The sequence below is a fragment of the Cupressus sempervirens genome, chromosome 10 (assembly GCF_028749045.1).
Source record: "Cupressus sempervirens isolate cs-2001-9-10 chromosome 10, ASM2874904v1, whole genome shotgun sequence".
Taxonomy (NCBI): Eukaryota; Viridiplantae; Streptophyta; class Pinopsida; order Cupressales; family Cupressaceae; genus Cupressus; species Cupressus sempervirens.
Window position 1 is genome coordinate 732172350 of NC_143127.1, and position 72089 is coordinate 732244438.

Sequence of the window (72089 nt, forward strand, 5' to 3'; positions counted from 1 at the left end):
TTGCTGAACTCTTCTAGGCTAGTTTTATGCTTGATGATTAGTAGCATTCTTTAGAGATTATTAGATATTGCTTTAGATTCAATTGATTTATGATGAGATTACTTGGTACTCTATATTTCATGTATGCATGATGATTATTCAGTGATTTCAGTTATTGATGATGATTAGTTAGATGGATTATTATGTGTCTTCTTATGGATGCTTACCCCATATTGCATGTGTATGGTGTGTGTGTGTGTGTCTGTTTTCTTTATGTATGGTGTTTCTGATGTGGTTAAGGAAGGGAGTTCTAGTCCCCTGCTAGTCGGGATCTACATGATGCACCACTTCCTACCATTGCCTGTTTAGTTTATAATATTGTGTTTGTATATGCATGGATCTTATGTAGATTGCAAGTACCAGGTATTGACTTCCCTGAATTGCTAGGATGAGAGTATCCTATCGCATTATTTGAATGGTAAGAGATGGGAGATAAATTATGAAGTCCAAATCCTAAACCTTTAAGCCATTTATCCTAGAAAATTAAGATAAGTATCTGAGTTGATTAACTTCTGAATGTGTCAAATGATTTTGACTTGTGATTATAACCCTTTAGTTTGATCTAGTATTTGTTTTTCTATGATGGGTTTTTGTATTTTTTTTAATGAGTTTTTGGTGAATTTTTTATTAATTCAGTCTAATTAAAAGATTAAATTAATGTTTTAATTTAATGGAAATTTATTATGGTATTTAATATTTAATTAAATTTAATTAATTGAGAAATTAATTAAATAAAAAGAATTAAATTTGAAGATAAAAGTTATAAGAATAATTTTAGAACATGATAACATTTATTTAATTTAATATTAATATATTTAGATTTCAATTCTAAATAAATGCTAAATATAATTATTATTTAAGTAAAGAAATATTTTATCAATTAACATTTTGAAAATAAATTAAAGCATGAAAAAATATTAATTTATTAAGAGTATTAAAATTGCACAAAGTATGCATGAGATTAAAATATAACAAATTAATTAAAAAGCGAAAAGATATTAATTTATTAAAAGCTTCAAAATTGCATAATGTGTGCATGAGATTAAAATTTAATAAATTAATTAAAAAGAGAAGTCAAATTAAAATTAAAATAAATTTATTTTATAACTTAATAAATGTGCATGGAAAAGATAAAGAAAATATAAAGAAAAGTTAATAAAGAGTTGAAGTCTGGTGAGTGAGGAGTCCTCTTGGGTGAATGCACAATTAGTGCCCTAATTTTAGGAGAGAACTCCTTATCACCAATTGAGGGTTCATTTTCGAAGGACCATGAATTTTGGAAGGGGAAAGAATTTTGGAAAAGAGAAGGTTTGGAGAGTGGAAATTTCTCTCATAATCTATTTGGGCGTACCGATTAGCATAAGAATCCAAGTAGACGCTTGTGATTATTCACTCAATTTATTACGCTCTTTATTTTTTATCTTCACTATGATTGTCGAAAGGTTATCTGATTAATTTTAGTGACGAATGTAGTGCCTCTCTCATTTGACTTCTATAAGTCATCCTGATGGATGCAACCTTGCTGATCTTTTGTTGTGATGGGATCCAGATTGTGACCCTGAGTGGTCTACACCGCCGAGGTGTTCAAATTTATGTTCTATATCAGTTGCTTTGATTATGCTTTTGATTGATCTTTGAGATTGTGATGTGATTTATGGTTCACTGAGGTTTGTGCCAGTGGTTACCAGGATCGATGTGGTATCATGAGGTTGTTCCGTGATTACCTTGAGATGTGTGCAGAGATTGCACTATGTTCTATTACCATGCTACACTGGACTAGGTTCATGTAGCAGTGGTTAGTCGTGTTTTTTACTGTGTTTGCTTATGTGTTTTAAGTGCCCTTTTTAATGCAGAGTAATCAATCTTTATTAAATGCATTAATGATTAGAAATGGATTGTTCATGTGGGATTATTTGGTTATGTGCTACGGACATTTACCTTGTTATATTTTTGATTAGAGAGATATTTGTTACTCATGTTATGTTTACATTTGAGAGGACCTAAAGGTCAGATGTTACACTTTGATTCCAGTATCATGGATTTTAGACTACTATGCTATTCAGTTAATCATATTGCATGATGATGCCATTTTGAGATGACAGTGTGTTTTATGATGATATCTGGTTATCTAGTATTTGGACATACCTCTGATTTTGTTATGTGATGGATTTAATGCTATGGTTATTTACTTCATTCCTGCGTTGCTATGCCTTATGCGAACATGAGTGATGTAAATAGATTATTTTAATATAATTAAATAAATGGTTAAATTAGGTGATTTAATGCATTATTGCTTCGGCTATGTTATTATATGCAATTGCACTTGATCGTGTTGTTTAGTGTGTAGGATTTATATCCTTGGCAGTGGCACATGGAGTTAGTGATTCATCCTTTCATATTTTACCAATGTCATCCTGGTATGGTCGATGTATCCTTAATTAAATGTTTAATTAAACCTTTCGGTGATTATTAAATCCGAACTCATTTGCATTATGTGATTAGACTAGTAAGTGTCTCTATGCATTTAGAGGTTGGCATTGTCGCGAAAGTTATTAAGGAGATTTATGTGTTTTTGGGTTTTTGAGCTTTTTAATTGATTTATTTTAATTTCTGGCAGCTTTGCCATAGATGAATTCATATTTATAGGAATAGCCTGTTTTTGTTTGGGTCAATTCGGGGTTTAACTAGATTGGCTGGTTATTTGCCCTAATCGATTATTCACTCGAAATGTGAATAAGTATCCAAAGAGGAATTTAATTCCTTACTTCTCACTTTCAAATTAAAAAGTTGGAGAGTAAAACCCAAAATCCTCTTCATGAGCATTTACTGTTTTGTTCATTGTGGGAGCTACGGGTGTGGGATCATCGCGAGGTTGGGCTTGTTGGATCCAGCTCGAGGAAACCTTGGATTGCCATGATTTTTAGCTACTTCTGTGGGATATTTATTTTATGGTTCAGATTCTTGTTTTGCCCTTTTGGCTGTGAGGTAGGGCTTTCCTGTTTCTTTGTTTCTGCTTCTGTTTTTGGTAGCCGTTTGTTTGGAGGCTGAGAACTAGTGTTCCCCTCCGTTTCTGTATGCTAGTTCTACCTGGTTGGGCGGGTATGAACATTTCCCTATTTTTTGAGATGAGGGTTTGGGATTTTACGCTGTTATGCTGGTTGTTTTTGCATACAGTGTCCGATTCTATTTATTTTTGGGATTTTGGGGTTTTTGAACCCAAAGGTCAAATGGGCTTTAATTTTGGAATTTTTCTAAAATTTGGAGTTTTTACCTCATTTTGTGTGCCGCCCTATTTCTCAAGTTTTCTTGACACAATGTGGGTCGTGGACTTGGATGATCTATTCGGATATCAGTCAGACCACTTTTGCACCTTTTGTTGCATTGGGATGTGTGTCACACCCGAACTCCCGACTTTGTGTTCGGTTGAGTATTTTTTACTTGTTATGGTTTCTTTTGGACCTTTGCTTTTGTTTCATGAATGCTAGGATTCATGTAGAATCCATACTCTCGGATTGAGGTCGGTTGAGTGAGTTCATGATGTTTGGTCTTGTTACATCATTGGGATTCATGTAAAATCCATACTCTTAGATTGAGGCTGGTTGAGTGATTTCATGATGTATGATTTTATTGGCTTTGTGATTCGTGTAGAATCTATCCTTCCCATGTTGCTTTTAGTTCGGTGTTTTCTTTGCATTGTGTTCTCATTCCTGTCCTTTTGTTATGATCTTCATGATGGTGGTGTGCCACACACAAGTACGTCCGCATACATTTGTCGAGTGACTTGCGAGGCTCAATCTTCCATGGTACTTTCGAAAGTTATGATCATTGGGGTTGGGATGGGAGTATGCATGCCCATGGGCACTTGTCGTAGGATGAGCATGGGTAGGGTAGGGTAGCATATGGAGGGGGCTTCTATCTCACAGCCTGGTGACCTTAGTCCCATAGGGTTGGCGGAGGATAGGAAGTTTTAAATAAGTGATAACTAAACAAAATGTGTGACTGGTAATAAAACTGAAGATAATAAAATGGTACTTTTGTGTATTGGCCTTCTGTTGAGGGAGTTGAGCTACACAGATCCGAGCTTGGGCTTTTTGATGCCAAGCGACTCTCCATGATGTCAGCCCCTACTTAGTAACCTTTTGAGTGTTTGACTAGGACCTGTACTCCTTGCATTGTCTTAGGTTCTTGGTTGTAGCCATCATATTGGTTGGCGTGAGTGTTAGCCTTGGATGTTGTGCTTTATGTGTGTTTGTGGTTGGATCTTTATCTCCATCAGCACGGTGGGTGTGGACCTATGGGTGCCACATGGTTGGGAGGCATAGCTACCTTCACCACTGCTAGGGATCGATGTATAGAGACAATCTTTTGTCCTAGTGCGACCATTGCTAGATGTCTTCACTTGGTACTTCGGGTTTCGGAGTATGCTTTCTTGTGATTTATGCTTTCATTGGGATGCATGTATATCATGTATAGATGATGTTATTTTATTTGACGCATTCCCTTATTATGATTTTTAGCATATGATTAGATGTTGTGAATTGTTGTACTAGCATATTTGTTGCTTATTACTATTTAGCATGTGATAGGTGATGTTATCTACTGTAGGATTGTCTTATGCTTTTCTACTAGCATGTTAGATTTTCTTATGCTTATATTGTTGGATGTTTTTAGTAGTGATGTCCCTATTACGATAGTACTGACAATCTAGTCGGTGGCTTGGGATGTTACGCGCGGGGGATGGCTAGGACCCATGATGGTCTTGTGATGCTATTGATAGATGGGAGGAACCACACACTTAGTTTGGTTATTCAGTTCACTGCGATGTTTATTTTAGTGTGTTCTTTGTTGTTATAGTTTAGATGGATAGATGTTCTTCTTTCTGTGTTATTCTTGCACTCGAGTGTTCATTCCTTGAGCCTCTGTGGATCTGGTACTCCCTAGTGTGGAGGTTCTTTGCTTTTTTTTTGGTCTTTTTTGCTTCTGGGAGTGTTTTCGTGTTTCTATGGATGACATTTTGTTAGCATTGTGTGACATAAAAATGTATTGCACACCCATAAAAACTGTGTCGTACGATACTATAAAGTATTGCACGCCTTCTTGAGAAATGTCATATGACACTGGAAGAGTGTCGCACGCCTTCTTGAGAAGTTTCGTACGATCCTATAAAGTATCACACGCCTTCTTGAGAAATGTCGTACGACACTGAAAGCGTGTTGCATGCCTTAAGGAGAAGTGTCGCCCTCCCTTAGTAAAAGATGTCACATAGTTTTTGTAAAAAGCCTGCACGTGCCGTCAGCGGGCACTTTTCTTCATGATCCAAACTTTCTAAGAGTTTTTTTGGATACCCTTTTAGGCATTCTTCGACCCTATGTTGTTGCTTTTTGAATTCTGTCGGTTTCTCTTGAAATCCAATTTTTGTGTTTTTTTTTTGTCTCTTGGGGTTTAAAATATATATTAATATATGCGATGAATCTTTTGAGATAGGTTTCAGACCTCTCAGAGATAAGTTATGGATTCTAAGAAATTTTAGGGCTTCAAAAATCCAAACTTAGCCAATTTTTAGGGCTTCAAGATTTTAAGCTTAGCCAAATTTTAGGTTTTTGCATTTTACCCCAGCTTGGTGTTTTCTTGGTGAGTGGTTGTTTCTTGTGCCCTCATCATGTGTGTTGTCATTGTTGGGTTTGTTTCGGTGTGTCAGTTTGGTAGTGGCATTTGGAGATTCGTTTGTTGCCGGGATGGTGGTGAAGTCTTCGGTTGCGATCGTTGTGATCCCTGTATGATGTTGTCATGTGCATTCATACTTGTAAAAAAAATTAAAAATTCTTGGCTTGTATTTCATCCTTGTTTCCAAGGATCTCTGAGCGGGGCATTACAACGAATGTTTCATATTATAAATTTCTAATATGTTTGTTAAATCTTCTACACATGGAAGGGTTTAAATGATCAATATAATCCTTCTTTCAATAGATTTAAAAATTGGAAATTGAATGGGAAAGGGTTTTGTATTAAATTCAAAATTTTCAATTGAGAATTTGACTAGTTGGTTGTATTTCCTCTATCAATTTAAGGTTGGAATTTTTTATTTTTTTTAAAAAATGTTTTAATGCTAAAATGAATTTGTTTTATTTAAATTTTATATTAATAAAATTGTATAAAATATATTTATTTTTAAAAAATTGAATTATTAAAAATATATATAATAAAAAATTTGATATGGAAAGGGTGGGGGGAGACCCCACACCCCACCCCTTCCTCCCTTTTATTTTTTTCTCCCACGCATACAGGCAGCAAACTCTATTGTTGTCATAGCAAGTACTATTGATGTCATAGCAAGTACCCTTGTTGATGCAACATACTCTATTGCAGCAACAACAGAGTTGCTACACAAGCTGACAGGCCTTTATAAATGCAGGAAGGTTGTTATTATTTTATTTTAATTTTTTTTTATTAAAGTTCTAATTATATGTTATAAAATTTGTTTATCAATATATTTATTAATTAATATTAATGTTATTAAATATTATTTAATATATTAAATGTTATTTCATATATTAAATATTAATAAGTTTTAATTTATAAAATGTTAATAAATTATTATTAGTTATTATTTTATTAGAAAAACTATTAATTGTTTAGTAAATAAATAATTATTATTATTGATAATGATTAAGTGATCTAATAAGATTTAACTATTATTTTTAATTAAATTATTATTAAAATAATTTAGAACCATAAATTGTGACTTAATATGAATATTTTATATAATTACTAATTAATTTAATTAAATATAATTTAATTAAGATTAGTTAATAATGGAAGGCATTCAATTATGTTTTAAATTTATTTATTTATTATAATACTGGATTTGATAAAATCATAGATTATTTTATTTGAAAATCAACAAGTGTTAATTATAATAATTTAAATAAATAATTACCTTTGGAATATTTTAGAAAATTGATTTAAAATCGAATAGGGGTAATTATGCAGCCATTTAAATATAAGAATGGGTTAATTGTAAAGGTTAACTATGAAACTTATTTACTCAAAAAATATATTAAACTAGAAACTTAAACCTTACTATTTAACTCAACTACGTGTTTTCAAACTCAAACTGAACTATAAGACTACTCTATTTTCTATGCATTGTTTATGCTTTGGGGTTGACCTAGCTTTGACCAATCTTAGGATGTAACCAAAGGCTCGAGAGTTCTATATTTGTGATGTCATGATGATGTTTTGATCTCAATTGTTTAAACCCAACCATGGGAATGTGTCTGGTATGCTCTATGATGTGTGTTGATCTATTGATTGTTATTGCTTTCTAGTGTTCTTGTGTGAAGCTGAGGTGAATGTTATGACCTACTTGACTTAACCATTTTGGAATCTTCAATCAGTATATTTGGATTGCTTTTCAATTGTTGTTATAGGACTAAGGTGTTTGGTATGATTTGTTCTTGGTGATGTCATGCTATGACATATTTGACTTAACCATTTTGAGTCTTTGATCAATATTTTTGGGATGCTTTCTAGTTGCTTGTAGAGAACTGATGTGTTATTGTGAATTGTCTTTTGATGCTTTCTAGTAACTTTTATAAGACTAAGGTGATTTTTTATGATTCTTTGATTTATAATTTTATGAGCCTAGGGTAGGTTATCTATATGTAATGTTAGGAAGTGGCTTTCAATGGAGGCTAGGGCCCTAAGTGGCTACCAGGGTAACCCATTGTAAGTTGTTTAATAAGTGAAAACACTACACTAAATGGGAATAAAATGAATCTAAAAGGAGTCTTTGTATGTTTTTTCCCATGGCTGAGTGCTAGTACAAACTAGGATGGGAGTAGAGAGAACGCTTGGTTGCAACCTTGCATCCATAGTATGCCTTATCAGTACAAAAGGATACTAGTGGCCACATAGGGATCACTAGGGGGTCGCGGTCCTAAGATATTGCCAAGGTAACTCTAGTGTGATTCATGCTATGACACTTGCCTGCTTACATAGTAGATTCCCTACGTTTCTTTGTGTGCCTCTAGGTTTAGATGTCGATTTATCTTGGAACCTTTGAGTTATATTACTTTTAGGGTTTCCTAGACTTAGAGATTACTTTTGATTTTGGATTGATATCCTGGTTGGGGCTTGAGATTATCTCCTCAGTGCAGTGGGAGTGATCCATTTAGGTTCCACGCAGTCGAGTGGTAGTGCTCTTTACTCTTACCATTGAGATCCGTCCATGGCTACCGTGGCTAGAGTTCCCTTGTCTACATTTCTTTTCATTCTATCTTTGTATCACAATGATGGATGGTTATATCTTATGATGGATGTTTATATCTTGTATGATGGATGGTTTCATTTATTATATTGTATTTTGTATTATGGATCTAAGGAGGATGACGTAATTCTATTTTTATAACTGTATATTCTTTTAGCCTTTCATACCTTGTGGCATGTACTGTGGATAATTGAGCATTCAGAATTTTATTGCCAAGTGGCATTCGAAACAAATGTATATTATTTAAATGGACTTTGGATTTTCAATTATTCTTTCATGTGGATGTACTTATTATTAAACTTTGTATCAATTAAATTCAAATGTGATTCATTGTCTTGGGATCCTTAAGGAATGTAATCTATTATGTTTGCTTCTATATGATTGTATGTTTTTGCTTTCGCTACTTTATGTTTGATGTGTATGTTATTTCTTTTAAATTTTTTTTATTTTTTTTCCAAACTTAGTAAAACTTAAGGTTAATTCTTTTGGATCCCTTGGCGAGGCTTTACAATTGCCAATTCGAATGTTGGTGAATTATTTGTCCCTAAATTGTTAATGGATTCCATAAAACAACAAGTCCACCAGAAGCTCCAATGCTAGGAGAATGTGATGAAGACCACTTTGGCTATTTAGCTATAGTTTTTTCAAATGTATCTTGTGATAATTTTGTCTCCTACACCATAACAATATCAACCTTCATAGTTTCAATTGATTGGTGAATCCATCTTCTTTTGTTAGAGGCATTATTGCCTCTGACATTCCATGAGTTTATTTTCATTGCTAACAAGGAGAACATTTTATTCTCCTCATCACTCTTTTGGTAACTAAAAACTTGTCATCCAATGTGATCTATACCCCTTAAGCAATCTCAGATTGACTCTTATAGTTCATGAGCTTAATAGATATATTCATACTAGCCCAATTTCATTTAAGTGATAACCAAAATTATAAAAGAATAAGAACAAGACCTTCCAATGTACATAGTGTGTTAATTTTTTATTAATCATGGATTTGGAATATTTAATCTAAATTTTCATCAAATATAGAAACGTCAAATGAGAATTTGACATTCCATTTATTTAGGTGGAATTGCAAATGCTCATTTTTTGATAAAAAATGGAATATGTGGTCCTACTCTCAATTCTGATATAGTATACCCAAACAAAGAATTCAAAATTTAAGAATATATGTATTCTTATTCCAGTTGAATTCTCTCTACCAAAAAAATCCTTAGTGGTTTCGATGTATCACCTAGTAGATGCATCTCATGTGCTCTTACAATTACCATATTTATTCTAAATATTTCGCATCTCTTGAAGAGATAATAACTTTTTAAATTTTATTGACCAAAACTTAATCTTTGATAATTAAATTAGCTTTTTAAAAATATATATATACACATGGTACTTTTTTCTATTACAATTAATTTTTTGATGGATTTGAAGAAAAAATGTCCAACTTTACATATTGATTTTTATTAATTCAAACTAGAGCATTGATATTTAAAATGAGATAACTATTGAGGATGAGAAAACGCATCTCAATTGTATATCATCAAAAAAATATTGACCATTGTGGAATAGATTTTTAAGGAAATAATCATGATATACACTTCATATAAGGAGTTTCAAAGGTGGTGCACAAAAGAAGGAAAATTATTGAAATTTAGACAATATAAATCATAAATATTCAAAAGAAATGTACTTGTCTTGTACAATATTACAATTATGTTTTATATATAAACTAGAAATATGTCACTTTTACTCTCATAAAAATTTCAGACTTATATGAAAATGATTTATTCAACCTTATATTATTGTATTTGATTTAATGTAAAATCATAGCCTAGAACTTATAATGTTAACATTTGGAATTGAAATAGTGCACTCTTTGTTTAAGATTTTGTTTTCCTTTCTAAATGCTCACAATATAATGTTACTTAATTAATTGATCATCTTCCCTAATGTGTTTTTCTAATAGAGGGAGAAACATGCTTTCTCAACTACCTCTATAGCCATATTCCTTGAACATGAATAGAAGGTAGTGATTTAATAAGTGACTATGGATGAATCCATCAATCATGAAAAATTAGTTTTTTCTTACATCTAATAAACATGAAATAGTATTATTAATGATAATGTTCTTACTACATTTGGTTTTTAGTTTAAATTTTTTTTGTTCAAGTGAATTAATAAAAAAATCACTCAATAGTTTTCTTTTCCATTACTCATTTTAATTAATCAAGATATTTTTATTTCAAGTGATTTCTATAGGTTTAATTTTTACATAGTAGTTTGTATGACTCGTGAAGTAAGATCAATTCTTTTCCTTTAATACATTATTTGTTGGAAACGGGAATAGGTTAAATAGTTTAATGATGTGAAACAAAAGTGGGTTAAAAAAGGAGTTTATATCATGAAGAAAAGTGTAGGAAACCAAAGGAAGGTGAGCATATGACAAAATCACTATTATGTGTGTGTGTGTGTGTGTGTGTGTGTGTGTGTGTGTGTGTGTGTGTGTGTGTGTGTGTGTGTGTGTGTGTGTGTGTGTGTGTGTGTGTGTGTGTGTGTGTGTGTGTGTGTGTGTGTGTGATATATTAAGAAGTAAAAGTAGTATGAAAAGATGTGAAAGTAAAAAAGATATATTGATAATAGTACTTAAATGAAAAAATATTGTAAAATAATTTCTTTCAAAATAATTGTCATTAAAGTCTATGATCTTAATTTTTAAATGCATTACTATCGGCATATGACCAGGCTTGATGGCACACTCAAACCATTGACTAATAGTGGCTAGGAGTTGGCCCAGCCACTCTTAGAAAATAGGTTGGGGCCACTGTTATGCATTGGCCTCATGGTATTGGTTAAGAGTGGTTGGGCCCACTCCTAACTACTATTGTACCCATTAAGCCACTCATTGATCGATATCTTGCATAAACGATATAACAATAATCGATTTATTTCAAAGATTATCATTTCACAATGTTGGCATCCACCATTAATATAAAAGTTTAGTTTTCTTGAACAAAAATTAATTCCTTTCTGAAAGCAGAGCTCAAATTTCCACATAGAAGAGAAAGAGACATGACCAATTGAGTTATCTTTGTATAAAAGTGAATGTTTGTCATGGTTTTTCTACTTTTTTCAATAACTGTTCTTTTTACCATCCCAAAGCCAAGACTTGGATAGTTCAATATCATGATTCACATATGATAGTCAATTATGAGCATCTTGGAAGCATTTTTCAAAAGAATGATTCGTTTAAATGTAGCTTCTAATTTCCAAAGCATACGTGCAAACTTGTTGGAAACGAGAACCATGTAAAAGAAGTTATATTCCATGTTAATGAAGTCAAACCAACTAGGATTCTTAGCAAGACTAAACCCAAGTCACCACGACTGTCGTGCAAGTTCACATTTTTGGTAGCAAACTATAACTAAAATAATGACATGACATAAATGAGAGTTGATACAAAGGATAAACAAATAAAACTTAAGGGTGTTTGTTCATCATTTATAGTGCTTTGTGCAAACCATACTCTAAGGGTCCGTTTGGTTCTTGGAAGATGATAGGAATTGGCTTTTTCAAAACTCAAATTTGAAAATTTGTGTGTTTGTTTCAAAATTTGCAAAATGGAATTAGCATATGGGACTTCCAATTTTGCCTCAAAACCAGGTTTTCCAACTTCCTAAAAAAAAGTAAGAATTGAAAATCAAAACCTGGTTTTGTTTTTTAAGGAGTGTAAAAACAATAGATTGGACTATTTTTTGAAATTTTCCTTCAACTCCAAGCTTACGCATAAAAATGTCTCTTCACACACATCTTTTGAGTGAAACAAACAGTTTTAGTAAAATCCCAAAAATCAAAATGAAGATATACAAAACCTTGATTTGGCTAAACCAAGGTTTGTAGATATTTGGGTTTTTTAAATTCCACGAACCAAATGGACCCTAAGATTCATTTATGTGAATATCATGGACCAATAGATTGTGAAAATAGTGTTCTTAGAAGGACTTATGATTGTTTGACTAAATGATGGAAAATTGAAGTTATTACTTTGTCTACAATAATTAGACAATATTTATGAGGAATACTGTAGCATATGATCATATATATTTCATTTAAGTAGTCTATTAGTTATATAAATTTCATACTTTGTCACAATCATATATCAAAGCGGCATGTGAGGATCTATACCTTGTATTAAAGAGAAATCATAAATATGATGATACAAATTTTAGATAAAAAGTAGTTCAAAAATGATAAATAAATTTTTTTAATAAATTGATAAAGAAGAATATGATTTTTATAGTAATTTTTCTAATAATGGATTACTTCTGATTATCAATTTTGAATTGCAATACATTCAGATAACAACTACACTTATAAAAAATCCATCAAAAGAGACAATTTCTAAAGTCAATTTCAAAAGACATCCTTAAGAGAAATGCGCTAATATGGATGACTTCTCTCTAGGTATATACAACCTTTATCAACATATTGACTACATTCTTCTTCATGTCAATTTTTTCCACCTCCATTTTACTCTCTTCAATAACAAGGTGAATAAAATGATATCAAAACTTTATATGTTTTGTTTGATTGTGAAATGTAAAATTATTGGACAAGTGAATAATACTACTCCTATCACAAAATAGAGTAAAATTTGATTGCTTACATTGTACTTCACCTAACTATTACTGCAACCATATCGTTTCCTTAACTCCCTTAGTGAGGGAAATGTATTCAAATCAATAGAAAATCTGCAATTGAGAGTCTCAACTAATTGGTGCCTCGAAAAATTAAAATGCATAATAAGTAGTAAAATGTCATTTAATGAATTGTCCAACCATTATGAATCAACATATCCCTTTAGTTAAGTATTCTTGCCACAAAAACATACTTCATGATATAAAGTACCTTTCAAATACTCAAGGATCCAATGTACTACTTATAATGTGATTTACCTAGGTTACTAATAAGTATTTCCACAACTCCCATTTCATGAGAAATATCTAGATGAGTACAATACATGAGACTGCTAACTATTGATGAATTTATAACATGTACTTTATGTTACCTTGATGTTCTTATTTTTTAGGATACATAATTAAAGATAAGTGAAAATGACCAAGCAAAAGAGTACTAATGGATTTAGCATTCTTCATATTGAATCTAGCTAATATTTTCAAAATATATGTTTCTTGAGATAATTTGAGTTGTTTCATTTTTCTATCATTAACTGTATGCATCCCATGAATTCTCTTTGCCACCCCTAAACGTTTCATTTTTCTATCACTGGCTGTATGAAAAATTCTCTCCCACTAGTTTGTTTCATCCTAGGCTAAGAAGAGAGTTGCTATGGGTGCAATTTTGTTTGAAATTGATGAGGACATCATTTTTCAAGCCATGTGCTTGTCTATAGAGTTCAAAAGTGGAAGAAAATGAGTCATCTTGGATGTGGCTAGCCTGAACTAGTTCTTGTGTACCATTTAAATGTTGATAAGGTTTTTTCAAGGTTTTAATAGAGAAGAGTTACCATCACCATGGGACTTGATGTCTCATGAAATATTTCACATTGGAGAGTAGGTTTGGGGGTTATTACTATTCCCATATGTCTTTCCTTAATAAACTCTAAAATTATGATTTGATTTCCATTCTTTTCTTTCTCCTACATTTGCTAGAGTTTATAGTTACAAAGTTCATTAATTTTGTTATGTATAGGGAATAAATTACACCATTCTCCATCAATAGCTCATGTTTATACTTTATCACATTTACCTTACTTTATGTTCCCCCCACCAAGTTATTGCTTAAGAGGCTCAATCTTTCCTGACCCCTTCCTCTACAAGTATTATGGATATCTTAGGTCATAGCAAAAAGAAATTTATCAAGAGACACAAAACTCTACAAACTTCCTTTGACAACTTCCTTGAATTTTAGTCCCATTTGAAGCCTAATGACAAAAAAGAAGTGACCCACCTACCTAATTGAAAGTGAAGAACCCCAAAAAATCCAAGTTAAACATTCAATACATTGGCTTGGATGTTGAATAAACAAGTGTCCCTTGTTGCTCCTCTAGGCTCACTACTAAACCCCAAAGGAAGGGTAATTGTTTTTTTAGAATCATGTTGAAGATAAAGATACTAGAAAGCCTAAGAGACATCAATAAAATAACCATACTAAGGAGACTTGTTTATTTAAAAGTAACTTTTCAATTTATTTTCAAGAGTGTTAAATCTGAGTCCTTGGACCTCACATAAAAAGATGAGGAATGTAATAAATGCAACTCCCTAATTGATACCACCTCTACTAGTGATACTGTGGGCATAGGTATGGGAGACGAGAATGTTTTGAGTGGAAAATGTAGTACCTATGGGCTTACATATACAAAAATTGGTAATATAACAAAATGATATAAAAAAATTGGAGAACAATTCCCTAGAGCTATCCAAGATCACCCTCAAGGTGATGCATGCTTCAACCACCACCATTTATATATTACAAGAGAAAATATCTAGATTGAAGGGCTCTAAGGATGGTAGTTTCAATGAATTATTTAAGTTCCTAATGGGGGACTGAGCTCAAATGATGCTATCAAAGTCTAATGTGCTAAAGAAGAAGATCGAGCTCAAACCTCTCTTTCCTTTCATATTCCTGCTACATGGTTTCTATTACCAGGGTCCTTTTTTAGGGTTTATGTTCCCATTTAATTTATGTTGCATGGAAAACAATCAAAACTCTTATGATGACTATGACTATTATGGTGTGTGTTTGCATCTTTAGTTTATATATGATGTATGTAGTTAATTTGGAGATGCTAGCTACAAAATATACTCTTGTAGTTAGAAAGTAGTTTTGGGTTTTGATATTAAGTAGATAAATGCTCTATTTAATTTGGCTTTTCATGTTAAGTAATTAATGCTCTATTCAATTTTTACTTAATATTATAAATATGCAAAGAATGCTAATTTTTCTTTGGTTGCCCTTTAGACATTCGAATTAAAGAGAAAAAATCTTATTTCTTATATTAAAAAGAAACCAAAATGGGGGTTGGCCTAATAGATGAAAAACTCGGCTACAAGTAATTACCATCAAATTAACGTACCCCCGTTGCTAATATCAAAAACTTGCAAAATAAGATATTTCTATATCTAAAACTACTATGGTCCAAGGTTAACAGATTATCATAATTACAAATAATCGTGACCCAATTTAAATTTATGGACACAAACGAAGTCTAGTAAGCATAAACCAAAGGAGCACCAAGGGTGAAATAGTAAACTGCAAACATAAAAACACACACAAAAAAAGATAATGATCTAAGAGCTAATTCTCCTTCTTATGCTTATTTGGATTCTCCACCAAGAGTAGCAACCAATTGCCACAAGGAATCCATGGAGGGAGGGAGTCGTCTCCATGTCCTTAGCATCGTTAAGCTTGTCCTTGCCGCCCTAAAGAAGATGGAGGGTAGTGGCCACAAAATGCATGACACAAACCAAGAAATTTGCCACCCTATCAAATTTGTCCTCCAGATCCCAATTCTTTTTTATTAATTCCGTGATAGTGTCCTCCATCTTGGAATGATCATCCTTCACTAGTGGATATTTTTTATTACCCCCCTTTTGTTTTTTTCCACCTTTGGGATCTTTCAGTTGAGTTTCTCCTAATTGGGGAGGTGATCGTCCCCTGATCCCCAGTCTCATTCCCCACCATAGACTCTGGAGTATTTATTTCAGTTTTAAAAGTGTTTGATACACGGAATGACATAGAACTTTCTTGACCAGTGGTAGGACTATCCTAGACTATGAGGTAGGGCTATCCTAGACTATGTCTTCACTAACTGTCTCCTCATCATCATTTTCCCCACAGGACTTGTTTTCTTACTGCTAATAGTATCATTATTTAACAAATAGTGACACTTAATTGTAATAACAAATTGAATAATAAATTTGTACATTTAATCATAACCACTGTAATTATCTTGAAATCGCTTACAAATGATATCTTAGAAAATATAAATCCAAACTTTGCCACTAAAAGCCCAAGTCGATGGATTTCTATCAAAACTAAAAGTAGGGAAATAAAAATTTCAGGACTTTCCTACCGTTGAAAGTGCGCGTTTCGCTTTTTTGCAGGAATAATGAAATTCACTAAGTGGCAAACACACACTAATGTTATTCTTTTCCACCGTCCAAAGCATCAAATGCTCGATGCTCTCTGTTTTTCTTTAAAGAATAAAACTTTCCCAATATCTAAAGCATTTCCTTCCTCCTACCAATAAATAATCCCTTGGGAACTAACTTCAACGGGCTTGAGGCTTGGGGCTCCTATGCCTAAAGAAAGCCCATCTGAATTTCCTTCATCCATCCGATATGCCCTTACAGAGATTCGAACCAGTGACCTCTCATTCTGTCAATTTGACTTCTAAGCTCTGTAAAACCGATTTCTGTCAATTGCTAAGAATTCATCTGAACAGGAAACAACGTACGTAACATCGACGTAAAGAATCATGTCAGGACGAAGATGGCCTGGAAAGTAACGGGGAATGGACTTTCTTTGGAAACAGGACGTCTGCAACGCACTAAATACGATAAGAACGGAGCTCCAGAGATTCGAACGAGGGTCGAAATGATTGGCGCTGAGATTAGGCTTTTTTCAGATGCGAGGAAGTAACTTGGAGGTCATGTAGGCAACAAAATCCAGAGGTAAGTGTTGATTTTGGTTATTTTAAATTGATAGTGTAATTTGAAGTTCTCTTTTCTGTGAAGTCATCTTTCAATTCGTAGCCATATTAGTTGACTACCTTGCAATTTTTAAATAAAAATGAAAAATACCCTGATTTCGAAACGTGTTAAGCAAACCGGCAAACTCATGTGTTGATTAGATAAAGTGCCACGAGTAAAATTCTTTTATATTTGTAAATCCTTAATTGGTATTGTTAAATTAATCATAATCATTATCAGAGCTTTGCTAAACTGCACCCAGAACATAGCTGTTTGATTTGATTCAGAAGTACACGACGCCTTCGCTGGTTGATAGCTCGCAGGCTTAGTGCCTCGTTGGTCTGAACCCTCCATCCAATATAAAAAGCTACACGAGGCAAGGATGGTTGGGTTTCAAAATGCTGATCGTAGTATTTGTAATTTTCAATTTATTCCATTTTTGTAAATCGAAAATAAATGTTTGCTCATCTATTCCAATCAAGTTCCTAAAGGTAATATTCTATTTGGTATCAAAATAGGACGCGGCTATCCTACCTACAAATTGCACCATTGACTAAATTTCAGAAAAAAGAAAACACAATGATTTTTTTTCAAAATTTCAGCATTTGATCTTCATGATCTGATCTGTACATTTTGTGATCGAAAACAACAAAAAATTTGAGGAAATTTTGCTATGTTTAATGAATCTGAAAAGGAATCATGTTTGACTTTTTGTTTTTTTTGCCTTTCATACATTTGTCTGAAGATTAGCCAGCACCATCAAAATATTGACTTAATTTATGTAAGGTGAAGCTATGTAAACCAATGTTTGTATTCTTAAATTTTTATCTCATGCTTGTAAAAGAAAAACAATTGTTGATTTTTTTGTTCATGACAGATGAAATATTGCAAATGAGCATGTCTATTCGAATAATTGACGATGATTCAAATTTGGAAGACTTCACACGACCTTCAATTTAAATGGTATTTTTGTTATAATTTAATTGCTTATATTTATTTGGATGAAAACTACTTTATCATCAAGTTTAATGAGTGTATTTTAAACATATGAAAATCAATTGAATTTGAATTAGTATGAAAAATAGTTAGAATTATTTCTGACATTTGTTGATCATTCAAATATTATGTTTTTAGAATTTATTTTATTACTGTTAATTTAGTTTATTAAATAATATGATATGGAATTGTCATTATTATTAATGAATATAATCTATTGTAATATTATATTTAAATACTAGACAAGAGTTTACAACACAATGGTAAATTGTACTTAATTAAAAAATAATACTTACATTTAAATATAATATTATTCTAGTCAAATAAATATTACTTTAATTTTTATTTTTTATAGAAATGATTAATAATAATAGCGATTTTAAGTAATCAAATATTATATGTAATATTTTAATTTAATGATATTTGAGAATAATATAAGCACTATTTTTTCTATTATAGTAGTTTTTTTGTTGGCTTGAAATAATTATAAATTAAGTTATCAAACATTAAACTATGTGATATTTATTGAGGTTGATAAAATATATTTCAGTTGCAAGGTAGGGTATCTATAAAGGTCTTACATTTTATTGATGGCATATTTCTATTTTCATACATGAATTAGAATATGACACTTGATTCTCATAAAAATGTTAAGATCGAAATATATATGAAAATGAGAATTTCAACATAAGTAATTTTCTTGTATTAGACAATATTCATTAAATAAGAGATGAATCAAAATTAAGTTCTCGGTCTACTATTGAAGTTGAATGGTTCACAAAGGAACCACCACGAATGAAGTCTTGATCATTGCAAGGCTCCTCCATAAATTAAGAAACAATATTTTTAGAATGTTTATGTTTTATTAAATCATTTCCCCCTCTAATACTCACAAAATATCTTATTTTTGAGTTAAATGATTGTAACCAATGAATTGAATTGTATAATTGATTTATCATGTTCTCCAATATATTGGTTAATATAAATAAATATTTCTCTATGCATTAGTTTGGTTTTTGTATTGTTCAAATATTTAAAAAATGTCAGTTAATTTGTTGGTGGTGGATGAAACCATCAATCATGACTATATATTATTTTATTGCACCCCATAAGATTGGAAAAATTCAATGAATATAAGACGAGTATATCACTAGATTAGTTCACATTTAATCTATAGGGCTATTTATCTTACTATTTCTCATTTCCAAACAAAAGCATTTAATTTTTTCACACATACAAGGGTATATGGAGTTTTCAATTATTAGAATATACACTATAAGTGATTTGATGTGAAAAATAGAATAGGTTAAGTGATATAAGGATGTAAAAGAGAGGGAAGACAAACATGGAGAGAATTTTAAAATAATGGATGGGTGAAGATTAAGCATTTTTTCATTTAAAAGTTTTAGTTTTTTGTGTTAGAGATGGTGAAAGAGATAGGGAGATTCACATGGTTTAGAGTTATATTTTGAGTTCAATTTAATAAAAATAAAAGTGAAATGATAGAGAATGGTAAAAATATATAGGTAAGAAGAAATAACCAATCAAAGGGATTGCAAAATTTGTATTGAAACTTATTTATTTATAGAATTAATATTTCGAAGTGGTCTCCACCAACTACCCTTTGAAATTTAGGTATCCCCCTTAACTTAAATATCATTCTTCCTCACATGAAAGATATAGATAAATGACAAGATCAAAACTAACAAAAAATTAAAATAAATATTTATATTGAAATTGTAAAATTTAGTAATATACTTTTATGAGATTAGGGTAGGTAATCTGTATGTTAAGTCGGGAAGTGGCTTGCAATCGAGGCTGAGGCCCAAAGTGGCTGCCAAGATAACCCATTGTAAGTAGTTTAGTAAGTGATAACATTTCATTAAATGGGTTACAATGAATTAATAAGATTTTGCTACCACGAAAAATCACTAAGGGGCCAGAGGATTAAAAGACTAGCTGGGTAACCTTAGAGTTGACTCATTAGTATGCCTTGTCAATAAAAAAGGATACTAGTATCACATAGTGACTTACTAGTATCCTTTTTTATTGACAAGGCATACTAATGAGTCAACTCTAAGGTTACCCAGCTAGTCTTTTAATCCTCTGGCCCCTTAGTGATTTTTCGTGGTACCAAAATCTTATTAATTCATTGTAACCCATTTAATGAAATGTTATCACTTACTAAACTACTTACAATGGGTTATCTTGGTAGCCAGTTTGGGCCTCAGCCTCCATTGCAAGCCACTTCCTGACTTAACATACAGATTACCTACCCTAGGCTCATAAAAGTAAGAAGTAAAATCATAGGCTTTCAGGTCAAGGTTGATGGAGGGACTCTTCTGCCCTGCACACACCTTGTTCCTCAGTTGAGTATCACAATGGCAAATCACACAGTGACAGAGGATTTCTTCATAGTGGACCTTGATGACATGGAAGTTATTCTAGGCATACAGTGGATGGAGACACTTGATGAATACACCCAGAGTTTCAAACAAATGAACTTCACTTTTGTTGTCAATGAAAAGAAGGTTCTATTGACAAATTAAAATAAGTAATATACTTTTATGAGCCTAGGGTAGGTAATCTGTATGTTAAGTCGGGAAGTGGCTTGCAATGGAGGCTGAGGCCCAAAGTGGCTACCAAGATAACCCATTGTAAGTAGTTTAGTAAGTGATAAAATTTCATTAAATGGGTTAAAATGAATTAATAAGATTTTGGTAACACGAAAAATCACTAAGGGGCCAGAGGATTAAAAGACTAGCTGGGTAACCTTAGAGTTGACTCATTAGTATGCCTTGTCAATACAAAAGGATACTAGTGCCACATAGAGTCCCTAGGGGTTATTCAATAATAAATCTTCTTATACTGTCATTAGTATGCCTCTAAATCAACTAAGATGAAAATTTTACTCTATTTTATAAGAAGTAAGAACCAAGCAATATTTCTTAGAAAAACCAGACAATATTAGTACAACAAAATGTATCGTACGATAAAGTTGACAATATTTTGGTGATACTTTTCTCCTAGATGATTGTTTTGTTTAAGGAGGGTGATATAAATGACTAGTGTCAGGCGATAGATTTTATAGCAGGTAGGTGATACATTTTTAGTAAAAAATGTCATACGATAGAGTGACAGTGAATTGTGAAAAAAACAGATTTGAGTTAAAAAAAACTTGTGTTTTAGGTTGATTGTTGAATATTTTTGAACCAAAGTGTTATGTAGATAGTATAGGACCTCATTTTTCATTAGAGAACAACATGGTTTGCAAATAGTAAGGGTGATTCATATGTCTCAAATAGTTGGACAAGCAATAAAGCAACCTTACCAACACGCAATTGTGATATCAAAGAAAATTCCTACCAATGTTGACGACTGGAAGAAGTGACGATGCCTCTAAATCAACTAAGATGAAAATTTGACTCTATTTTATAAGAAGTAAGAACCAAGCAATATTTCTCAGAAAAACTAGACAATATTAGTAAAACAGAATGTATCGTACAATAAAGTTGACAATATTTTGGTGATACTTTTCTCCTAGATGATAGTTTTTTTTAAGGAGGGTTATATATATCACTAGTGTCAGGCGATAGACTTTATAGCAGGTAGGTGATACATTTTTGGTAAAAAATGTCATACGATAGAGTGACAGTGAATTGTGAAAAAGGCATATTTGAGATTAAAAAAAGTCATGTTTTAGGTTGATTGTTGAATATTTTTGAACCAAAGTGTTATGTAGATAGTATAGGACCTCATTTTTCATTAGAGAACAACATGGTTTGCAAATAGTAAGGGTGATTCACATGGCTCAAATAGTTGCACAAGCAATAAAGCAACCTTACCAACACGCAATTGTGATATCAAAGAAAATTCCTACCAAAAATATTAAGATAATTCATATTAATAAGGTTATTAGTATTGACAAGGCATACTAATGAGTCAACTCTAAGGTTACCTAGCTAGTCTTTTAATCCTCTGGCCCCTTAGTGATTTTTCGTGGTACCAAAATCTTATTAATTCATTTTATCCCATTTAATGAAATGTTGTCACTTACTAAACTACTTACAATGGGTTATATTGGCATCCACTTTGGGCCTCAGCCTCCATTTCTGCCACAAACAAAAGGGGCTAGCCTCCATTGCAAGCCACTTCCCGACTTAGCATACAGATTACCTACCCTAGCAATAGGAATGAGAAGGCATGGGGAGTCAAGCCAACTATTGGTCACTGTATTAAAAAGGTAATCGCTAGATTTCACTTGTAGGACTTGAAAAAGGTTTCAAACTATTAAGAAACAACTAAAAACACCAAGTTATAAACACTTCTTTTTAGGTTCCAAAATATTCCTTCTCTATTTGCAATTGTAGGAATGAGAAGGCACGGGGAGTCAAGATAGCCTAGGATTTAGTGTTTTTACTTGTTTCTTAATAGTTTGGAACCTTTTTCAAGTCCTACAAGTGAAATCTAGTGATTACCTTTTTAATACAGTGACCAATAGTTGGCTTGACTCCCCACCTAGGGTAGGTAATCTGTATGTTAAGTCGGGAAGTGGTTTGCAATGGAGGCTAAGGCCCAAAGTGGCTACCAAGATAACCCATTGTAAGTAGTTTAGTAAGTGATAACATTTAATTAAATGGGTTAGAATGAATTAATAAGATTTTGGTACCACAAAAAATCACTAAGGGGCCAGAGGATTAAAAGACTAGCTAGGTAACCTTAGAGTTGACTCATTAGTATGCCTTGTCAATACAAAAGGATACTAGTGCCACATAGAGTCCCTAGGGGTTATGCAATAATAAATCTTTTTATATTTTCATTAGTATGCCTCTAAATCAACTAAGATGAAAATTTGACTCTATTTTATAAGAAGTAAGAACCAAGCAATATTTCTTAGAAAAACCAGACAATATTAGTACAACAAAATGTATCGTACGATAAAGTTGACAATATTTTGGTGATACTTTTCTCCTAGATGATAGTTTTTTTTAATGAGGGTGATATACATCACTAGTGTCAGGCGATAGACTTTATAGCAGGCAGGTGATACATTTTTAGTAAAAAATGTCATACGATAAAGTGAGTGAATTGTGAAAAAGGCATATTTGAGTTAAATAAAACTTATGTTTTAAGTTGATTGTTGAATATTTTTGAACCAAAGTGTTATGTAGATAGCATAGGAGCTCATTTTTCATTAGAGAACAACATGGTTTGCAAATAGTAAGGGTGATTCACATGTCTCAAATAGTTGGACAAGCAATAAAGCAACCTTACCAACACGCAATTGTGATATCAAAGAAAATTCCTACCAATGTTGATGAATGGATGAAGTGACGATGCCTCTAAATCAACTAAGATGAAAATTTGACTCTATTTTATAAGAAGTAAGAACCAAGCAATATTTCTTAGAAAAACCAAACAATATTAGTACAACAGAATGTATCGTACGATAAAGTTGACAATATTTTGGTGATACTTTTCTCCTAGATGATAGTTTTGTTTAAGGAGGGTGATATACATCACTAGTGTCAGGCGATAGAATTTATAGAAGGTAGGTGATACATTTTTAGTAAAAAATGTCATATGATAGAGTGACAATGAATTGTGAAAAAGGCAGATTTGAGTTAAAAAAAAAAACTTATGTTTTAAGTTGATTGTTGAATATTTTTGAACCAAAGTGTTATGTAGATAGTATAGGACCTCATTTTCATTAGAGAACAACATGGTTTGCAAATAGTAAGGGTGATTCACATGTCTCAAATAGTTGGACAAGCAATAAAGAAACCTTACCAACACACAATTGTGATATCAAAGAAAATAAAGTGAATCAATACAACATGAATAACCCAAATTACCCAGCTAGTCTTTTAATCCTCTGACCCCTTTTGTTTGTGGTAGCAATGGAGGCTGAGGCCCAAAGTGGTTGCCAAGATAACCCATTCTAAGTAGTTTAGTAAGTGATAACATTTCATTAAATGGTTTAAAATGAATTAATAAGATTTTGGTACCATGAAAAATCACTAAGGGGCCAGAGGATTAAAAGAGTAAATATTTTTGGTAGGAATTTTATTAATTCATTTTAACCTAAACTTTCATATTTTATTAATTCATATATTGGGTTAATAAAAAGGGATTTTGTTGAATATTTTGATAGAGTGACAGTGAATTGTGTAAAAGGCAGATTTGAGTTAAAAAAAACTTATGTTTTAGGTTGATTGTTGAATATTAGGTTGGTTAGTTGTTTCTTAATAGTTTGGAACCTTTTTCAAGTCCTAAAGTGAAATCTAGTGATTACCTTTTTAATACAATGACCAATAGTTGGCTTGACTCCCCATGCCTTCTCATTCCTATTCCTAGGGTAGGTAATCTGTATGTTAAGTCGGGAAGTGGCTTGTAATGGAGGCTGAGGCCCAAAGTGGCTGCCAAGATAACCCATTGTAAGTAGTTTAGTAAGTGATAACATTATTTTAAATGGGTTAAAATGAATTAATAAGATTTTGGTACTAATTTGTATCAATAACACTACTTATCTTCATACCTCTACCACCCCGTTAGAAGAATACAAGGAAGAAGTTGCTGCTCCACTAGAAGAGAGAAGAAAAAGGAGAGAAGAGAAGACAGTAGTAGAGAAGGGAGAAGAAGAAAAGAAAGATCCTATTTTTTTTAAAAAAAATTTTGAAAATTTTTAACACCATGTATTTTTATGGAGTATTAATTGCAAGTTATAAACACCTTTCCTTTCTTCTTTGGCAGTTCCTCTTCTTTTTTAGATTCATGTTCTTCTATTTCTTCACCTTCTTCTTCTTCATCTTCTTCATCCTCTCTTTTACCTTCAATAAGCATTAGAGGGCCAGTTGCAGTTTTCAATTTTGCTATCTTCCTCTTGCCTTTGCTTATAGCCTAGGGTAGCTTGATTTCAAGCTCAATTCTAGCCTTTGCTTCAGTGGCATACTAATGAGTCAACTCTAAGGTTACCTAGCTAGTCTTTTAATTCTCTGGCTCCTTAATGATTTTTCGTGGTACCAAAATCTTATTAATTCATTTTAACCCATTTAATGAAATGTTATCACTTACTAAACTACTTACAATGGGTTATCTTGGCAGCCACTTTGGGCCTCAGCCTACATTGCTACCACAAACAAAAGGGGCCAGAGGATTAAAAGACTAGCTAGGTAATTTGGGTTATTCATGTTGTATTTATTCACTTTATTTTCTTTGATTTTGATAGAGTGACAATGAATTGTGAAAAAGGCAGATTTGAGTTTAAAAAAACTTATGTTTTAGGTTGATTGTTGAATATTTTAACCCATATTTTGTTAATAAAAATATTAGAAACTATGAAACATTTGAAGAATGAATAATTACTAAAATCTTAGGTTGATTGTTGTGAGTTATTCAAAATGACGAAATAAAGCAACCTAAATCAAGCAATCTTAAGAATAAAATTTAATTTCAAGGCAATTTTGGGAGTTAGGGATGATGAAAGAGTAGTTTTAGGTTGATTGTTTTGAGTTATTCCACAAAATTAGTACCAAAATCTTATTAATTCATTTTAACCCATTTAATGAAATGTTATCACTTACTAAATTACTTACAATGGGTTATCTTGGCAGCCATTTTGGGCCTCAGCCTCCATTGCTACCACAAACAAAAGGGGCCAGAGGATTAAAAGACTAGCTAGGTAATTTGGGTTATTCATGTTGTATTGATTCACTTTATTTTCTTTGAAAATGATAGAGTGATACTAAATTGTGAAAAGGGCAGATTTGAGTTAAAAAAAACTTATGTTTTAGGTTGATTGTTGAATATTTTTGAACCAAAGTGTTATGTAGATAGTATAGGACCTCATTTTTCATTATCCTTTTGTATTGACAAGGCATACTAATGAGTCAACTCTAAGGTTACCCAGCTAGTCTTTTAATCCTCTGGCCCCTTAGTGATTTTTCGTGGTACCAAAATCTTATTAATTCATTTTAACCCATTTAATGAAATGTTATCACTTACTAAACTACTTACAATGGGTTATCTTGGCAGCCACTTTCGGCCTCAGCCTCCATTGCAAGCCACTTCCTGACTTAACATACAAATTACCTACCCTAGGCTCATAAAAGTCTATTACTTATTTTAATTTGTCAATACAACCATCTTTTCATTGACAACCAAAGTGAAGTTCATCTGTTTGAAACTCTAAGTGTATTTATCAAGTGTCTCCATCCACTGTATGCCTAGAATAACTTCCATGTCATCAAGGTCCACTATGAAGAAATCCTCTGTCACCGTGTGATTTGCCATTGTGATACTCAACTAAGGAACAAGGTGCGTGCAGGGCAGAAGAGTCCCTCCATCAACCTTGACCTGAAAGCATGTGATTTTACTTCTTACTTTTATGAGCCTAGGGTAGGTAATCTGTATGTTAAGTCAGGAAGTGGCTTGCAATGGAGGTTGAGGCCCAAATTGGCTGCCAAGATAACCCATTGTAAGTAGTTTAGTAAGTGATAACATTTCATTAAATGGGTTAAAATGAATTAATATGATTTTGGTACCAAAAAAAATCACTAAAAAGACTAGCTGGGTAACCTTAGAGTTGACTCATTAGTATGCCTTGTCAATACAAAAGGATACTAGTATCACATAGTGACTCTATGTGGCACTAGTATCCTTTTGTATTGACAAGGCATACTAATGAGTCAACTCTAAGGTTACCCAGCTAGTCTTTTAATGCTCTAGCCCCTTAGTGATTTTTCGTGGTACCAAAATCTTATTAATTCATTTTAACCCATTTAATGAAATATTATCACTTACTAAACTACTTACAATGGGTTATCTTGGCAGCCACTTTGGGCCTCAGCCTCCATTGCAAGCCACTTCCCAACTTAACATATAGATTACCTACCCTAGGCTCATAAAAATATATTACTAAATTTTACAACTTCAATATAAATATTTATATCACAATTGTGTGTTGGTAAGGTTGGAGGAGTCCTAGATCAATTAGGTAGTGGGAAAGGTATAGAGTGACAATTGAATATGGTTGACCTATGCTTTTCTATCTAATTTAGCAAGTTGATGACAAAGGAAACAAATCTTTGGTGATAGATCCAATATCTTGATCTCCTGCAACCACTTTTATCATTCCCTAGGTCCTAATAATAATACTTCAATGATTTAGAAGACCAGTGCCTTCGCTTATTCAGGCAACACAGTCAATTACTATGAAGATCATCATGTACAACTTTATAAAGTTCTATGTACTTAAACTAGAAACTATTTTACTACCCAAACACAATTCTTCCTAAAGACAATCTCCTTTAACTCTATTGAAATCAGGAAGATTGTCTCTAGCACTTATTCCTTGTGCAAATGTTTCTCATGAATCTAGTAATCCATCTATAGCCATCAGTGCCAATTCCAGTTCACTAATTATGGTTCCTATACTTGCAAGTTCATCTCTTAGACTGGCAACTCTTAGGAAGTAAGAATTCATCGATTCTCCCTTCTTTATTTGTATATGATTAAGTTTCCTTTTTAGTGCAAGAACTCTAGTTGCATTGTTAACCTCATATGCATTTAATAATGCTTTCATCATATCAAATGTTGTTTGATGTTTTGTTAGCATGGGTACTATCTCATTTTTCACTCCATCTAATATGATCCGTATGGCTTTCCTGTTCCCTTTACTCCACATGTTGTTTGGATGCTAAGTCAATAAATTGGTTTACATCATTTTCTTCAAGAATAATCATGATTCTAAATTTCCATGCCTCAAAATATTCTTTCTCATCAAACCTGTCCTCGGGTCTGATTATGTATGCCATTGAAGATTGAAGATATCAAGTTTGATTATTTAATTTGCAGAGCCTAGGTTCGACTACCAAAGCTCTGATACCATCTAAATATTCTGCAAATTTTGAATATCGAATCTAAGATAAAACCTTCTTAGACTTGTTGTTCTAATCTTCTTTAATGTCAAACCTTGAAAAGAGATGATAATATTAATTGACTTTCTTTTTATTTAATTAAATTATTAAATATGTACTTCAGTTTAAAATATTTATTTTAAAAGTCTAATTTAAGAAGGTAAATAAAAATAGAATTATAATATTAAAAGATGAACAATTTAATATTGTTTTAATTAATAATTATTAAATTGGAGTTGCATTTAAATAATCATCTTTAATTATTTTTATTAATTTAAATAATAAACCATGCTTTAAATAGTGCTTACACTAATTAATAGAGTGGAGGAAAAGAAAATATAAAAGAATATTTTAATTATAAAGTTCTTTAAATGTGCATGAAAGAATTAAATTTAGAAGGTTTGATTAAAGTTCTAATTGGACATGCATTCTTTTTGGCATCTCTTTCTCATTATTTATGATTTTAAGCTCTAAGTTTTAAAGCATGGAGCATAAATGAATTATAATATCAATTAGGTAGTAGGAAAGGTATAGAGTGACAATTGAATATGGTTGACCTATGCTTTTCTATCTAATTTAGCAAGTTGATGACAAAGGAAACAACTCTTTGGTGATAGATCCAATATCTTGATCTCCTGCAACCACTTTTATCATTCCCTTGGACCCAATAATAATACTTCAATGATTTAGAAGACTAGTGCCTTCGCTTATTCAGGCAACATAGTCAATTACTATGAAGATCATCACGTACAACTTTATAAAGTTCTATGCACTTAAACTAGAAACTATTTTATTACCCAGACGCTAGTCAAATCAACAAATAATAAACACCAAGACGTCTCCCATCCTTGGCGGATATGGTGAAATCTAGTGGCACCGCTGAGGATGGGGAACAGAGTCCACAAGTCCTAGGTGCATCCAAATCTCTGAGACGTGGGGCAAAAAGAGGGGGGACACGGCCTGTGTTACTATTGTTCACACTAACCATTGGCATGCCTTGCCATTGCTATAACAATTAAACCCTTCCTAAAGTGACCGAAAACACTTTTCAAAAGAATAATGTATAATAATAAAAATATATTTAATTTTATTGAATTAGAAACTATGAAACATTTGAAAAAACTCAATGAATTAAAAAATAATTTTAAATTTATATAGAATAATTTTTTATTATAAAATTAAATATATTTATATTATTATACAGTATTCTTAATAACTCTAAGGTTACCCAGGTAGTCTTTTAATCCTCTGGCCCCTTTTGTTTGTGGTAGCAATGGAGGCTGAGGCCCAAAGTGGCTGCCAAGATAACCCATTATAAGTAGTTTAGTAAGTGATAACATTTCATTAAATGTGTTAAAATGAATTAATAAGATTTTAGTACCACGAAAAATCACTAAGGAGCCAGAGGATTAAAAGATTCCTCACCAATTGAGGGTAAACAATGTAAGGCCAAGCATTGGGATCCTACATGTTGCCTCTTTTGTACAATCTGGGGTAGTGTGTTTTCCTTCCTGCGAGCAGATATACCTTGAGTGAGAATTTGTGTGAACAATTGGGGGTGGTCAAAGATAAGAAGAACTTCTATATGATTTCATAAGTGCCACACAAGTGGTATTTAAATTTTCATCTTAGTTGATTTACTAGTGACTCTATGTGGCACTAGTATCCTTTTGTATTGACAAGGCATACTAATGAGTCAACTCTAAGGTTACCCAGCGAGTCTTTTAATCCTGTGGCCCCTTAGTGATTTTTTGTGGTACCAAAATCTTATTAGTTCATTTTAACCCATTTAATGAAATGTTATCACTTACTAAACTACTTACAATGGGTTATCTTGGCAGCCACTTTGGGCCTCAGCTTCCATTGCAAGCCACTTCCCGACTTAACATACAGATTACCTACCCTAGGCTCATAAAAGTATATAACTAAATTTTACAACTTCAATATAAATTATTATTTTTTATCACCTACAATGACTTATGCTTCTGACTAGTAGCAAACCATCAGGAATATCCTCTGTAATAATATCTTTATACTCATTTGACAAACCAATGTTAGAGTTACCCAGCTAGTCTTTTAATCCTTTGGCCCCCTAGTGACTCTATGTGGCACTAGTATCGTTTTGTATTGACAAAGCATAGTAATGAGTCAACTCTAAGGTTACCCAGCTAGTCTTTTAATCCTCTGGCCCCTTAGTGATTTTTCGTGGTACCAAAATCTTATTAATTCATTTTAACCCATTTAATGAAATGTTATCACTTACTAAACTACTTACAATGGGTTATCTTGGCAGCCACTTTGGGCTTCAGCCTCCATTGCAAGCCACTTCCCGACTTAACATATAGATTACCTACCCTAGGCTCATAAAAGAGTTACCTAGCTAGTCTTTTAATCTTTCAGCCCCCTAGTGACTCTATGTGGCACTAGTATCCTTTTGTATTAACAAGGCATACTAATGAGTCAACTCTAAGGTTACCCAGCTAGTCTTTTAATCTTCTGGCCCCTTAGTGATTTTTCATAGTACCAAAATCTTATTAATTCATTTTAACCCATTTAATGAAATGTTATCACTTACTAAACTACTTACAATGGGTTATCTTGGCAGCCACTTTGGGCCTCAGCCTCCATTGCAAGCCACTTCCCGACTTAACATACAAATTACCTACCCTAGGCTCATAAAAGTATAAATCAAAGAATCAAAAATTTCACCTCAGCCCTATACAAGTGACTATTATAGTGAACAATATAGTTGCAATTACTTTGCTTTTTTGTTGGAAATTTCCCCAATGATTGGGCAGAAGTAGATTCAAAAGCAAGGTCATTAGTCTACCAAGCAAGAAAGGCATGTCATTAGAAAATATTAAGCAACAATGTTGAAAGAAAATAGAAAATAGAGTCTTCAAAATCTATTCTCACCGGGGTGTGGCTGAAAACATATATACACTACAAAAAAAAAAAGATGAATTTGAGAATTAAGATGTAGTCCATCCTTTTCTTAAGGGCAATCTCTCGATAGAAGATGAGGGAATGGCATAGAAAGTGAGAGAATATGCGAATATCCTAAGGATTCAACTTGAGTTGTAACACATTGACCTCCAGAGCGAAGAGGGGCTTCAAAAATTAAAAGACTAGCTAGGTAACTCTAAAAAAAAATTAAAATTAAAATAAATATTTATATTGAAGTTGTAAAATTTACACAAGTTATATATATAAAACTCTTCATTTTTATATAAAACATAAATTTTAAAATGTCATAATGGAAAGGTCAAAATCATTTAAAATATCTAAATTAAAAAATAACAAATGATTTTATTTTTTAAGATTGTATAAGTAATTTTATTTTCAAGACAATTGAAATTGATATAGATATTTTGTTATTGAAGATTCTAAATTTTCAGTTTTTCAAATTGAAGGTAATAATTTGATAAATCAATATGAAAACATTGCTAATTAAACTTGAAATAATGGTGATCAATGAGTAGGGTTGCCACATAGATGGTATAATTGGAAGAAGAGAAGGTCATAGAGGTTTTTTTTTTTTTTTTCTGATGAAGGTCATTCACAAAGATGTTTTAGGTACCCGATACAGGCCCACGCAAAGAGAAAGCCGTAGAAGTTTTGCACAACCAACAACAAATGGTACCCCCTTTGCACAATCTGATCGCACATGAAACGGAGGATTAACGGACATTTCTTCTAGAGAAGCTGATATCCTACAGGTCTGGGGTTCGAGTCATAGCCATAGTTTCCCTTATATGAGGTCCTTGGCCAGAATTTTCAGATCAACGTGGGCAGTTTGCTTAAAAGCGGTGTACGACCATAGGAGACATCCCCATCGCCCAATTCTCCTATACACTATTGGTTACTTTTTCATCATTGATTTATCTGCTATCTCTTGGTGTGTGTCTTTTGAGATCCTCTTCATGTTGACACGCTTGTAGTATATATATTAATTCACAAAGTCATTCCAATGTCTTAATTTATTGAGAAAATAATATTGACCGTCGATCATTTGATCCATCAGTTGTTGCAATATCGTCGGAGGCAAAACGAGTTAATAAATAGATTACAAATCAAGACAGCCGAGGAGGAAGGTACTAACAAGATACTCAGGTGTAGTTTGGAAAATTCTGGGAAAATTTGTTCCGAAGTGCAGCCATGAATTTTTTTCTGCCAATAAAGCTTGCGTAGAGAACATCTTTGGGTAAAAATTGAAGAAGTTTTTGTCTTCTTTGCAAATATATAAAAAAGATGGCTTTGTGAAATCTAATTTGCGGTGTAAAGATGAGGATTCTTGGAGAATAGAAGTTTGGGAGCTTTGTCCATATATTGGCTTTTTGGGGGATCATGTGTAAGGTAAAATGGGGAAAGAAAGAGAGACGAGGTAGAGATCAAGAAAAATGATAATAGGATGCTGGATAGAGAGAGATGCTAAATATGATAATTAGTAAGAGATTTGTGACAAAGTTAGGTAAGGAGGAAATTGTGAGATTCATGTGAGAGAGAGAGGGTGAGGAAATCACTTTAGAGGGTGAGGAAATCATGGTGAAGTGGTTGTGAGAGGGGAAGAGAAATGTGGATGGGGTGTGATGTGAGAGACATGAAAGGGGGATGCTGGAATAGATGAGGTGGAGCTAGAGAAAGATGATAATTAAGGCTTAGGATATATTTTTTTCAATAGGTTAAGGGGTGGGGAAGGGGGTGTGGGGGCAGAGAGAGAGAGAGAGAGATGTGCAAGAAAGAGACAATGAATTAGGATGAAAAGAGGACGAGAGGAGGAGGGGAGATGGTTAAAGAGGGTAATAATATGTTAAGGAGAGAGGGTTAATTACAAGTGATACATGTCAGAGCGAGTTAGAGGATAGGGAGAGCAGAACAGACATTGGATAGAGATAAAGAGTAAATAGGGGAGAAAAAAAGTAAGAGTAGGGATTGAAGAGTCCTATGTCTATGTGCGTGTATGAAAGAGGGAGATGGGGAAGAGGGTGAAAGACATGAAGTAGGGAGAGACAAAGGATACTTAAACTAATAGATGGTGAAAGTGAGAGTGAAAAAGGGATGAAGGGAGGATTGATATGAGGGTGAGATGAGATAGAGGAATAAAATTGGGTAGGGAAGAGACATAAGATAGAAATAAAGAAAAATGATAATAGGATTTAGCATACACATACATGGGGGGGGAGGTGCGCAGAGAGAGAGAGAGCGAGCGAGATGGTAAATATGGTAATTAGCAAGAGAGATTTGTGACTAAGTTAGATAAGGAGGTAAGGGTGAGAGAAATGTGGGGGAGAGAGGGGAGAGGGGATGAAAAATGTGGGATGAGGGTGTGATGTTAGAGACATAAAATAAGGAAGGCGTGATAGATGAGGTGGAGCTAAAGAAAGATGATAATTAAGGATTAAGATAGATTTTTTCTCAATAGCTTAAGGGGGGAGAGAGAGAAAGAGAGAGACTAAGATAGATTTTTCCTCAATAGGTTAAGGGGACAGGGAATGGGGGAGAGGGAGAGGGAGAGAGAGAGAGAGAGAGAGAGAGAGAGAAAGAGAGAGAGATGTTAGATATTAATTGATGGTGAGAGCAGGATATGAAATATTTGAAAATGAATATGTATAATTGTACAATTTATGTCATGTAGCCAAAAATATAATTAGCTGGTTTAATTATTTAAATTTTATTTGATTTAATTTTTAATATATATTTAATTTTAATTTAATTTTCAAATATATTTATAATTTTTTAGTTATTTATTATTACTATTTTATTTAATATTTCAAACAAAATATTAAATACTAATCAATATGAGAGAAGAAGAGGTAACTCTCAATTACGAACCTATGTCTAATAGAGTGAGAAATCTAATTATCTTCTTTGTTTAGAAGTTTGGTTTTAGACATATTTGTATCTTTTTAAATAGATATATAATTGATTTTAACCTATCGCATACTACACAAATATATACATAAATATATCAAATATTATTTTTAATTATCATCCAAAAATTTTGAGCATGCCCATTGCACACTAAGGTGCCATTGCTAGAATATTTTCATAATGACAAGCACAAATTTTTCGACATACGCCATCGTTCTCTTTTCTGAAAGTTATGAGCTACTTCGTAGCACTAAAGGATGGCCCCACATAGATTCTACGGGTTTACCATAATAATTTACCCATGGCAGTCAATTATGTTTATCCACTATTCAGTCCAAAATAAAATTATTCGTAAACGGAACGCGCAAGCTTCTTGGAGACGACAAACTCTGGAGGGGCAAAAAATTCTTTACAAAATCAACAATTTCAGGGCAAGCTGGCCGTTTTTGCCATGAAAATTCCACAACGCCTGACTTATTCCAGAAAATTATTTCTCTTATATAAAGCTTTCAATGTCTTGTATTTGTCTCCAAGGGTTTCTGTGCATCTGTGCCCGGAATATGTTGATTTCTCAATTTCGTTCAGCTCTTCGAAAGGCCCTTTTAAAGCTCAGATTTTTGAAAAAGAGCGAAGAAAGCATTAGCTTCCAGATGAATCACGAGCTGTCATTTACAAAGAGAGCCTCGAGAACACGAACAAAAACGGTGCAACATCTTTTCTTGCGCATCAAGTTACCTTGCATTAAGTCCCGCAGTATTACTAAAGATTGCAATTTTAGCGGTGAAATGAATGAGGAGTGTGTCAATATAGAAAAGGAAGGAAGACAGGTCTGTAGTAAAGCCGTGCACAGCGATGAGGAATCGGTGAATACAAAAGCCGAGATTTTTATAACGAATTTTCACGGGCAGCTTGTTCTGGAACGACAAACTTCTGCGCTAAGATACCAAGAAATGCTTGACAGAGGCCTTGCATAACTTACTTTCAGTCATTGCCATTTGGTATTCCTCTACCTCCAAGGTTATTTTTTCTTCAATTTCTAATAATTTTATTAAATTATAATACGGCGCATCAGATTTCTATTTGGTTGGGAATATCCAGATCCATATCCCCTACTCTATCAACTGAGTTTCATATTTCATTGTCTTAGATCCTGCTATACGCATAATCAGACCATATATTAGAATTGGCTTTTTTATTGTTCTGTTTGTATGTATGTCGATTCTATTGTCTATTGTTTTAACCTTGAGTGGTTTCGTCACTTCGCCATGTTGATTTACAATTTATCTTAATTAAAAATATTCATCATTCATTGGTCTGTGTCATATATTACAGGTATGGCCGGCTTTCTGTGATGCTTACTTATCTGGATTTCGGGAAAGTTCTGAATGGTGTAAATAATTTTTTTCATAATATTTTGCCCATAAAATAATTTCAAAAGAATGAGTCATTTGTTTTGACATTATTATTTTTACAATTAATTAATATTTTTTTCATTTTAAAAAATACTAAATGTAATATAAAAGATTTAATAGAGAATTTGTTTTCCATTTAGTAAGTTTTTATTATGAGTATTTGTATTTTCAATATAAAAGTTCAAGATTACATTATGGCATATTTATACATTTATAATATAAGAAAGAAAGATCAATCTATAATTTTACCGTATTCATTGTTAGATATATGATAGATCTTAGAATGCTCTTATAAATATTTTTTCTTGATGTATTTTCTTATTGTCGACATTAAGAATACTTTAATTGTGAGAATGTTATTCTTTAACAACGTGTGTTTTTCCATTAGAAAAATAAGGACCTTTTCTTTTAGCTTTCAAAATTGCTTGTGTGAAGTTTCCTCTATTGAGACATTGTTTCTTTAATCTTTGATAAATTCAAAGAAGCTATTTGATTTCAATTTAATGTGTTTGTTAGTCTAATTGGGTTTGAGATTACAAGAGTTATGTGATCAATGATCCCTTGATGTTAGTAATGTTGTAGATTTATACAACATAATTCAAATCGTAGACTTTTGATGCAAATATGCTAAAAAATGATAATTTGTCAAAAAGGGAGTAAGGTTGTTGAAGTTCAAGCTTTCAATAAACTAAATATGTGTTTTTAGTTCCTATTCAATCATCTTATTATATTTCACAATTTTAGATCATAAGAGATATCAAATTTTTGTATATCTTCTATAAATGTAGATAGTTCATTCAATATCTATGTCTAATTCATAAATTTGTATAAGTCATGAAACAATTGAAAACATTCACATTAGAGTATTGATGACATGCTACTATGGAGGTAGAAATAATTGGTGCAAGGATAATCTTGATACATACATTTTACGTTTAGATAGTTCATTAGCTTAATAGATCTATTCATACTAGCTTGATTTCATTTAAGTGATAATCAAAATTATAAAAGAATAAGAACAAGACCTTCCAATGTAGATAGCATGTTACTCTATTGTTAATCATGGATTTGGAACATCTGATATGAATTTTTATCAAATATAAAAATATCAAATGACAATTTGATATTCCATCTATTTAGGTGGAATTGCAAATGCTCATTTTTGGGTCAAAATTGGAATACGTGGTCCTACTCTCAATTCTAATATAGTGCACCCAAAAAAAGAATTCAAAATTTAAGAATTTATGTATTCTTATTCCAATTTGATTCCCATTGCCAAACAGATCCTTAGTGGTTTCGATGTATCACCTAGTAGATGCATCTTATGCGCTCTTACGATTGCCATATTTATTCTAAATATTTGGCATCTCTAAAAGAGATAATAAGTTCTTTAATCTTATTGAACAAAACTTAATCTTTGACAATTAAATGAGATAAATATTTAAAAAATATATACATGGTACTTTTTTTCTATAACAATTTTTTTTTGATGGATTTAAAGAAAAATATGTCCAACTTTACATATATTTTTTTATTAATTCAAACTAGAGCATTAAAATTAAAAATGAGATGACTATTGAGGATGAGAAAACACATCTCAATTGTATATCATAAAAAAAAATATTGACCATTGTGGAATAGATTTTTAAGGAAATAATCATGATATACACTTCATTTAAGGAGTTTCAAAGGTGGTGCGCAAAAGAAGGCAAATTATTGAAATTTAGAAAATATAAATCATAAATATTCAAAAGAAATGTACTTGTCTTGTACAAGATTACAATTATTTTTTATATATAAATTATAAATATGTCACTTTTACTCTCATAAAAATTTCAAACTTATATGAAAATGATTTATTCAACCTTATATTATTGTATTTGATTTAATGTAAAAGCATAGCCTAGAACTTATAATGTTAACATTTAGAAATGAAATAGTGTACTCTTTGTTTAAGATTTTGTTTTCCTTTCTAAATGCTCACAATATAATGTTAATTAATTTATCATCTTCCCTAATGTGTTTTTCTAATAGAGGGAGAAACATGCTTTCTCAACTACCTCTATAGCCATATTCCTTGAACATGAATGGAAGGTAGTGATTTTATAAGTGACTATGGATGAATCCATCAATGATGAAAAATTGGTTTTTCCTTACATCTAATAAACATGAAATAGTATTATTAATGATAATGTTCTTACAAAATTTGGCTTTTAGTTTAATTTTTTTTTGTTCAAGTGAATTAATAAAAAATTCACTCAATAATTTTCTTTTGCATTACTCATTTTAATTAATCAAGATATTTTTATTTCAAGTTATTTCTATAGATTTAATTTTTACATATTAGTTTGTATGACTTGTGAAGTAAGATCAATTCTTTTCCTTTAATACATTGTTTGGTTGAAAGGAGAATAGGTTAAATAGTTTAATGATGTGAAACAAAAGTGGGGAAAAAAAAGAAGTTTATATCATGAAGAAAACTTGTAGGAAACAAAAGAAAGGTGAGCATATGAGAAAATCACTATTATATATATATATATATATATATGGGATATATTAAGTAGTATGAAAAGATGTGAAAGTAGAAAGATATATTGATAATAGTACTTAAATGAAAAAATATTGTAAAATAATTTCTTTCAAAATAATTGTCATTAAAGTCTATGATCTTGATTTTAAAATGCATTACTATCGACATATGACCAGGCTTAACGACACACTCAAACCATTGACTAATAGTGGCTAGGAGTGGGCCCAACCACTCTTAGCCAATAGCTTGGGGCCACTGCTATGCATTGGTCTCATGGTATTGGTTAAGAGTGGCTGGGCCCACTCCTAACCACTATTAATCAATGGTTTGAGTGTGCCCATTAAGTCACTCATTGATGGATATCTTGCATAAACGATATAACAATAATCTATTTATTTCAAAGATTATGATGTCAATGTTGGCATCCACCATTAATATAAAAGTTTAGTTGTCTTTAACGAAAAGTAATTCCTTTCCGAAAGCAGAGCTCAAATTGCTAATAGAAGAGAAACAGACATGACCACTTGAGTTATCTTTGTATAAAAGTGAATGCTTGTCATGGTTTTTCTACATTTTTCAATAACTGTTCTTTTTACCATCTCAAAGCTAAGACTTGGAGAGTTTAATATCATGATTCACGAACGATAGTCAATTATGAGCATCTTGTAAGCATTTTTCAGAAGAATGATTCGTTTAAATGTAACTTCTAATTTCCAAAGCATACGCGCAAACTTGTTGGAAACGAAAACCATGTAAAAGTAGTCAGACCCACTAGAATTCTTAGCAAGACTAAACCCTCGTCACCATGACTCTCGTGCAAGTTCACATTTTTGGTAGTAAACTAGAACTAAAATAATGACATGACACAAATGAGAGTTGATACAAAGGATAAACAAATAAAACTTAAGGGTGTTTTTTCATCATTTATTGTGCTTTGAGCAAACCATACTCTAAGATTCGTTTATGTGAATATCATGGACCCATAATTTGTGAAAATAGTGTTCTTACAAGGACTTATGATTGTTTGATTAAATGATAGGAAGATTGAAGCTATTACTTTGTCTAAAATAATTAGACAATATTTATGAGGAATATTGTAGCATATGATCATATATATTTCATTTATGTATTCTATAAGTTATATATATTTCATACTTTGTCACATTCACATATCAAAGCGACATGTGAGGATCTATACCTTGTATTAAAGGGAAATCATAAATATGATGATAAAAAAATTTAGATAAAAAGAAGTCAAAAAATGATACATAATTTTTTTGTAAAGATAAAGAAGAATATGATTTTTATAGTAATTTTTTAAATAATGGATTACCTCTTATTATCAATTTTGAATTGCAATACATTTAGATAACAACTAAACTTATAAAATATCCATCAAAAGAGACAACTTCTAAAGTCAATTTCAAAAGACATCTTTAAGAGAAACTTGCTAATATGGACAATTTCTCTCTAGGTATATACAACCTTTGTCAACATATTGATTGCATTCTTCTTCATGTCAATTTTCTTCACCTCCATTTTACTCTCTTCAATAACAAGGTGAATAAAATGATATCAAAACTTTATATGTTTTGTTTGATTGTGAAATGCAAAATTATTAGACAAGTGAACAATACTACTCCTATCACAAAATAGAGTAAAATTTGATTGCTTACACCATACTTCACCTAACTATCACTACAACCATATCATTTCCTTGGCTTCCTCCATGAGGGAAATGTGTTTAGTATCAATAGAACATGTGCGACTGAGAGTCTCAACTGATTAGTGCCTTGAAAAAATAAAATGCATATTATGTAGTAAAATGTCATTTAATGAAGTGCCCAACCATTATGAATCAACATATCCCTTTAGTTAAATATTCTTACCATAAAAACATACTTCATGATATAAAGTATCTTTCAAATACTTGAGGATCCAATGTACTACTCACCAATGTGATTTACCTAGATTACTAATAAGTATTATCACAACTCCCATTTCATGAGAAATATTGAGATGAGTACAATACATGAGACTGCCAACTATTGATGAATTTATAACATGTACTTTATGTTACCTTGATGTTCTTATTTTTTGGGATACATAACTAAAGATAAGTGAAAATGACCAAGCAAAAGAGTACTAATGGGTTTAGCATTCTTCATATTGAATCTAGCTAAGATTTTTGAAATATATATTTCTCGACATAATTTGACTTGTTTCATTTTTCTATCACTAATTGTATGCATCCCAAGAATTCTCTTTGCCACCCCTAAATATTTCATGGAAAATTATTGAAATAAATGTTGTTTCAAATCACAAGAAATCCTCATGTAGGAGCATCTTGCGTTTGGAGAATCTTGCATCAACCAAAAAATATTTTTATTTCCTATTGTTCTTGTTTTTCCAATTTGTATAGTCTGAAAGATCAAATTGGCAAGTTACCATTTCGTTGAGTTAGCACCTATGATGATTAAATTATAATTGGAACTTGGTCTTGAGTATATTCCTATGATTTTAGCACTTAAGTTTTGATGTTGGTTGATTTATGTTTTTTTCTTTCTTAGGCAGTGTTGTTTCTTATTTATAACCTATTCATATATTTTGATCTTGCAATGAAAATATATGACTTGTGATGATCAGAGGCACATAAATATATGTTCTTAGATCTTGTGAGGACCTAAATATTGCATATCAAGTTCTTAAAATATTTATGCATAGAGTTTGAATGATTTAATATCTGTCTTATTTTTGTAATACATTTCCTATTCTTAGATAATTCAATTCTTTATTTGATCAATTTGTATGTCATGGTACCTATTTAAGAAATGTAATAGGTCCCTAGAAGGAAGTGATATGATAATAAGAAGTGGATAATAATCTAGAGCTGTCTAATAAATATTTCCTAAGTAATTAGGTCTTTTAAAAGTGTGGCATATTAGAAGGTATATACATTTCCAACCAATTGTAATTATTTTAAAATTGAATAAGAGTTTATATCGCTTCTTCTCTCCAAATCACTTATTATTTTTTTCACCATTTTCATTCTTGTTGCACACTTAGATAGATCTAACAAAGGTCCCTCTTGTTTGCATAACTAATGAAAATTTCCTCAAGAGTTGATAGGAGAGTTTGATGGCATCTTGAAGAACATGTTTGATGATGATTTAGTTATTTTGATATCATGGGCATACACTTGATAGTTTAGGTTAAGCCATTTTTTGGGAAGATATATTTATTGTTTCTAGTAATGAAATCTAGGATTTAGGAAGTTTACCTTGTTTTTGGACCAATGTTAGAATTACATTTGGTTTAGTTCACATGAAGGAATACTTTGGATTGATTGAACAATGTTCAAGAATGAAAACGAAGAGAAACTTGAATATCTAAGTTTCATCTTGACCTGGTAACATGTAGGCTATTATTTGTAGATCTTTTGAATTCAAGAGTTGGTTTATCAATAATGATGTAGAAATAATGTGGAAGAAAAATTATTTGAAGGATTTATTATAGATTTTGTGATGGAATCTCTTGGAACAATGTTTGTTCATTGGAAAAAATGGAAAGAATGGATGTTCAGTGTTAGATGTATTCATGATGGAAGATAGTAATTCTATGGTAATAGCTAATGATGGACTATAGTTTTGTAATATATCTTGCTCAAATATAGATCAATTTTGATAAATAAAAAAAATAGTATTAGGGTTATGCGATGATGAAAAGTAAATATACATGGAAGAGATTTATTTACCAAGCGTGCGTAAGAGAAATGTATCAATGATTGTGATCGATAAGGATTGAGCAATCAACCTAGTAATTGAATCCCTACTAGGAGATAGAGATCATGAAATGATAAGAATTTGTTCAATAAAATGTGAAATATTATTTACTTATCATTATACCTAGTTAATCCTAATGTAGTGCTTGCCCCTAGTTCACATTTCCGTTATCAATACTGAACTCTTTTAGGTTAGTTTTATGCTTATGATTAGAAGCATTTTTTAAAGATTATCAGATATTGTTCTACATTCAGTTGATTATATGATGAGATTACTTGATACTCTATACTTCATGTGTGTATGATGATTATGATAGTGTTTGTAGTTATTGATGATGATTAGTTAGATGGTTATTGTACGTGTTTTCTTATGAATACTTACCCCATACTTGCATGTGTATGGTGTGCGTGTTTGTTTTCATTATGTATGGCATTTCTGATGTGGTTAAGGAAGGGAGTCGTAGTCACCTACTAGTCGGGATCTACACGATGCACCACTTCCTGCCATTGCCTGTTCAGCTTAGAATATTGTGTTTGTACATGTGTGAATTTTATGCAGGTTGCAGGTACTGAGTATTGACTTCCCTGAATTGCTAGGATGAGCGTACCCTATCGCATTATCTCAATGGTAAGAGAGGGGAAATAAATCTTAAGTCCAAATCCTAAACTCTTTAGCCATTAGTCCTAATTGATAATTAGGACAAGTATCTAAGTCGAGTACCCTTTGAATGCGTCGAATGATGTCAATTCGTGATTATAACCCTTTAGTTTGATTTAGTATGTGTTTTGCTTTGATGAGTTTTCGTATGTTGCTTTATGAGTCTTTTGTGTATTTTTTATTAATTAAGTCTAATTAAAAGATTAATTAATGATTTAATTTAATGGGAAATTATTATGATGTTTGAATATTTAATTATATTTAATTAATTGAGAAATTAATTAAATAAAAAAAATTAAATTTGGAGATACAAGTTTAAGGATAAATTTAGAACGTGATAATATTTAGTTAATTTAATAATAATATATTTAGAGTTTATTTTTAAATAAATGTTAAATATTATTGTTATTTAAGTTAATAAATATTTTATCAATTAAATTCCTAAAATAAATTTAAAAGTGAAAGGATATTAATTTATGAAAAGTTGTTAGTTCGCATGATGTATGCATGAGTTTAAAGTAAAAGAAATTAATTAAAAGATAAAATAAGTGAAAATATTAATGTTATTTTAATTTCATAAAGCACACATGGGATTAAAAGTAATAAATTAATTAAAAATAGAAGTCAAGTGGAAAATTAAATAAAGTTATTTAATTATGCATTTAACGTGCATGGAAAGGATAAAAAGAGTAATGCAAGATAAAACAAAGATTAATAAAATGTTAATATGGAGTTAAGGGTTGTGAGCAAGGAGTTCTCCCGGGTGAACGCACAATCAGTGCCCGATTTAAGGAGAGAACTCTTTATCACAATTAGAGGGTTCATTTTTGAAAGACAGGAATTTGGAGACGAATTTGGGAGAAAATTTTGGAAAGGGAAATTTTGGGAAAGACTGTTAGAAAGAAGTTCTTGGATAGAAGCAAATTCTTTCACAAATCTTCTGGGTGTTGTAATTTTAGCATCAGAACCAAGTAGGTTCTTATGTTTTGAATTGCACAGTTAATTACACTATTTAAATAATTTTGTCTTCTTCATGCCTATGGATTGTAAATTTGAATTCTCTGTGATAAAACCCTTAAAACGTTTCAATATTGTAAATTGTTAAATACTAGCTAATGTCTTCTGCATGCATAGAAATTGGATAAGTAATCAGGAACCCTTGTTATGTAGATTAAAGAAATTAGAAATCTGATTTGGAAAGGGATTGAAATTGGAAATAAAAATCTTAGATTGAAAATTTGAATAATTGAAAGTGTTTCCTCCATCAGACTATATTTGCAAATTATATTAAAAAAAAAAATCAAAATCAAAATAAAGAAATAAGTTAATTAATTAAAATAAAATAAAATTATATATATATATATATATGAAATTATTTGTAAAAGGGATTTGTTGTGGGAATGAAAATTTAATATAATAAAATAAAATGATATATATATTGTTAAAATTTAATGTTGGAGGGGATTTGTTTTAAGTAAACAAGTTCATATTCAAAACAATTATGATGGGATGAAATTTATGTGATTTATATATTACTTTAAAAAAATAAAAAAATAAAGTAAATAAACATACCCCACTTACCTTTATCGCTGGCAACTCCCACGTTTTCTTGCAGTGTGGTATTGTACCTCTGGTGGGGAAAATTGAGGTGGTCGCACGACCCTTTATATTTAAAGCCGGCGACATAGTTTAAAAGACTTACTGCGATTTAAAATCGCATGACTTAAACTTTTGAATCATTGTTATTTTTTTAAAAATTAAGTTTTAAGTTATATAAAAGTTAGTTGATATAAAAACTTTTATTAATATTTTGAATTAAAGTAAGACACGTTAAAGTTTCTTATAAATCTTTATTAATATTTTAATTAAAGTAATTTTTTAATAGTTTTATATATTTTTTAAATTATTATTTTAAAGTATAAAGTTTATTAATGATTAATTAATTAATTAATTGATACTTATTTAATAAATTTAATAATTATTAAATATGATTAATTAATGATTAACATATATTATTTAGTAAAGAATTTTGTTAATAAATATTGAATATTAATTAATTATTAATTATTAAATTATTAATAATTATTAATTTAGAAAGGAAAATGGATATTGGAACTAATTGGAATTAATGATAAAGTCATGAATATTATATTGATTATTTGAAGATTTGATTATTAATGAAATTGAGGTTATTTTTATTTAATAATCAATTATTGTTATTATTTAATAAATGATTATTAATACTTTTAAGTCATGATGCAATTTCTTTCATTATAAGAATGAGACATGGTTTAATTGTAGGAGTTAATTGAGGAATTCATAATGACGTTGGGAACTTAAACTTTATTGTTCTACTCGACTTTGTATTTTCAAATCAAACCGACTGAGCGACTTTGATGTTTTCTATGTATTGTCTATGTTTTTGGGTTTTTTGGGGTTGATTAGATGTTGACCAATTTAGGTTGTTACCAAAGGCTTGTGGGGGTTATGTGATTGTGATGATATGATGAGTTGTTCTCGATCTTTCTAAACCCAACCATAGTGATGTGTGATATGCTCTATGATGGATGTATTTACTGGTTGTGATTTCTTTCCAGTTTCCTTGTGTGAAATTGAAGTGTATGTATATGAGATACCTAACTTAACCATTTTTGAGTCATCGATCAGTATATTTGATTTGCCTTCCGGTCATTGTGAGAGGACTGAGATGTTTTGGATGGTTTGCTCTTGATGATGTCATGTTGTGACACGTTTTGACTTGACCATTTTGGGTCTTCGATTAGTATTGTGATTTAGTATTGGGATACTTTTTGGTTGCTCATTGGAGAACCTTTGGATGAAATGATTTATCATGGATGCCTTCAGATGCTGATAGAGATCTATTGTGATCATTATGATTATTATTTGATGCTATTCAATTTCCCATGGAGAACTGATGTGGTTATTGTGGATTATATATATATATATATGATTTTTTCAGTCGCTTATATAGGACTGAGGTGATTTTATTATAATTCTTTGATTTGAGATTTCATGAGCCTAGGGTAGGTTGTCTATGTGTAGTGTCGGGAAGTGGCTTGGAATGGGGGTCGGGGCACTAAGAGGCTGCTTAGAGAAACCCATTGTAAGTTGTTTTTAATAAGTGATAACATTTACACTAAATGGGGATTACAATGAACCTAATAAGATAATTGTATGTTCTCTCCCATGCCTTGAGTGCTAGTACAGACTAGGATGGGGTAGAGAGAAGGCTTGGTTGTGACCTTGCATTCCGTAGTATGCCTCGTCAGTACGAGAGGATACTAGTGGCCGCAAGAACACAAGGGACCTGAGATTCGTAGAGGTTTTCTCGAGTAACTTCAAATGTGATTTGTGCGATGACACTTTCCCGCTTGCATAGTAGGTTTCCTACGTGTCTGTGTGGTGCCTCTGGGTCTAGATGTCAATCTATGTGTTGGAACCTTTGAGTTAGTATACTTTTAGGATTTCATGGACTTAGAGAGTACTTGTGATTATGTGATTTGATATCCTATTTGGGACTTGAGACTATATCCTCAGTGCAGTGGGAGTGGACCATTTAGATTCCACGTAGTCGGGTGGTAGTGCTTTTTCACTCTTACCATTTGAGATCCGTCCATTGCTACTGTGGCTAGAGCTTCTTGGGATGTTTGTTCATCATGTTTAGGTGATGTTATCTACTTTGGAGGATCATCTTATGCTTTATTCTTTCACGTTAGATTTCTTTATGCGTATGTGGTAGCATGTTAGATTTCTTTATGCATATGATGTAGTATGTTTTAGGAGTGATGTCCCTATTACTATAGTACCGATGATCTCTTCGGTGATTTGGGATGTTATGTGTGGGGGATGGCTAGGACCCATGATGGTCTAATGATGCTATTGACGGTTGGGAGGAACCACACACTTAGATTAGTTGTGCTTTATGATAGATGGATAGTTGTATTTCATGTTGGATGTTTATATCTTTATGATGGATGGATGTATCATGTATGGTATATGGTTTCATTTATTTTACTATACTTTGTATCATAGATTCTTGGAGGATGATGTATCTTTATTTCTAGTTATGTATATTCTTTTAGCCTTTCATACCCTATGACATGTACAATGGATGATTGAGCATTCCGAATTAATTTTCCAAGAGGCATTCGGAACAAATGTATATTAGATGGACATTGGACTTTATAATTATTCTTTCATGTGGATGTGGTAGTTGTTAGACTTAGATTAATTAAATTTAAATGTGACTCAATGTCTTGGAATCCTTAAGGAATGTAACCTGTTATGTATGTTTGTTGATGATTACATGTTATTGCTTCTACTACCATGTGTTTGATGTCTACGTTATACTTTCTTGTTTTTAAAAAAAAAATGTTTGGCAAACTTAGTAAAACTTTAGGTTAATTCTTTTGGATCCCTTGGCGGGGCGTTACACCTAATCAGTTGACAAGTTTAAAAGCCTCTACTAAGGTCACTTTTAATAAGGTAAACAAGACCTTTAGCAGTATTTTAGGTTAATTCCTTTAACCAAGCAACTCAATAGTTGAAGTTAGAAAATCCTTTCACAAGGTTATTCTTAATAGGGTAAATCTACTAATAGGGCTAGAGATAAATACTTTGACTAGGTGAATTCTAATAGGGTATGTTCTTAATTGGACATTATTGTAACCTCTTAACAAGGCTAAGCTCTCAATTGGATTCTTTTTAGAAAAGTCAAACAAACATGTGGGTACATCAATTCCCTCGATGGGTTTTCCTCCACCAAGGGTTTCCATGATAAAAATACTTGTGTTTTTATGTTACTTGTGTGGATGCTTTTATGACTTGTTGTACATTATGGCTTAGATCACATCATAACAATCTAAAGTAGATTTTCTTTTCCATATTTCCACAAACCATATCCATAGAAATAAATAATTTTAGACAATGGTCAAAACATGAACATCACAAAATGAACCACCAAAACATATTTTCCAAAATACTAGCCTTAAAACCAATGAAACCTTAATGACATTTCAATTGAAAATAGTTGAATATTAATCATAGTACCATCCAAAAAAATAGTATCTTTCCATAATTGAAAACCATTTTTAAACATCAACAACATCAATAATTTTATATCACATATAACCATACAAAGCACTAAAACAATAACAATATCATCAATTTGTAATATCAATAGTACAATCTTATCAATTATGTAACATCAAAATTATGCAATATCAACATTACAAACACATCAACTATACAACATCATCATTGCAACCTCATCATATATGAAGCATCAATACTAAAACCAACTCCTCATCTCAACAAAGGATAGTAACAAATAAATAAAAATGAAATGTCATCATATTCATGTGGTAGAAATCAGTCTTGAAATATGATCCCTTTTGCAACTCCTACAAAATCTCATACAAGGTAGGGGATAAGGTTCATATAAATGTGAGAAAAAATGACTCCCCCTCCTCAAGACATTCAAAGAAATATGAAACAAAAATCTCACTATAGAATATGCAAATTTGTCAAAATTTCATAGGTAAAACCATCATCCAAATATATAAAGCTCCAAGTATGATATGAAACTAAAGAATGAATTGTACTAAAAATTATGCCTCTCTAACTATCAAAATCAACAATTTATGAAGAAAATGGGACAAAATTACATTAGAAATAATGCAATACATAAAACCTAGGGTTAAAACTAGAAAAAGTGTTGAAACTTGATAATAGAGATCTACGATACCTTTGCTATGGGACATCAATCACAAAAATAAAAGATAATGGATAAAAGATATGATGTTAGGAATACAAATAGAAGGTGTCACTTCAAGATAAAAAATAGTAATAAATAAAAAATTAGGTATATTGACTTACACCATAATTGAGATTAAAAAACCAACTTACAAATGATATATAAAATGTGAACTAGTACCTCATATTTTCAAGATAAATTGTCCATACAAAAATAAATTATGTGTATGAAGCTCAATTAGAAAAGAGGTAGATGGGTTGAACCCTAGGCAATAAGCCCTTGGTCTTTAATTTGGCCAACTTATTTCAAAAGGAAACGAAAATGGCAAAAATAATGATTTCCTTTTTGTAGATTTTGACCCTTTTGAATACAATGGCAAGGTATTATTTTACCTAAGCTAATTTTGATGGTCAATTGTCCCCTATAATGAATAACTAGACCCTTTTCAAAAATCCTTGAAATATTAGAAAAAGTAGCAAAGATCAACATACAATTAAACATCTATATGCGTAAGGCCATTTAACTCATTCCTACTTTTCATCATGAACTAATCAGATGAAAAGTTGGAAAAAAATTTGTAAGAGGATTCAAGCAAAGGAAAGGCTTCCATCGAAGCCTCCACATGGATTAGTTCAAAGCCGTATGGAAAGGGCTTCAATGGAAGCCACAGTCTTCGCTCGAAGCCCTTGTTGCCGACAACCCTGCTTGGGCTTCAAGAAAAGTCACAGGCTTCCTACAAAGCTGTAAAGGATTTGTATGAAGCAACAAAGGCTTCATTCAAAGCCCTAAAAAACCCTAATTGCACCAAAAAATGATGAGTTTTAAGCCGTTTTACCATTTTCAAATGTCATTATACATGGCAACGATTTTGCAGTAGTGGTTGGAGTGAAGTTTGTGATGTCTACAAATACACAATCATTTTGGATTAGCATTTTCAACCTCCTTCAAGCATTCAATGTACTAGGTATGTTCATTTTTATATTTTTAATGAATATTTGGTTATTTTTAATGATTGCTTAGTTATTTTAATGAATTATTAGTAGTTTTTTAAAAATATTTAGTTAGTTTTATGAATTTATTTACTTTTTTTATGGGTATTTTGTTATTTCTAGTATACAATAATTAATTTTATGTTTATATGTTGTATTTTAGTTTAAATGTTAGAAAATATTGTTAAAATTGTAGTTCATGGAAGAACTATTATATGTTAAGTTTATTTAAAATGCTCGGTAGATAAACAATAAAAAAAAAAAATACATTAAATTTAGAAAACCAAAACTAAGATTCTAGATGTAGAAAATCAAAAATATGATTCCCATGTAGAAATCAAAAAATAGGATTCGATGTAGAAAACTAAGAATATGTTCTAAGATGTAGAAAACCAACAATAGGATTAGATAAAATGATTTAAAACTCTAGATGAATAAAAATTAATTAAAAAATACCTTCAATATCTAGAAAAACTCTCTCATTAGTTTCTCTCTCCTCACACTTTCTCTCTCTTCTCACTTTCTCTCTCTTCTCACACTCTCTCTCATTTTTTCTCTCTCCTCACTCTCTCTCTCTCTTCTCACTTTCTCTCCTTAGAATTTCTCTCTCTTCTCACTTTCTCTCTCCTCACACTTTCTCTCTATTCTTACTCTCTCTCCTAACACTTTCTCTCTCTCATCACTTCTCTCTCCTTGCTTTCTCTCTCATCACACTTTCTCTGTCTTTGAACTCTATCTCTTCACTTTCTATCTCATCACTTTCTTTCACTTTCTCTCTCCTCACACTTTATCTCCCCTTGAACTCTCTCTAGACTCTCCCTCTCTTTTCACTTTCTCTCTCCTCACACTTTATCTCTCCTTGAACTCTCTCTAGATCTCTCTCTTCACTTTCTCTCTCATCAATTTCTCTCTCATCACTTGCTCTATTCCTCACACTTTCTCTCTCCTTTCTTTCTCTCTCATCACTTTCTCTCTCCTTTCTTTCTCTCATCACTTTCTCTCTCCTCACACTTTCTCTCTCCTTGAACTCTCTCTAGATTCTCTCTCTTCACTTTCTCTCTCATCACTTTTTCTATCTCCTCACACTTTCTCTCTCATTGAACCCTCTCTCTAGATCTCTCTCAAACTTCACTTTCTCTCTCCTCACACTTTCTCTTCTTGAACACTCTCTTGACTCTCTCTCTCTCTCTTCACTTTCTTTCTCATCACTTTCTCTCTCTTCTTACACTTTCACTCTCCTTGAACTCTCTCTAGATCTCTCTTTCTTTCTTTTCACATTCTCTCTCGTCACACTTTGTCTCTCCTTTCTTTCTCTCTCATTACTTATCTCTCCTTTATTTCTCTCATTTCTCTCTCTCCTCACACTTTCTCTCTCTCATCACTTCTCTCTCCATTCTTTCTCTCTCATCACACTTTCTCTGTCCTCACATTTTTTCTCTCCTTGATCTCTCTCTTCACTTTCTCTCTCCTTGAACTCTCTCTTCACTTTCTCTCTCTCCTTAGACTTTCTCTTTCCTTGAACTCTCTCTCTAGATATCTCTCTTTCTTCACTTTCTCTCTCATCAATTTCTCTCTTATCACTTTCTCTCTCTCCTCAAACTTTCTCTCTCCTTTCTTTCTCTCTCATCACTTCTTTCTCCTTTCTTTCTCTCTCCTCACTCTCTCTCTCTCCCCTCTCTCTCTCCTCACACTCTCTCTCCCTTTTCTTACTTTCTCTCCTCACACTTTCTCTCTCCTTGAACTTTCTTTCTAGACTCTATCTCTTCACTTTTCCTCTCATCACTTTTTCTCTCTCCTCACACTTTCTCTCTCGTTGAACTCTCGCTCTCTAGATCTCTCGCTTCACTTTCTCTCACTTTCTTTCTCTCATCACACTTTCTCTCTCCTTGAACTCTCACTCTCTAGATCTCTCTCTTCACTTTCTCTCACTTTCTCTCTCTCCTTGAACTCTCTCTCTCTCTCTCCTCACACTTTCTCTCTCTCACTAGTAAATTTTGACCCATTTTTTTGACAAAAGTTGGTCAAAATTTCAACCCATGTTGGTTGAATTTGTGACCAAACTATGCATTGCAATTTTTGTCATCAAAATTTTGACAAACCCTCCAATTGGTCAGAATTTCGACAAAATATTTGTTTGAAATAGGCCACATTTGGTGTGAGCAGTATTGGTGGACATTGGTCAAAATTCCAACCAATCTTTGTCAAAAGTTCCACCAAACAATGGTCGAACTATTGGTCAATTTTTTTATGAATTCTGGTCTTTGATTGACCACAATGCCATACTTATGACCAAAGCATTGGTCAAAAGTTTGACCAATATTTGGTGGAAATGTCGACCAAGATTGGTCGAAATTTTGACCAATCTGATTTTTAAAATGAAAGAAAGAATTTCTGCTGTCCATTTCAGAGGATGGGGTTTTTCTATAGCTTGCTGTTTTTATGTATCTCATGAAAGCTCTGTAAAGATAGGAAATCAATCCTTCCATGAATACTCTCAATAAGGGTTTTTAAAGATACCAAGATATTCAAATAAGAAAAAGTTTCTGTAGGAAAAAGTGCGGTGATGATGAGAATATGGTTGAGCTCTTTGAATGTTTACAGAGCAGTTATAACAGAAACTTTTCTCATAGAAACCTTTTTGTATTGCTCATACAGATGTTTGAAGGATACAAACATTTGAATGCTTTAAGCTCTGATTGGGATTCTCGTGAAAGGGTTTTACTTATTTACTTTACTTCGCCTCAAGCCTCCATGGCTTCAGTTTCAGTGAATTACATTCGATGAGGATTTGGGATCCATAGAATCTTTGTTAGCTTAAGCAACCCCATGGTTAAAATTGCACACCATTCTTCTTTCACCAATGAATCACTCTACCTTATCAACAATGATAATGATAGAATGAGATTTATTGTAAGAGGGTTTAAAGGGCTTCAAGATTGTTCGAAATTGCAAATGGGGTTAAACCATGGAGAAGATTGCCCAACAACAAAAGACTCACCTGAATCTGATCCTGGTTCCCTGCTGCAATGTTGGAGATTGCCTAACAAGAATCCTTTATTATAAAGATTTTGTTATAATCATATGCTAGAAGTGGAAGGACTCCATTGTCTAGAACATGCTATAAGCCAATGCCGATGTACAAGTTAATGACAATAGATCGAAGAACTGAAAATAAACAGTCATGTATAGTTAAACAAGGAATAAGAAAGTCTGGAATGCCTGAGTTTGTACGTCATTGATAGTAACCAAATTGCCTATTGTCCCCGAGGCAGGTAGGAGAGCCAATAATAGATGTCTACCAGAAAAGAAATTGCATTCATGTAAGATAATATGCATTTGCATTTATTCCTACAAGAATAATAGTTTGCTAGTTGAAAAGTATGTTCAGGTGTGAGTTTTATTTCGTTCAATGATACTGAAAAGTTCGTTCAGATGTTTAAATGAGAGAAATCATGGCTCTGCTAATTAAAAGTAAGTTAGCTGTATTTTGGGTAAAACTAATTAATTTTGTTACAGTACTGCCTTTTAATGAAAGTAAGAATCAATATGATTAACAATTGAATCCCATTCACGATATAATGGGCAAATGAGTACATCAATTGTTTAAAAAATCTGTAATTACCTGAGTTATTACTACTACTACTTTGAAATTATTAAGAAACCTCTTATTCACTAGTAATCTAACCTTAAAATCTCAACCAGATTTGCACAAACACCAGTTTCAATGATAGCCTGAATGACATCAACGTCTCCATCAGACATAAATGAAAGAGTCCAGCAAGCATCTGCCAGTATATCTTCATCACCACTGTAAATAAGCCACTTCAGAATTGGAAGGGCAGCCTTTACCTACAAACAAATAATAGATGACTTCAGATCTGTACCTCATATAGCCAATCTAAGATTCATCAGAATTTTATATGCCTATAAGAGTGTGAGAGAGGGACACCAAAATCTTCAAAAGACATGATGAGTTCATCTATGATCTTCAGCTTTCAACATCTCATACCTTCCATTTTCCAAGTGACTTAAATTTAAAAGGCAGTTTGCTATGAAGGTGTTTTTGCAGTAATTACACTATTCTGATTTGTTCATAAAACTGAAAGTAATCATCTGACTTAACTAACACAATATTCGAACAAATTAGTGTATATATATTGCTTTCTGCAGCTTGAGTTTGAAACCCACTAGAAGTTGAGACGATACAGAGTCATACATTGATAACACTGATAGACCTAATGGTAAGTCTCAAGATCCCCCATGTGACCTCTGGATTCCATCCAGGCTATCATTCTTAAAACTTATTTTCCTAGATTTTCTGATTCAATTGTGTATGTGTTTTTTTACCATCGACGTTTTCGATCACACTCTGTGATCCATCATTATGCATAATAGAAAGTCATGCTTTTCTTTTCTTCATTCTGATGATGGATCATGGAGTGTAATCCCAAATCGATGCTAAAAACACACAAACAATTGAATCCAGAAATCTATGAAAATAACTATGATGAATTGTAGAAATTTGATATCTCTAATTTGTAAAACTTGCCAACAAAAAATACAATAGACATTAAAACCATCTATTGTGTGTATAGCTTACCTTCTCAAAAGGAGGAAAAGGAACGCCACGGCAAAAATTTGCCAGTGTCCAAGTTGCACTCCTTAACGTTTCAATTTTGGCATTCTCATTGAAAAAGGCAAGCAAATTTGTCATACCTCTCTTGCTGAGTACAATGTCCCTCTATTTGGAACAATCTCCAGCAATATTGCCTAAACCCCAGACGACCTGTAGTGCATAGAAATAGACAAATATAATTATAAAGAGATTATGAGATTCGTTACGCAAAATAGAAAATCTATGACAAGAAAAACATAATAGTAAGTAGATTTTCACAATTTAAATTTATATCAGTATTTTATTTTGATTGTTGTTTCTGAATTTTATTGTGTTATTTTTTTCATCAATGGTTAGGATCCTTACGATGAAGAGAGAAAGCATAAGAAAGATGGGTCATGATTTAAAAAAAAAAACATATAAAAACAACATGCAAAGTAAGCAAAACATAGTCCATTACTTGCTCACGCAGATCATCATCGGGACTACAGAGAAGCTCAATGAACAGGGGAACTGCACCACTCTCAACTACAACAGTTGTCTGTATTGAAGTTCCGCATACAATATTAGTTAAAACCCAAGCTGCCTAAAACTGCAATAGACAACTATACAATCAGTGTTAAAAGAGGAGCAAGAACATTAAGTCTGCCACCCTCTAACCCTACACAGGAATCGGCATGAAAATACTAAATTGAACAAGAGCCCAAAAGTAAAAGAAGCCTGACATAAGGGGTTTATTGGAAATGAATCAAATTTTAGGAGAAATGTTGAACAACAATTCAATTATGATAAGCATCATCCTATGACTATATTAATGCAGCTTCACTGGTTAGTAGACTACAAACAGTACTAAATTTACCAATTTAGATGAATATAAATATATGTTATCAATATTCAGTATTCAAGGAGATTATATGGTAGGACAAACATGTCTTGGAGGTGGTAAATATTTTAATGAAACCTTGGATGGAGCACCATCGGGTACACCAATGCAATTTTTATACTCAACTTCTTTCATGGAAAGCTTAACTATTTCCACTTCAACCTACACAGCTTATTTACCAAAAAGTTCATCAACATGAATTTCCAAAGTTCAAATTAAAACTGGATTACTATAATTATGATGTCTTGAGCTCACTTTATATCAAATAGCCCGTAAGGAATATTTTCACCACACTTTTCTTGCACATAGAACAAAAAACGTAAGTTCCTACTTAAGAACTCTATTGTGGCCATTCAGTGGCTCAATAATAAGCTTTCTATATAGAAGAAGAAATAAATATTAGAAAGTTGAATTGCAATCAAGAGGTTTCTTAGTACTGACATTCATAATCTACTTTGTTCATAATTAAAAGTGCATTAAAGGCTTAGAATTAACCTGACATAAATTCTTTTGTAAATCCCAATACTTACAATTGACAATTTTTCCATTCTTTCTATATGTAAATGCAATTATAGACGATATAAAAAAAATATGTAAGTTTCAAGTATGCCAAACTGGAAATTGAACTATAAAAATTCAACTAATATAGCTGATTTAGCCTGAGTTCAGTCAACCTTATTAGCACGTGAAATCTGCATAACACTATTCCTCCTAAGTGTTTCCAAAGAAATACCGTGCCCCATGAAGTATTTAGAAATATGCAACGAGAAACATAATTTTCATAAAAAAACATCTATCAGACTATGAGTAATGCATGATGTGTAGTTACCATCATAAAAACTACAAGAAATGAACAAAAATACCCAGAGTTCCATTGATCCATAAATAATCAGCTTGGACAAATTATGTGTAGAAACTAGACTAGAACTACAAAATGTTTAATGTCAAGAAAAACAACTATTGTACATTATTATAGGAAAACTATCCAAAAAGGATTTCTATGCTTCTTATAATATTGATTAACAAAAATTCAACTTAAATTCAAAATACTTCATAGCATCAACCCAGCTACAAGAAAAACTTAACATACCATTTCAATATGAATTATGTTGCCCCACTTTTCATCCTCTAAGTAATTAGCAAAAGTGAATACTTTTGTTATTATGAGAAGAGTGAGTTCCTAGTTGTGTTTGAGTCTAGGTCTAAGCCCTCTTATGTGAAACTAGTCTCCATCGGATTTCTCCTTTTCCCCTTCTCCACATTTCATAGCCAGGTGGTTCTCTATTTTGTCAAAGTGATCTTACGAGTAGGTTAGTGCCTAGTTCGATGGAGATTCATGTTGCTCATGCAATGATCATTTACAAGTTATATTTGCTTTTGGCCTATCACTTTCTCAATAGAAGTAGAAGCTTGTAGAAATCCAAAATTTGTCTTCTCCTTGACGGGTTTCTAACCCATGAAGACAATTTCCCACAAAGGGAACCAAATGATACATATGGATCAAAAACATGAAAATAACAAGGTACCCTATGGCGAATCCATGTTCTCTTTGCGATTATTATCTCAAAAAATGTTTAAGATTTGTCACAGCTCTCATAATCATTCCCAACAAAAAAATCAAAACGAACTTATCCTTGGTGGGTTTTCAATCCATGAAGTTGGTTTTTCAAAAAGGTAGTTCAAAGTGAAAAGAAACAATAAGTGGGCTCCTGCAAAATCTTTGCACCTCACTTAGACATTTCCAATCCCAAAAAGGACAATGGTCTAAAGTTCAATTAAGAAATTAAAGAAACATTGGCAAAGAAATGGAAATTGTCTTCTCCTTGGTGGGTTTTCAACCCATAAAGACAATTTCCCGAATTCAAAAGAAAATCAAGCTGGTGGTCAGGTTGGATCCACAATTTGTGCATAAAATGTCTTAGAATTCTAATATAAGGAATTTAACCATTGCAAAAAAGAGTTAATGATCATAATTCAACTTAGCAAACATTCTCCCATGGAGTACTCTATTAGTAACTTCCTAAAAATAGAAAAGTAAGTTATGTGGAGATAGAAAGTTATCGTTGCACCAATGGAATAATGAAATGACCCCTAGATACCCATTAAACCACAAAATTTACTATTTCAAATGATCTCTTCTTCAATTCATTCATGTGGTGCAAATTCTAAAGATCAATGGATGAATGGAGGCTCCCATATATATGGAAACATGAATAGTTGAACAAATTACTGCTCTTTCTTTGAACTACTATTTTGTTAATGTGCATAATTGTTTTTCAAAAAGCCAGTATCTATTACATTAGCTATTCTTCTCAATTTCTTAATTCAAAACTTGTTCTCAAAACCATGTCCGCCAAGTTTGTGGGTTTTGACAGTTTGAATGAAATCAAATCCCAATTGCAGAATTTCACAGATCATACCTCTCTTCATTTTTACAACATGAAGGATTTCTAAAAGAGAGTGAAATCAAAGTGGATTCATCCCATCATTGAGAAGCTTCAAGGATGTGGGTTAGTCGAGGTAGCTAGTTTTTCGATTGTAGTCCAGGCCCTAGAGTTAATCTATGAGTGTATTACAACCCAAACACAAGGTAGATTGTGCTACTAGATGACATAGTGCTGATTTCAATTGATAGGCAAATTATGGTGAATTTTCTTCGAGTACCAGAATGAGAGGAATTCTCAGACTTGACCTTCAAAGGAGCCATTTCCAAGTTCCCTCCAAAGAAGATGATCTCGAGGAAAGAAATCATGTAGACATGGTTCCAAAAACCACAGAGCACTAAGAGTAAGGTTCCTAAGACCCTGTTTGGGACTAATCTCAAACTTGAGATTATTGATATATTGGTCCTCCTACATAGATTGAAAGTTGAGGTAGAAACTTTGAATTTTATTGAGCAATATTTCTTTTTAGTGCAAGTCATCTACTCTGTCACCGAATATATTGATTGGGCTCATGAGATAAGCAATATTCTGTCCAATGCTCTTTGTGCCGCAAAGTTCTACAATATATTTTATATGTCCTCTTTCCTCATTTATATGTTGGCTTCCTTACAACTATGGCCAGGCCTCCCAAGAGTGGAAATTTTTCTTGACGATTTGAAATCTTATGAGTTTTATCCATGCTTACAGTTGGAAAATAGCTATGTAGAATATGTAAAAGTTACCAATGCTTTCACTATGGGGATTTTCAGTGAGCTATAGGGATGTTCAGAAAGGAGATTTAATCTAGAATCCATGGTAGCCATTAGCCAATTTGAAAGTTATTTCATCCAATTCTCATCCTTTTCTTATTTATGTCTTGCAACTTTTGATGGTTTCCCCTTGAAGCTACCAAGATATACCAGTGATATGATCATGTTGATCGAGATCGTGTGACAAGCTATTCAAGTGAATGTGTTGAGTGGGAGTCTGAAGAAGAAAGGGTATGAATTTCCCATGAAGGTTGGGTCTTTTAGTTGTGATACCCATTTAGATGCCAAGAACATGTTGAAGATGTTTGAAATGAAGTATAAATTAGAAACATACAAAGTCTTGAGGCCCATGTTTGATCCAAATGGTTATGAAAGGGATATTCTACAAATCAAAAGTGTAATCAACCAAATTACCACAATTGAGGACTACTGGGCTAATTGTAGGAATGAGTTTGAGAGCCGTGAACATGCTTTTGCCAGACTAACAGTTGATTAGGTGAAAATATACAAAGCCAATATTGATGTGGAAGGAGTGGAGGATGATGGTCAAAACATGTATAGTAATACTTACCTGATCAAGCTAAGAGGAACTTTGATAAGCTCATAACCTTATGAGGATTCAGGGGAAGAGCTAGATATAATGATGGCTAAAATTTATAGAAGGAACAGAAAATGGGTTGAATGGACCACAACTAGAAGGAGTTGAACCAAGAGTACATTTGCTCAAGCATCCCCAACAATTACAATGACTTCCTCCTCTTAGGGTGGCACACCGGGTGCAACCTTGGCCATTACCCAAGGCCTAACTCAACCATCAGATGGAGGTGATCAACCTCCCAACAAAAGCATTCCCCTAGCTAGAGCTTGTCAGGATGGCTCCCTTCTAGTGGTCAAGCCTAAGAAGAAGAAAGCAAAGGAATTAAAAGATGGTGTAGGCACTCTTGCCCTCTCACCTCATAGAAATCCAATCCCACTTGTAAGTGTTGCACTACTCCTTTCAAGTAGTCCCCAACTGCAAGTAGTAGATCTCAGAGATGGTGGGAGCAATGAGCATCAGTCAACTAAATCTAATGAAGCAACAAAGAAGACTTCAAAGGTAGAGAAGGGCCCAAATTCTTCAAAGCTCATTTCATAGACCCCAAAATATCCTTTCTCTTTAGCCACAAAAAAAATCACCTCAGTCAAGAGAGAGATGTTTAGTATAGACTCTCTCGGGACTGCTTCCAAGGTGATTGGAATAGATTCATGGCTTGAAGACACCTTGGACAAAGAAAGAAAGATGAGAGATGAAGGAGCTCCTAAAAAAGAGACTTTATCCCTAGCTATCTTCTTTGGAATTGAGAAAAGTCAAAAAGTAGAAGACCTTGTCCATCTTCAGACAAGATCCTGAAATAGGGCAGTTGATGATGGAAATTGCCAAATCCACTAAAGAAGGAAGAATTAAAGATATGTCTGTGGATAATTTTTCCCTACATTCTGTGGATCTTAGGGAGGTTAGACATGAAACCAAGGTTGGCTTATGGAAGTGAAAAAATGAGGCAATACACAAACAACTTGAAAGCCTTAAATTATCAAAAGTCAGAATGAAGGCAAAAATCCATGAACTTAACAGTTTCATCACACATTTGGTCAACCCATTGGCAAGCATCTCTGGAATGTTGATTACTAGTGATCATACTGCTACTGATGTCCAAGCACTCATCTCTTAGCTCCAAGAAGATAAACACTTAGGGAAAATTGGTAGGGAATGGAGCAAGAAAATAAAGTTACAAGGTCTCACCATTATAGAGAAAATCAACAATGCAATATTAAGCTCAAAATGGAGAAGGACAACATTTCGAAAAATAGAGCTACCCTGGAAATAGAGAAAGTTAAGAGTACAGATTGTGTCTTTTTACTAAAGATGATTATTCATATGAAGGCTAAGGAAGCTGTACAAGTGAAGATTTTACCTAAGGGAGATGAGCCTCTATTTGAATGGCTTCAAAGCATGCAATTCAAGTCTGAGATGATCATGGCAACAGAAGAAGGACTTAAAGAAATAAAGGCAAAAGTGAAGAAGGATCAAGATAGATATTATGAACTCTTGAGAGGTCTACATATAGATTCTTAGACTAGCGGACAAGGAAAAGGGATTTTCAGAGTGGCCATCATGCAAAAGAACTACTCTAGTTGCATAGATGGCTTGTCAAGGATATCTTCTTATCACTGAAATATAGTGTCCAATCTTCTGAAACTTGGTAGATGCATGCATGTGTTTATGGAGGAAATTCAAGAGCAGTTAGATGCAGTCAACGATTTAGCCAGAAAGCATTCCAAGTGGCTCTTGAGATACACTAATGTTCATGTCCATTGACATGAAGAACTAATTCCAATCATTGTCATTGCCAAAGCCTATAAGGAAAAAATAGAAAAAGTAAAGAAGGTGAAGTGATTCATTTTCCATCCTTTCACATTTTGATGTAATGATTGTAACTGATAAATTGGCTACTTGTCATTTGTCAATTTTGAGGAGATGAATTGATTGAAGTCTCATTTTGTAACGGTCATCTCAGAATCCTATATGTTCTAAATTGAAAGATTAATAAAAGGTCGACTAATTTTTGGTGTGAAATACTTGATGTTGCAGAGATAATTGAATGATATTTTGTGTCAATTACTTTTTGTTCCATTCTATTTTATGTTAGTTTTATATTTCCTCTTTTTTCTGAATTTAATCAAGGAATGAACAAAGTTTCAATCCCCTATTTCTAAGCAAGAAACCAAACATAATAGTATTGTTATCATAGGTTCAAGAGAAATCCCTGTGTTTTCTTTCAAGTTAGTCTTTCAATATTTGTAGTTAGTTTTCTATTGATATCAATTGAGTTTGAGTTAACATGCATTACTAAATCGTTAGGCCTTACGAGTTCATAAGATGTGTGAATTCATAGACTTAACTAGGCTTAAAATACCAACTCTTGCCTAAGTTAGTTCTTGATTAGGCCTAGCTTGGTTTACCTCTCCTATTCTCAGGTTAAGAACACACCCCTTTTTAGATTTAGAAACAAACATAATTCCTTGCAAATCATAATGCAATAGGGAGCTGTACCTAGGAATTTAGAGGTAAGTTAGTCACTTCAAAACAACTTTCCAATTGTTGTAACCAAATGTTGTTCACAAATTTGGGCATTTAAGAGTTAAATCAAAAGAACAATATGTTTACCAACAAATTAGTCAACTTAATGTCATATTAAATATTCATTTTTACATATCAAAATAATAATTGCAAAGATCTATGAAAGGAATTAAGTTTTTACTCCCTTATAACCATAAAAGTAAAGTCCACACCCCACCACTATTTAATTAATGAAGAAGCAATCTGCAATCAAAATGTGGCTATACACCACTCTTTGTTAAATTAAAGCAATATGTAATTTTGGTTACTCTTCAAACAATCTACAACCAAAATGTAAGTAAATACTCAATTTTTCACAAACAAACAATCAAACCAAATCATTAGCATTTCCACAACACCAAAATGTAAGTAAATACTCAATATTTCACAATCAAACCAAATGTATTAGTGCATCAGCACCAATTTCATTTGATTCAATACTAAATAATGGAAGTGTAGCTATATAACCATTTTTTCCAAAATCAAACCAAATGCATCAGCAAGATATTCTTTCATTCAACAACATGCAAAAGATGGATGGTAGTGTAGCTAAATCCCCAATTTTCAAAATCATCAGCTGCTAGTTTCATTTGATTCAACATTGTCAATACCGAGTATCATCACAAATTGTGAAAGAGACCAATTTAACATCTTCACATCTAGAATACATAAATAGATACAATCTTACAACATGAATGAAAATAATTTTTTTCCATACTTATAAACAAAGCATGCGGTTTAAATTCATTGTAGGAATAAATATCTTGTATGGTGCTTTTCTTGTGCTCACTGCATCACTTTCATTGTAAATTAGAACTACGTGCAGCTGTAGCAAAGAACCTATAGTTTCACTCAATTGTTTTCTGAACTCTAAATCCTTGAATTCATTATCAATTACAAGAAGTTCAGATGATGCAAAATCTAGTTGCATGATAGAAATACATACTTTAATTTGTGTAATATATTTAAATAAATTCTATTTCCTATTGATCTCCTAAGAAAGTATATAAAGTGTTAGAAATATGAAAATCAGGAATATGAAAATCATAACTAAGATTATGGCTATTATAAACCTAACTAAATAGACTATCATATAGAGCAATGAGACCATGTTGCCAAACAATAGCAATTGGTTTTCCATCAAGTTCCTCCTGTGATTTCTAGAGATCTACAAAACTAATCAATATTGTAGACATCAATGTCAATATAATAGAGTATTATCAAGTCATGGATAATAGGGATGCCAACAAAACTACATTAAATATGAATGTGAGCATTATACATGAAAGAAAAGCATGTTGAACAAGGTCAACCATGCATTTCAACACACATCTAATCTTATTTGAATAAAAAAACCAAGATTTAGTTTTAAATTCTACGCATTATCTTTTTGAGGTGATTGTAGAGCATTATAAATAAATACCTTTGTAGGACATTTCTCCCCTCTTTCCTTAGCGACATGCTAAAGATCCAACATAAACTTGCCACACTGCTCATAGAGATCACTGCAATAGTTGTTATTATCAGGTAATATCAATAGCCCACTCACTATAGTACTCAAATGACTAGTATTTTGGAGAAGAAACACATGATCATTGCCCATATTTAGGGTCAATAGATAGTTATTCTGTGAAAGAATCATAGTGTTATCTCCATTAGGCTCTTCCACTAATAGACTTGTGACAACAACCTAAGTTATCATCATATGATCTAATAGACCCTTAAAATCTATATATAGTCCTTCTCTTCACTAAATATTAGAAAGAACCAATAAATCAAAGAATACATTTTATATAGAAATGATGAATCTTAGAAGCTATTGAATCTCACCCCCTTCACCACTAATCATTTTTCATGTCACATATGTATCCAATTCAATTACTAAAGTGTATCAGTTTTGCACAATCTATACTAGATAATTATTTTCTCTTCTTAAATAGATTGTGAGATAGTTTTTAGTATCAATGCTGATCATAGTATAGAAATATGGTGTAAGCATGTTTTGTACATGAATTTATTTTCTAACAAAAATATTGCAAGTTTTAAATCTAATGCTATAATGAATTCAATGCTATAATAAATTCATATTTGTATTATAGGTGATGAATTCAATGCTATAATAAATCCTAGAGAAAAATAGTGGAGAATCACCAAAGAATCTCAATAACAATTGATTTCAATATACTATCTTGGCTCATATCCTCCCTTATTCTAGTTCAAACCACTTTGCAGTTCAATTCATTAAGGATTCACTCCCAAAACAATGTCCTTTCAAGTTTGAAAAAATGTGGGTGAGGGATGAAAACCTAATGAATACTATAGAATACTAGTTGAAGGAAGCAAAGGTATTAGGATCAAAATTATATTGCTTGGTAACTAAGCTAAAGGTGATCAAGAACAAATTCTACTTTGGTAATAGTTTTGAAGCAAAAGAAAGAATAGAGTAGGAAATTGAGGAGCCTAAAAGGGTAGTGATTGATAAAGAAATGGACATGGAAATCTATCTCAAAGAAAATAAATTATTAGCTAGTTAGGAAGATAGCCCTTGTATGCTAGTTTGAGCTTCACTTGGTTTCGAGAATACTTTAATATTCTTTACTTAACAAGGCCAACCACATGAAGGTGAAAGCTCATATAGCCTCACCCCCCTTCCCTCTAACATCAATCTAAATTACCCATTATCATTTAGGTACATACTTCATTCATTCATCCATCCATTTATGAACTATAACATTCAATCAATGCAATCACACAACATTCATTAATATGATATAAAATTCATTAATACACAATGCTAATTAAGACTTCATTAATATATAACAATATACATTAACATGAAATAAAAATCAATATTAATACACAACATTCATAGATAATTTCTTAAAACAACATTCTTTCATTATCCAAAAAAGTTTATCAAACAAGGTTTATCAAAGAGTATTTTTTAAAAATCATTTCTTCTTTTTATTTTTCTTAGCTCTCTTAAGAAAAAGGCTGATAGGAGCATCAATATCTTGCTCTTTCTCCCCCTCTTGTGGCACATGTAATGTCAAATCATGACATCTCCTACTATTTCAAGTAGAAGGAGGCTATTGCACTAAAGGGGGCTCTGTTGCAAGAACAAGTAAATGGGGTAAATTGCCATACTCTTTTTTTTAACTGTTACAGGTATTTAATTAAGCAGCAGAACATAACATGCATTTTTCTTACCTGAAAATGCCATATCATGTACATTAGCATTTTGATATACCACCACATCAACATGCTAAACACTTGGAACATGCTCCACTCCTTCACCATAATGTTCAACATGCTCTAAAATATTTAAAAAAAGGTTACACATCAAATTGTAATTGAATATTTTAAATTGTATTAATAATTGCATAATTAATTTCCAATAGAAAATTAATACCTCCACCCTTATGATGCACATCATGGGCTTCTTCATGCGTAGGTTCTATGATAGGATGTAGTGAAATGTTATGCACATTGTTATGCAGTTAATTTATGTTCAAAACTAACACAAAAAAAGAAATTTCTCAACTATTCAATTCGATTTACTTTTCATTTAACCAATTTACCTGTGTCTCATTTGGTACACTAGATTCTTGGGTATGGCTTTCGAATTTTTGGTGTAGGTGTCTAGCTATGACTTTATAGCCTTCCTTCAAGGCAATTTTTTTATCTTCATCCATGAGCTCTACATTGAATTCTATGCCCTATATTTTTTTCCTAATATCATCAGTTTTGCATATATGATTTGATTAAATAAATCTGTTTGCAACATTATATAAAAAAAAAATATGAAATTCTATTGTTGCTATTTACAAGTCGAGACTAAAGATTCATATAGCCACCAAAGCCAAGTTTGTGTTGGCCAACCTTTTCTATTCTTGCTTTTGTAGCTAGTGATGTGTCCTACAATCTATGAATAGTTTGAAACATGTTAGATTATATATTTACAAAGATCACTAATTAGTGCACATGTGATTACATTATACTTAATAATATCATGACATACCTTCTTTTGCCCTCATTTGGTTCATTTTCTTTATTATCACGTAGCCTTTTCTCTTTTGTGTCTTCTATTATTTCATTCCATTCCATCAATAGAATCATAGTAGGATAGTTGTACTTTGGGTTCTCCTTTAGACCGCTTCTATATTGGTCCCTCACAGTCTTTATATGTCTTGATGTTCTTTTGAGAAGTAGGGTAGTGTCAAAAATGTTTTGTTTTTCTGAAAAGGTCCTCAAGAGATGTAATGAGATGATTTTTTAATTTAGGACCCTAGTTATTCCACCTTTAAAAAAAAATAAAAATTGTTAGATCAATAACTTTAATATAGTACAATAAATGGAAGAAAAGAAAAATATTGTAGCAATGATATAAAACTACATACCTTTTACATATGGTGGGTCCAAATAGCCTTAATATCATATCCAAAAGATGATCAAACAAAACATTATTTCCTACAAAAACATCATGCGATTATCAGTCCAAAATGAGTTATGTATAAGTAAACTACAGTTAAAATATAAATAATAACAATTTTAAAGCACCTGAAAGATTTCATAATTTTAACGAAAACATAGTTTTCTTGTTTAGCAACAATATCCTCGCAAATGAACCAATACTAGTCATACAGACTGCTCCAAGAAATGAATCAGCTTTAGTAGTACTAGTCTCTCTTACTCTATCAACTAAAGGTCTATTTATTAGTGTAGAAAATAGGTACATGAGTATAAAATCCACCCAACAAAAAAAAATAATGCATGATTAGCACATTACAAAATATATAAAAACAAGGTTTTACCAGTTGTACTTGGCATAGTTGAGGATGTTTGCATGCTCCTTGTTGCCGACAATGCACTTGGCAATATTGGAGCGATGACTAAAGGAGGCATTTACACTTTATCATGAGATGAAGAATACAATATTGTTAGCAAAGGAATTTGCAATGGATAAAGATCAAAGGGGATACTAGCTAGAAGCATCCCAAAATAAAAGTAAAGTATTATAATGTTGATGAAAACAAACAATGTTGCACTAGTTTCGCTTTCAACATTAGATGTCCTATTTCAACACTGAGTAAGATGGGCTAAAAACTCAAACAAACATATTCATTATAGTCATAAGGTTACTATCAAAAACACAAGATCAATTTATTTTCCACTACATTCAAAATGGTCCACCTATTGATGCCAACACACATAATCGACCTTGCTCATGTACCTAACTTTTAAAACAAATTAGTGCATTAAATAACTTTTATTGGTCTTAATATATTGTTGGTACCTACCTCTAATGTTACTTTTGTATTAGAAATTTAAACTTTTATGAGACATCTTATACCTCTAATATTACTTCTATATTAGAATTACAAACTTTTATGAGACATCTTAAACCTCCATTTCTTTACTTATGGTCACTTACAATATTGATGAAATCATATTAGATATATTTAAATTCAAAGGAATTCATATTTAGGTCACTTAGTTGACTCTATTACTTTTAACTCTAAATGATTTATTTTATTAAAATTAATAGAATAGGTGAAGTGGTATTTTTCAAGAAAAAAAACATTAATTGTTCTTACAACAACAATCTAGATGTATCTAGAATTGGTTAAGATGTGTACATTATTCTTGTAAATTTTGAATAATATTCTAAAGATGGCTAAAAGAAGATAATATGTGATATGATATGAATTTCACTAGTCTGACATCTATTTTAAAATAGTGGGAGTTTTCAATCAATGAATTCTAAATTAAGATAATTATATTCTTTCAAAAAAGGAGGATTCATATAGTGATGCTTCAATCCTCTTTTTATGCCATGTGAATCTTGTCTTGCCGCATTTTAAGAAATCAAATATACCATGAATTAGTAGCTCTGAATGTCTAATTAAATACTAGACTTTTTTGAGGAAGTAGAATGTGCAAGGCATATTACAATGTCTAGAAACCTTATGTCTAATTTAGTAGATTACCATTGATTTAACTAGTGTAATTTTGTTGTTACATGGATCTACTAACAGTAAATAAGTTCTTAGTTAAACTCAATGGTCATAACATTCTCACCTTTCATAGTCAAGCACAACCTAAACTAGCTCAAATAGAGACCTAAGTATGGAATAACACTTAGTCATAACTGAATATGCCTTAAATAAATTCAACGGTGTAACAATACTATAATTTTTAGTAAGTTTGTAAAGAGAAAGTGTTACTTACATGAGGGTTGTGTGCTACAACCCTCACCATGTCCACCACATGGTCTCATAGGTGTCACAAATTGCTGTAGAAGAACACATAATATTTTAGATCATGACCCAAAAGATACTATAAATTATAAACATCTATTGAACTTCTATTATTGCTTGAGATTAATTATTGCTTACCTTCAAAGACTTGACTCTACAGACCAATTCTTCTTTCAGTGCCTCTGTCTCCTCACTTGTGTCATTTCTGATGAGAATGTTAAGAATTTCATCACTGTATCTTTGTATGAGTTGCTGGCCCATGAACATGGGTTCAGCACTAAGGGTGATGTCATCTAGAAATGGCACCTATGTTTTAGATCACATTTGATCTACTGTCATTTTAGCTTTTCCCTATCAATAAGTATCATGTTGTGACATCAATATCAGTAAAATTCTATCAAAATAACTCCAAATCCATAAAGAAAAGAACATAATAATACGACATTTTTTTCTATATAATTTAAATAATTACTATAATTAACGTTTACCTTCATTGAAGAAGGTGTTTGAGATGGTGCATCCTCGCTTATGGGTGGTGGTCTATCCATGTTGCCCTATGAAAAAGATTAGTAATTGTTAGCAATTAGCAGCAAAATGAAAGTAATAGACTTACCAAAAAAATTTATTAATAAAACAATAGATTGTATATTGGAGTCAATATTAATTGGAGACAATTGGCTTAAATGTTATACTTACCATTTCTATGATTGGAAACTTTTTTGTATCTACACGATTCAAATTGTAATCTATCAGAAGACCTTCCCCTACACTTATTGATTTTATCGCACATATGAAAACATGATTTCCCTCACGTGCCTCGAATATACAATTCAACCATTTATTAGTTGACAGAAGTCTAGAACTATTTATTGATCCATATTCCCTATTGCTTTTTGCCTTCCATCAATATACATAGCAAACATTTTTCTTTGATTATTTTATTTGCATTGGAATATAATTTGGTGACAATGCATACCTATGCATACTATTTTTATATTGCACAATCCACATCCGATTGTTGTAATTGTAAAAAGGTCCTACATACTTCATCAATCCAACAAATTTATTGTAATAGACCTTTATGCCATCCATGGAAAATAGGACCAAACCATGTAATGAAGATGGAGCTAGGTGATATATCCTTTCATTAACAAAAAAATCAGTGTTAACTAGAGGTAGTTCCTTGGGTACCCATTCTTTTTGAAGATGTGTGTACCTTAAGGGAACCTTCCTCTTGTCTTCTCTCTCATTATCACAAGAACATGAACCCCCTTAGCAAGAAAAAATTGTATTCATTTATTGTATTTTGTTCTAGTCTTTTGACCTCTAATTAATCTCCTTATTTTAGACCTACTAGATGTCTCACCTTTGTGTTCTATTCCCACAATTTCCTCACTCGAGGAAGATAGATCAGAAAAATACTTATTTGGAGATACCTGCAATCCATAAAATGAGAGACATATCAGGACTAAATTTGATGTTTATGGTAAAGAGAAGATATGAAAATAAAAAATTATATCTATAGGGTCTATTGACTTATACCTATCAATCCATGTGATTGTGCAAGATCCTAGTCAAAGGAATTGAATAGCTTGCATATGTAAATCATTTATCTTAAGTTAGACAAAAATTTGGTCTAATTAATGTGTATATCTGAAAAAATATTGGACTTGTACTGAATGTTTATATTTGCACATATGGTTTTGAAAGAAAATGTTGGTCACCTTGCTCATCAAATTCACCCATATTATAATGAATGAAAAGTTGTCCATTTATAATGCTCTATACACTACAAATTACATAGAAGAAGAAAATTACATGATTCATTCATCAAAATCAAACAAATTTCTATAAATTAATCATGACCCCATCATACTTGACATTGATTGTAGCTCAATATACATTTCATTGATCATGTCATTGAACATCATCTTCATCCATGTCATCATTATCATCACCATCATTGTACTTGTCACTTTGATCATCATTGTCACCACCACCATGTTCATCATTTTCATCATCATCTTCATCACTATTATCATGATAATCATCTCTATGATAAGCACCATCTTCATCAACATGATGATGATCATCATCATCACCACCATCATCATCAGTGTCACCAGAATCATCATCTTCTTCTTTTTCTTCATTATTGTGTAATAGTCGTTCATGATCATCATTTACTTCATCTTTTCATTCTTCAATATTTTCTTCCTCCATCACATTATACTTCACCGACCTTCCTCTTGGATAATGTTGAACAACAAATGACCAACCTAGTTTGTGTGGAATGCCAAAGTAAAACATTTACTCACATTGGCTTGGAAGAACATAGGGCTCATCTCCAACTAGCTCAAATGACCTTGTATTAATCATTCTAAATCCACTATCATGTTTAATAACAGTCTTATCAGGATCATTCTTATTCAGCCATAGCCTATACCATTTGATGACAAATAGAACCAATTTGAATGAATTAGTGTCCCACTCAAGTATATCATCTAAAATGCCATAGTATCAATTTTCATATTGTTGAGGATGTATGTCATTTGTAGACAAAATATTGGTGACCTCAAAGATTGCACTTATCCTGGAATCACAACTTTTCTTCATCTCGTCTGACTATTTTATTCAAAATTTATAGCCTTGATAGTTAATAACTTTGTGGTATTTGATTTTCAATTATTCAAACATGTCAAAATTATATGTGACGATCTGTGAGTTGATATTAAACTTATGGCTCATGATTAGTAATCTTCTACCTACCTTTTTATCTCTTAAGCCATTTTCTAGATCAAGTACCATTGGCATAACATTGGTATCTCCATTACAATGAGCTTCTTTAACCAAAAATGCAACACTATCCCATGTTAATGAGTGACCATTTTCTTGAGACTGTTGAATCAATACCGTCATCCAATCAAGATTGTTTGCAATATACAAATGTAGTGCATCCCACTCATGACCAACTATAAAGAAAACAACTAGACCAGTTAGAAACCACTTATATTGATAATGGATAAGAATTAATTAACTACAAAAAAAACTTCTAATTACCTCTCACTCTCCTTAATCTACCTTTCCCATTCAAATTTGTTAGCAAAGTTAGGATCCCAAATGTGATCTACATGGATATTTGTTGTAAATTTTGAAAGATATTCACCAATGCACACCATGGTCTAGTATACCATATATCCCTCTACCATAGAACCCCTAGGACCTACTCTTTATTGAACCAAGCCCTTCATATATTTCAAGTGCCTCTCAACCATCCACATTGACCTAGTTTGTACAGGTCCACATAATTCAATCTCCTCAAGTTGATGTATAAGGTAGTATTCTTAAGCATTGAAAAAAGTTGAAGGTAGACAATTTTGAATTTCATACATAAGCTGTGAAATTTTTCTCTTCCAATATTTTATATCTCTTTTTATCAATTTCTTTAGATGATAACCACCTAAAAGAGATTCAATATGTAAGAACATATAAATGAGATTTTAGATAAAATTATACAATAGATTACATAAAGAGTAAAGCAAGTCATAAATATAATATATGTTTAAAAAATCTAGGAAATAACACTTCTAACCTCATGTATTTTTCAAGATCTTATATAAATTTTTAAATATTTTTGTCAAACTAGTGTGGGAGGGATAGAGATAAGATGTACTGCAATCATTAAAAAATGATCATTTCAATGTTATGAAATAATACAATAGATAGTACATGCAATTTTACAAATATATTATAAATAGAGAACATGACTTAGCTTGAAAAAGGTATACCAATCATGTGTTTTCAACCTTGGTGCAAAATCACCTTTCTTTGATAAAAGAGTGCTTATATTTGCAAAAAATCTTGTGGTAAATTTTGTTTTTAATGACTTCTTTTAATGCATCACTTTGTTCCTCCATTAATTGTTAATTTCATACTGGTTTTGACAAATGAGTTTCAACACACTTAAGTTATTTACTTAGTTCATGCCAAGCACAACATGTATATATTAGACCATGCCGAGTCCATAGTGAGTGCCAAGCCACTCATGTGCTGAGTCACTCAAGTGCCAAGTAGATAGTGCATGCTGAGTGACATATGAGCTGAGTAAATAGTGGATGCCAAGTAATATAGATGCTAAATCACATCAAAGAGATTAGTGTATGCTGAGCATTAGAGACTTCAGATGCCAAGTAAGACAGTTTTGACATATTTATTTATAATGACACAAAAAAATATGTAAACCATTTTTGAGTCAACTTAAGGATGAATTATGATATTTTGGAGATAAGGATGAATCTTAAGTTGGATTCCCAATGCAATTACATGTAGCCAATCAGAAAATGGGAAGGATTAAGTAGAAAAATGGATGAATCTTAGTCGTAGATTCATACCTAACCCTAAGTCACCAAAGTATTCTTAAGGAGGACAAACCCTAATCTATCTAGTGAGTGTGTAAGGTATTGAAGGAGCTAAAAGAGAAGTTTTCATGTGCAAATAGAGAATTCATGGTGACTTAAAATTTATGAAGTGAAACTACATTACAGAATCAGTTAGAGTAGAATAGAGGATAGAGAAGAGTATACAATAAAGATACATCTAATCAAGAAGGATATAGAAGACATTGTTTAGAGGTGATCTATTATCAAGCAATCAAGTTTTAACCATAGGATCAATGCTGAGACATTCTAACAGGTGATTTCAATCAAAATCTCTTAACAAAGTAGTCCTAACCGGTTGTATGGAATCCTTCAATAGGGTGCTTACTTAGTTGTGAGCTAAATTCCTTTAGCAAAGCACACTTCTAATAGGGTATTGAAATCCTTTAACAAGGTGAGACCTAATAATATTTGTAAGCCTTTAATAGGACAAAATTTTTATAGGGTAGATCATGACTCATAATTAAAACATTGTAATCTTCATTGGATACACTTTATTACGACAGTAGTGAAGATTTATGGGTGTCATCCCCACCCCAGTTTTACCTTTTCACTTGGAGGGTTCTTGGGTAATCATATCTG

At 32.1% G+C, this 72089-nt stretch overlaps 1 long non-coding RNA gene across 1 annotated transcript; it reads left to right on the forward strand.

Annotated features, from left to right (window-relative positions):
* Positions 1 to 16592: 16592 nt before the first annotated feature.
* On the forward strand, positions 16593 to 35379 carry LOC149535934 (uncharacterized). Its single transcript, XR_016357072.1, has 3 exons — positions 16593 to 17015; positions 17911 to 17996; positions 35150 to 35379. It is a non-coding gene; the product is annotated as an uncharacterized LOC149535934 (long non-coding RNA).
* The last annotated feature ends 36710 nt before the right edge of the window (positions 35380 to 72089 follow it).